At 52.4% G+C, this 69,600-nt stretch overlaps 2 protein-coding genes and 1 pseudogene across 4 annotated transcripts; 1 reads left to right on the top strand and 2 right to left on the bottom strand.

The window, feature by feature from the left end:
* Positions 1-17,824: 17,824 nt before the first annotated feature.
* LOC110124888 (stress-induced-phosphoprotein 1-like) lies at positions 17,825-23,897 on the bottom strand (annotated as a pseudogene).
* Positions 23,898-25,899: 2,002 nt separating this feature from the next.
* LOC110124907 (taste receptor cell protein 1) lies at positions 25,900-34,309 on the top strand. The gene is made up of 12 exons (XM_020873642.2): positions 25,900-27,708; positions 28,774-28,835; positions 30,294-30,451; positions 30,614-30,744; positions 31,157-31,221; positions 31,500-31,639; positions 32,164-32,288; positions 32,389-32,447; positions 32,585-32,730; positions 33,065-33,153; positions 33,314-33,357; positions 33,816-34,309. The coding sequence occupies exons 1-12, from the start codon at positions 26,920-26,922 to the stop codon at positions 33,841-33,843; spliced, it is 1,836 nt and encodes a 611-aa protein (XP_020729301.2). The 5' UTR covers positions 25,900-26,919; the 3' UTR covers positions 33,844-34,309.
* An 11,211-nt stretch (positions 34,310-45,520) lies between these two features.
* C16H15orf39 (chromosome 16 C15orf39 homolog) lies at positions 45,521-55,246 on the bottom strand. 3 transcript variants are annotated; one of them, XM_020873632.2, is made up of 3 exons: positions 55,093-55,246; positions 48,878-51,673; positions 45,521-46,932 (listed from the first exon to the last, which is right to left on the bottom strand). In XM_020873632.2, the coding sequence occupies exons 2-3, from the start codon at positions 51,621-51,623 to the stop codon at positions 46,565-46,567; spliced, it is 3,114 nt and encodes a 1,037-aa protein (XP_020729291.2). In that variant the 5' UTR covers positions 51,624-51,673; positions 55,093-55,246; the 3' UTR covers positions 45,521-46,564. The 3 variants fall into 3 exon arrangements, with proteins under 3 accessions (XP_020729291.2, XP_020729292.2, XP_020729293.2); XM_020873633.2 differs by lacking the exon at positions 55,093-55,246 and adding an exon at positions 53,188-54,722; XM_020873634.2 differs by having other exon boundaries at positions 46,844-46,932; positions 48,826-51,673.
* Positions 55,247-69,600: the final 14,354 nt, after the last annotated feature.

Here is a 69,600-nt window from a genome sequence, read left to right as displayed (position 1 = left end):
TTATTGTTCTGTTTTGCCTTGAGTTTAGCAGAAAACAGAAAAGTTGCAGTCTTATGGTACAGCAGGTTGCAACATAGTAGAAATACAATCCTGTTAACGCAAATGTCAGCCTTTTTTGCAAAAGTTCTCAGCTAAATTTATTTAAAAAGTTTACAAAGACTCTGTGGCTCTGGTGAGGCAGCCTTTGTTTTAGCACTCTTGATTAAAATGAACAATTATCTTATTGTTTCCACACTAGGGCTAAACTCTTCTTTTTCTAAATCCTTAACTATATTAACAATAGTTTTTACTGCACAACCTCAGCACAATAACAGCAATCAAACATTGATCCAATAACCACTTTTAGAATAATATTTTTTGTGTTCTCTAATAGGGCTTTCTCACCCCCCCCGAAGGGCTCTGTGCCTATCAGGGCCTTTTGTGATCAGGTTCTTTATGCTGTTTATGATTAAGGTGTTGTGAGCAGTCATGTGCATTAGTACGCATTTGCCAAACAAGCCAGAGTGCCAGCAAAAGGGTTTTTACTTGAAACATTTCCTTCACCCCTGGCACCTTCATAGGGAACCAGCATCCAGGAGATTTATTAATTAGGGTTCTATGTTGGTCTTTATTTAGTGAAAGAGGAGCAGGAGAGCTCTCGGCAGGCAATGCAAAGATCCACAACAGGACGAACAAGGACAACAGCAAGAAGGGGAGGATACAGGGTGGGGTAGAGGCCGGGGTCAGCCTGGAGGGTCCCTTGTAGCCTGAACAGCCTTGCGTTTCAGGTCTTCTCCTCATGACCTTGTCATGGGTGGGATCTCCCATAATGCACTCTAGCTCTTTTGTACTTGAATAAAACTTTATTACACAAAAGCTCTGCACGATCAAGCCTTGTCACTGGCCCTGTATTGAATCCCTCTCCTCGGAGGCCAAGAATCCCGGAGGCGTCTTTCATGGCTCAACAACAACCTTTCATTTTGGGGGCTCGCCCGGGGTTCTTCAGGACAAGTTAAGGATGCTTCGAGCTTTAGTCCTTTGTCTAGTCCTGGAAAACACGTTTTCTGCTGAATTTTACTAACTCTACGGTGTGCTTGTGTGTGTGATCAATTAAAAGAGACACAAATGTGAACCAAGGGCTGTGTCCTAATCTGCAATTCTAAGGTGACCTCATATGGCTTATGGCAGAAACCCTGTCAGGGGAGTATACCGACCTGCTAAAGTCAAGAGGCACCCAATGTCTCCTTCAGGGAACGGCCAGAGATGGACGACGAAGTGTGTGGGCCAAACTCTCCTTTCTTGGTCAACTTTCCGGTCTCTTTGACCATTTCATAACTTCTGGGAATTAGAACAAACTACTGAGCTACTCTGTTGGATTATAGACTTTCAAGGGACTTGTGATCTATGCTGTTACTGTGTACTCTTACTTAGGTCCCAGATTTAGACTGGTAATCAGGAAGCGCCTAGCCTCACTGGGAGTTGAAAGTTCAGAAGCTAGATGGAGCTCTAGCTCCAAGAGCATCTCTCAGGTTACCGGTTACGCAAGAGGTACAGCGGGCTTCTCCCTTTGCTAACGCTAGCTCTGAGTGGACCGGAGGAGATTTCCAGGGGCTTTCGTCTCAACTCCGCAGATATTCTTTCTGTGGAATCTGTAGGAATGCTGGTGTAGTGATGCTCAGAAGGAACATATGGTTTCACGTTTGTATCCATCTTAGTGTGGTCAGAAATATATTCAGGGTCGTGCAGAAGCACTCAGGAGATGAATGTTTCCCCCAGTGGTCTTAGCTTGGGAGGCATTCCAGAAGGTTACTCTGATTGCATCCCGGGTGGCATCAGAGGCACGAAAGGTTTTAATGGTGAGGAGCTGGACGTTAGTCTGGGATGCCGTCAGGTCCCCCTGGTGCATCTCCACCCCGCCTTGGTGGTGGAGCCGGGAGGGCCGAGTAAGACGCTTGCGCCGGTAAGGGACAGACTAAGTTCGAGCACGGAAGGAAAGCTTCCGTATAAAGTCTGTCTATACCCCTGTCTAGAGCAGGGGGGACGCCTCTGGTAGAAAGATGGGGCCAATCGCTTTTTTCCTCTCTTACAGACGGGAGCTAACAATTCCAGCCTCGCGCCTTTGAACTGTATTCTGGAAAACTGGGATAGATTTGATCCCCAGGGCTTAAAGAAGATATGCCTGATCTTCCTATGTGATACCATGGCCATGGTATCCATTGGAGGATGGCGAACGGTGATCGGTTGGAGGGTCTCTTAATTTTAATACCATTTTACAATTAGAGTGATTCTGTAGAAAACATGGGAAATGGGTAGAAGTAGCATATGTGTTGCCCTTTTTCTTTCTGCAAGACATGCCAGATTTATTTCCTCAGGTATAGATTTGGGCATGAAACCTTCAGCTCCCTTCTGTCCTCCTACTTTGCCCCATATCTGGGGCTCCAAACTGACCAAACTGAAAGTCAGGGAACCCCCCCACCCCAGGAAGGGTTGCCTTGATCTCAGTAAAAATCCAAACTGAGATTCAAAGCACCCAAGTAGAGGGCCAAACAACCCCTGTTTCAGTACGACCTCAGACTACTCTGGTTTCAATAGAAATCCAGGCAGTCGAAGTAAGAGAAGCTCAGACAGCAAAAACTAAGGGTGATTAAAAACAGGGTGAGATGGAGGATAGGAGACAAAGAGATAAAGAAAAACAGGTTTCTCCAATCTATCCCTGGGATCATATGCGCCAAACAGCCAGAGAGGCTGGGCAACAGCCACACAAGCTGTTGCCTCCTCATGAAGCATCCACTGGGAGAAAAAAAAATCTGACACTTGTAGTTTGTTTCCTCCTGTCCCTTAAGGGAGAGATAAAAAAAAATGTCTGACACTTGTAGCCTGTTTCCTCCTTTGGAGACCCCTGGCCTTCTTGCCTGTTACCCTCTCACCATCCCATGGACTGCAGCACGCCAGGCTTCCCTGTCCCTCACTATCTCCTGGAGCTTGCTCAAACTCATGTCCATTGAGTCAACGATGTCATCCAACCATTTTTCCTCTTGTCACCCCCTTCTCTTCTTGTCCTCAATCTTTCCCAGCATCAGGGTCTTTTCCAATGATTTGGCTCTTCTCATCAGGTGGCCAAAGTAGTGGAGCTTCAGCGTCAGTCCTTTCAATGAATATTCAGGGTTGATTCCCTTTAGGCTTGACTAGTTTGATCTTCTTGCTGGGACTCTCAAGTGTCTTCACCAGTACCACAGTTTGAAAGCATCAATTCTTCAGTGCTCAACCTTTTTTTTTATGGTTCACATGACTAGTGGAATGTAGTTGCTATGGGACTTGGTTAATTCCAGAGATTTTTGTTTAAATCCTGTCTTCTAATTGTCATATCTCAGCCATCTGTGAGTCTGCTTGTGTTGACTGGCTTTTCTCTTAATTTTAGGATACATTTTCTTGCTGCTTCATATATTTAGTAAGTATTTCTCTATATGCTGGACTTTGAACATACACTGTAGAGATTTGGCTTGTGTTATCTCACTGTAAATACGTTGAGTTTTGTTCTGGTCAGCAGTTAAATTACTAATGAATTAACTTGACCGTGTATGTCATGGCTTGGCTTCAGGTTTTGTTAGGGTGTGTCTTTTCCTATTTTGTCCTTGTTCCTAGGGAATCTTCCTTACTCCCAAAGCAAGCCTTCAAGTCTCTCATGTCAGTTTATGGGAATGTCCTTCCTTGATACTTTCAGAAAATAGTTATATGATCTCCACTTAATTTACTGTAGCAAATGTCATGTTCAGGCTTCAAGGAGTCATTCTAGCAGGATGTTGGAGCTCCAGATGTTGTTGACAGATATTAAATTCACGGGAGAGTGCTCCCAGGTAAATAAATTCTCATGTCTTCTCTTATACTTCCTCTCCCAGATTCTTCCAGTACATAATAGTTCCTGCAACTCTTTTGGTAAATAAATGGTTTCATCCAGAGCAGGACTGTACATTTGATCTTGGACCATAATGAGGACTAACTCTAGGTATTGGTCTGGTGGCAGTGAGGGGCAGCAGTGAAGAGGGGACACATTATCATTCTGTAAGGGAAGATTCTACCTCAGGAAAGTTCTTTGCCTAGTCTGCAGGCAGCAGGAGGCTGCTTTGCTTACTAAGGTTTGAGATGAGGGGTTTTTGTAGCCTAGCCTCCAGGGAAAACCGGAGGTTCAAGTTTCTTGGGTGAATCCATTCAAATTTTCCCATAGAAATAATCTGAATCCCATTACTTATCTATCAGGGACCCTGTCTTTTGGACAGGAGATCAATTGTGGTTGATCATACAGCCTCCTTTGCGGTTCTGCCACCCTTATGATTCAATTCCGTGTCTGATTTTCTAGCTATTCTACTCTCCCAGGGCGAGAGAACAGGGTTTTGAGGCGCCACCGTACCATTTTCCACAACAGCTGTACCACTTTACACTCCCACCCACAGTGCACAAGGACTCCGACTTCTTCACATCCTAAAAGGGAACTCTCCTAGGTTGTCAGTGGAAACTGTAAGTTAGTGCAGCCACTATGGAAAACAGTATGAAGTGTGCTAAAAAAACTAAAAGGAGAGTTGCCATACGATCCATCAGCCCCACTCCTGGGCATATATCCAGAAAAAAAAATTAATTTGAAAAGATGCATGCACCCCAGAGTTCACAGCAGCACTATTTGCAATAGCCAAGACATGGAAGCAACCTTAATGTTCATCAACAGATGAACAGGTAAAGAAGATGTGGTATATACATGTGATAGAATACTACTCACCCATAAAAAAGAAATAATGCCATTTGCAACAACATGGATGGACTAGAGGTTATCATAGTAAGTGAAGTAAGTCAGAAAGAGAAAGACAAATGCCATATGATATTACTTACAGTGGAATCTAAAATATGATACAAATGAACTTATTTGCAAAACAGAAACAGGTTCATAAACATAGAAAGCAAACTTAGGGCTACCAGAGCAGGGAAAGGTGGATAGGGATAAATTAGGAATTGGGATTAGCAGATACAAATGACCAAATATAAAATAGATAAACAATACTGTGCAGTACTGCTGTATTGTACTATTCCATACTGGATAGCACAGGAAACTATATTCAGTGTCCTGTAATAAGCCATAATGGAAAAGAATATATATGTATGTATAACTGAATTACTTTGCTGTACATCAGAAACTAACACAACTTTGTAAACCTACTTCAGTAAAAAAAAAAAAAAAAATCTCCACATCCTTGCCCATGCTTGCTGTATTTGGGGCTTTGTTTGTTTGTTTTTTAATAACAGCCACCCTAATGGGTGTGAGTTAGTTATCTTATTATAGTTTTGATTTGTGTTTCACTAATGATTAGTGAGGTTGAGTATCTTTCATATGTTTGTTGGCCAATTGTATATGTTCTTTGGAGAAATTTCTATTCCGTTCCTTTGCCTATTTCTGAATCTGGTTTTTGTTGCGTTTGGGGAGTTTTCTACATATTCTGGATATTAATCCCTTATCAGATAAATGATTTGCAAATATTTTCTCCCATTCTGTGGCTTTTGCATTTTTACTCCATGGATAGTGTCTTCTGATACTTAAAATTTTCATGAATTTCAACTTGCCTATTTTTTCTTTTTTAAAACTTGTATCATTGGTGTCATATCAAATCCAGTGCTGTGACACTTCTTGTTGTCTTTAAGAATTTATTGCACTGGGTCTTACATTTATGTCTTTGATCTATTTTTAACTTTATTTATATGGTGTTAGATAAGTATCTAACTTCATTTGTTTGTATATGGATATCTAATTTTCTCAGCACCATTTGTTGAAAAGACTATCCTTTCCCCATTGAGTAATCTTGGCACCCTTTTAAAAATCATTTTACCATGCAAGAGTTTATTTCTGGGTTTTCTATTCTATTTGAGTAGTCTAAATGTCTGTCTTTATGCCAATACTACCCTGTTCTGATTACTGTAGCTTTATAGTAGATTTTGGAATCAGAGTGTGAGTATTCCAACTTTGTTCTTCTTTTTAAAGATTGTTTTGGTTATTTGGGGTCCCTTGAGATTCCATATGAATTTTAGGATGGGATTTTCTATCTCTCAAAAAAAGTCATTGAAATTTTTTAATAGGGATTGCATTGAATCTATAGATCACTTTGAGTAGTATTGACATTTTGACAATATGAAGTCTTCCAATCCATAAATATGGAATGTGTTTTTATTTATATCTGTAATTTCTTTCAACAATGTTTTGTATGTTTTACTGTACAAATCTTTCACCTTCTTGGTTAAATCAATTTCTAAGTATTTTATTCTTTCCAATGCCACTGTAAATGGAATTGCTTTTATGATTTTCTTTTCAGATTACTCATTGCATATAGAAATGCAACTGATTTTGTTCATTGACTTAGTATCCCTCTATTTTGCTGAATTCATTTATTAGTTCTACCAGATTTTTTGTGGAATCTTTATGATTTTAAACATAAGCTTATCTAGAAATAGAGATAATGATGCTGCTTTCTTTCCAATTTGGATGCCTTTTCTTTTTTTTTTTTCTTTTGCATTAAAAAAAAAATGTCTTGGCTGTGCTGGCTGGGATGGCCGATCTTAGTTCTCTGGGCAGGGGTTGAAACTGTATCCCCTGTGGTAGAATCTCAGAGTCTTAACCACTGGACTGCCAGGGAAGTCCTTTTATTTCTTTTTCTTGCTAAACTGCTCTGCCTAGAACTTCTAGTACTATGTTGAATAGAAGTAGTGAAAGTGGTCATCCTTGCCTTTCTATTCCCATTTTGTTGAGTGTTTTTATTATGAAAGCATGTTTGAACTTTGTCAAATTTTTTTTTTTTTGCATCAATGAAAATGATTGTGTGGTTTTTCTCCTTTCATTCTGTTGATGTGGCTTAATGATTGATTTTTCATAAGTTGAATCATCCTTGACTTCCATGAATAAACCCTATGGGGTCTTGCTGTATAATTCTTTCAATATGCTGCTGAATTCTATTTTGTTGTGAATTTTTGCATCAATGTTCATAAGCAATTCCACTTCTGGGTCTGTGGTTTTCTTATAGTGTCTTTTTTTATCAGGGTAATGCTGGCCTCAGAATAAGTTAGGAAATATTCCTCCTGTTCAATTTTTTTTTTTTAATTTGAGGAAGATTGGTATTAGTTCTTTATACATTTGGGAACTTTCACCAGTGAGTCCATCAGGTCCAGGGCTTTTCTTTGTTAATAGACTTTTGATTCCTTATTCAATCCCCTTACTATTTGTAGGCCTGTTCAGATTTTTAAGTTTCTTAATGTTTAATCTTGGTAGATTTTGTGTTTTAGGAAATTTTCCATTTCATCTAGGGTATCCAATTTATTGGTGTACAACTGTCCGTAGTACCTTTATAACCCTTCCTGTTTCTGTAGAGTTAGTAATGTCACCACTTTCATTTCCAATTTTAGTAATCTGAGTCTTTTTTTTTCTTAATCTGCTAGCTAAATTTTTGTCAATTTTGTTGATTATTTTGAGGAATCAATTTTTTTGGTTTCACTGATTTTTCTGTATTGCTTTTCTAATCTGTATTAGCTATTTCCACTTCACCTTCATTTTTCTTTTCTTTTCCTTCTGTTCCTTTCTTCTGTTTAGTTTGTTTTTCTAGTTTCTTACATTGTAAAGTTAGGTTATTGATTTGAGATCATTATTGTTTTGTTTGGTTTATTTGGTCTCTTTTTTGGCCATGCTGCATGTGGGATTATAATTCCCTGACCAGAGATCAAACACTTGGCCCCTGTCCCGGAAGCTTGGAGTCTTAACTACTGGACCTCCAGAGATGTCTTGCTCTTTGTTTTCTAATATAAGCAATTATAGCTATAAATTCCCCCCTTTGTATCCATTTTTGCTGAGTCCCATAAGTGTTGGTTATTATTTTTTTTCTTAATATGTATATTTTATTGAAGTATAGTTGACTTATAAAGTTTCAGGTGCATAGCATAGTGATTCAGTTATATATATACACACATATATTATTTTTCAAATTGTTTTCCATTATAGGTTATTACAAAATCTTGGCTGTTTTCCCCTGTGCTATACAGTAAACCTTTGTTGTTTGTTGCATATCTATTTTTAAAATTAGAAATCTATCATGATAAGTGTGGGTTATTGTGTTTTCATATTCATTTGACTCTGAGTATTTTCTAAAAAATTAGAATGGAATGGAAAACCTTCTGATTTCTTCTTTGATCTGTTGCTTGCTTAAAAGTGTATTGTTTAATTTATACAATTTTGTGAATTTTCCAGTTTTCTTTATATTTTTGATTTCTAACTTCATCCCATTTTTGGTCAGAGAAGATACACTGTATGATATCTTTTAGAGCCTAATGAGACTTAATTTTTGGCCTAGCATGTGATCTATCCTGGAAAATATCTCATATGCACTTGAAAAGAATGTGTATGCTGTTGTTGGCTGGGGTGTTCAGTTATAACAGGCTGAACACTGGGTTGGTTTATTGTGTTGTTTAAACACTTGATTTCTTTACTTATCCTCTGTCTGGTTGTTCTATTACTGAGAGAGAGGTATTGAAGTCTCCAACTGTTATTGTAGAACTGTCTATTTTGCCCTTTAGTTCTGACAGTTTTGCTTCGCATATTTGACCTGTCATTAGGTGCATAAATTTTATAATTGTTATATATTTTTATGTATTGAACATGTTATTAATATATAATGTTGTTCTTTGTCTCTTGTAAACTGCTTGATTTAAAGTCTATTTTGTCTGATATTATTATAGCCAGTCTTGCTCTCTTTTGCTTACTATTCACAGGGAATATCTTTTTCCATCCTTTCACTTTCAACATGTTTGTGTCTTTGATTCTCAAGTGAGTCTCTTATAGACAGTATATAGTTGGGCCATGTATTTTTTCCCTTCTTCCATCCTGTCTTTTGACTGGAGAACTTAATCTACTTACATTTGAAGTAATTACTGATAAGGAGGGACTTACTTCTGTCATTGTATTATTTGTTTTCTATATGTTTTTTTGTCTCTCATTTCCTGCATTCCTGTCTTTTGTTTTTCAGCCAACTTTTTCTGTAGTGAAATGTTTAAATTCTTTTCTCATTTTCTTTTGTGTATATTCTTTAGCTATTTTCTTTTAACTACTGTGGGGATTATATTTAACATCTTAAAGTTATAACACTCTAACTTAAATTTATACAAGTTTAACCTCAATAATCTGGACTCAAGAAAAGATTGTTGGGAGAAATACCAATAACATCAGATATGCAGATGACACCACCCTTATGGCAGAAAGTGAAGACAAACTAAAGAGCCTCTTGAGGAGAGTGAAAAAGTTGGCTCAAAACTCAACATTCAGAAAACTAAGATCATGACATCCAGTCCCATGATGGCAAATAGATGGGGAGACAGTGGCAGACTTTATTTTTTGGGGCTCCAAAATCACTGCAGATGGTGATTGCAGCCATAAAATTAAAGGACGCTTACTCCTTGGAAGGAAAGTTATGACCAACCTAGATAGCATATTGAAAAGCAGAGACATTACTTTGCCAACAAAGGTCCATCTAGTCAAAGCTATGGTTTTTCCAGTAGTCATGTATGGATGTGAGAGTTGGACTATAAACAAAGCTGAGTGCTGAAAAGTTGATGCTTTTGAACTGTGGTGTTGGAGAAGACTCTTGAGAGTCCCTTGGACTGCAAGGAGATCCAACCAGTCCATCCTAAAGGAGCTCAGTCCTGGGTGTTCATTGGAAGGACTGATGTTGAAGCTGAAACTCCAATACTCTGGCCACCTGATTTGAAGAGCTGACTCATTTGTAAAGACCCTGATGCTGGGAAAGATTGAAGGCAGGAGGAGAAGGGGACGACAGAGGATGAGATGGTTGGATGGTATCACCAGCTCAGTGGACATGAGTAGGTAAACTCTGGGAGTTGGTGATGGACAGGGAGGCCTGGCATGCTGCAGTTCATGGGGTCACAAAGGGTCGGACACAACTGAATGACTGAATTGAACTGAACCTCAATAACATGCAGAATCTCTGTTATTTTACAATTCTGTCCTAACTCTTTTAGTTTTTGTCACAAAATGAATCTGTATACATAGTATTTTTGTTGTTGTTCTGTCATTCAGTTGTGCAGGAGACCTGGGTTCGATCTCTGGGTCAGGAAGATTCCCTGGAGAAGGCAATGACAACCCACTCCAGTATTCTTGCCTGGGAAATCCCATGGACAGAGGAGCCTGGCAGGGTACAGTCCATGGGGTTGCAAGAGTCAGACACAACTTAGTGACTAAACCACCACCACCGTATATTTACTTACATTGTGATCTTTATTTGTATGGCTTTGAGTTACTGTCTAGTTTCCTTTCATTTTACCTTGCAGGACTCTCTTGAGCATTTCTTGATCAGGTCAGGTCTAGTGGTCACAAACTCCCTCTGCTTTTGTTTATCTGGGAATGTCTTGATTTCTTGCCTCCCCCTCCCTTTTTTTCCTTTCTTATTTTTGCTGTACTGTGCAGCTTACAGGATTTCAATTCCCTAGCCAGGGATTGAACCCAGACCATCCTAGTGAAAGTCTTGGATCCTAACCACTAGGCTACCAGGGGACTTCCTCTTCCTCCCTTTTTAAGTACCATTTTTGCGGGCATAGGATTTTTCATTGACAGTTTGCCTTTTTCTTTGAGTATAACAGCCCACTGTCTTCTTTGGCTCCAAATCTTCTGAAGAGAAATCTGTGGATAAGCTTTTGGAGGATCCCATGTTGATAATTATTAAAGATGTGTAATGGGATTATTGTATTATTTTCTTCTATATAGGTAGAAAATTTTCATTAAAGCAGGGTAAAAATATTCACTTAGATGCACATGTGCGTTAATTTTTAAACAAATCTTTCTCTACATCTACCTATCTAATCTTTATTCCCTACTGCATATCTGACCTCTGCCTGAAAGTACTTCTTATGCCTGCTAGTGACAAATTCAGTTTTTAATATATCTACAAGTATCTTCTGTTGAGTCCTGCACCAAGGCTGCAGAAGCGGAGCTCAGAACTGAGGTCACCTCCAAAGCTGACTGAGCCCCTTTGTAGCCATTGCCAAAAGCCCCCCAGTCATCACCAGCAGGCTTCCTGACCGATATTAGGCAAAAATGCCCACCCCAGTGCTCACCCTATAGCACCCTAACCAATTACCTAACGCCAGTGTCCCACCAGGAATTTTTTTTGCCTTGGGGCTATAAAAATTGGCCACTAACCCACAAAAACGGTCGGCTTTCCCGGGTCTGTCAGGAGGTTGGCATGCTGTGCCAGTAGCTCCTTTCTTATCTTTGCTCCTTGCTCTTAATAAATTCACTCCCTTCAGAAATACTCTGTGTCTGCAAATTCTTTTCCAACCTGTGCTCAGACTGTTTCAATATCTTCTTTCCTTGTCTCCTTTTCTGACATACGTTTTTGCTATGTCTTGAACTTGACACTGCAGCCATTTTCTTTTACTCATTGAAGGCCATTGATGGTCTTCTGTTTCCAGCTGTTTCTGTTGAGAAGTCAGCTTTCAACCTAATTCTTGCTCCTTTCAAGGCAACTTGACTTTTCCCCTCAAATTCTGTTAAGATTAAAAAAATTGTCTTTGGTTTTCTGATATTTTACCATAATGTAGCTAGGAGTATAATTAATTTTATTTATCTTGCTTGGAATTTATAAAGCTTCATTATTTTAAAAAAAATCCTGTCATTTTTTAAAATGCTGCTTCAAGCTCATGATCTCTTTCCCCTCTTTTACTCTAATTGAAGGCATATTTGATTTACTTAGTGTAGCCTCCGTATCTCCTATTCTGTCTTCCACATGTTTTATTCTTTAGTCTCTGCATGTTTAATTCAGAATATTTTCTTCTGACCTATCTACAAACTCACTAATTCTCTCTTCAGTTTTGTGTAATTGACTGTGAAAACCATTAATTATTGTACTTTTCTACTTGGAGTTTTTTCTAACCTGTTGTGCCTTCTTTTTTATTTTTTATAGTTTGGTAGTTTAAAGTTTTTCTCAGTCTTGAACATAGTAAGCATGGTTATTTTTTAGTCTGTGTCTGATAATTCCAATATCTGGTCTCTCTGGGGGTGTTTATTTTTTCTCCTCTCTCTCTCTCTTAAATAACCAATCCTGACTGGCTTATTTTGTTGGAAGAGAACAGAGAATTAACAATATGAAGATAGTTGGTTCTTATTTCAGAGAGACAGCAATGAGCAGTCCTGAAGAGAGATTTTAGTTCCCTGCCCAGGAATTGGACCTGAGTAGCCTGGATGAAAATCAGGACTTCTAGTCACTAGACACCAGAGGCTAGAAGCTGGAAGCAAAGTTGCCCTGGCTCTTACCCCCACTGAAAGCAAAAATATTTCAAGGAGGCAAAAACTGTAATAGGTACAAAGTTTATTATTAGAGACAGAGCACAAGTGGAAGAGCACACAGAGAAAGTTTGTTTATTTGAGACAGAAGCTGGGCAGAAGTACACACCTAGAGAGGAAGGGTATGGGTGTCCTTCCTAATGCGAAAGAGTGCCCTAAAGGGGTGATTTAAATCCCTTATATAGGACAGTTCTTCAGGGTTTTTGTTTACGTTTGGCCATTCTTTTTCTTCTCCTACCCCTGACCTGTTCTAGGACTCTCCCCAACATGCATGCACAACATTTTGCTAATATGATTCCACCACAGAAGGCTGTGGGAATATTATTATTATGGGGGTACACTTATTCCGGGGTGGTGTCCTCTCCATTTTTGACACCCAAGGAGTCTCCCCACGCATATGCAGACAGGGAGGTTTTCCTTGACCTCAGGAGTGGTCATCTTATCTCTTTACTTCAACAAAGATCAGCTTCTGCCACTAGCTTTGTCCTTGGACTGTCTGGGTGAGAACAAAGCTTCGATTTTACTCCACTTGACAAATACCAGCTGTCCAGCCTAGGGGCCCATCTGTTTCCTACCTCAGTATCTGAGGTTGGGAAAAACATCCTCCCTTCCCTATACATGCCCACTGGCACAAGTGAAAAATAACCAACTGTGAAGGAGCAGTTGAGACAGTGACTGGGAGTCAGGGGAAAGAGACACGGAACTCCAGGGCAGCAGAAGAGACCATGCATGTGCTGGGAGGGCCCAGAGGCAGTAGCTCCATGAATAACATGAGTACACATCTCTCTGTCTTCCACATAGATCTGTATAAATATTTAAAGGTAAGTTGGCACTCCCCACCTGCCCTCTCTCCCTTCTGCTTCATGTAGGTTACTGCAATCCCAGCTCCTTTTTCCACATGAGTGTGAAAGGATGGGGGATCCTGAGTACATCATCCCTAAGCTTCAATCAGATCCATATACATCAGTTTCTGAATCTTCTGTGCCATGACAATATTCTTGAATGTTCCACTTAGTGCCTCCTGCATTGGCAGGCGGGTTCTTTACCACTAGCACTGCCTAAATGTACCTTTTTAATGTTATTGAAGCATTGTTGTTCAGTCACTCAGTCATGTCCAGCTCTTTGTGACCCCATGGGCTGTAGCACGCCAGACTTCCCTGTCCTTCACCATCTCCCAGAGCCTGCTCAAACTCACATCCATTGAGTCAGTGATGCCATCCAACCATTTCATCCTCTGTCGTCCCCTTCTCCTCCTGCCTTCAATCTTTCCCAGCATCAGGGTCTTTTCTAATGAGTCAGCTCTTCACATCAGCTGGCCAAACTATTGGAGCTTCAGCTTCAGCATCAGTATTTCCAATGAATAGTCAGGGTTGATTGAAGCATCAGTTCAGTTCAGTTCAGTCGCTCAGTCATGTCCGACTCTTTGTGACCCCATGAACCGCAGCATGCCAGGCCTCCCTGTCCATCACCAACTCCCGGAGTTGACCCAAATGATTGAAGCATAGTTGATTTAAAATATTGTGTTACACAGAAATCCCTTGCATTCCTATACACTAACAATGAAAAAACAGAGAAATTAATGAAACAATACCATTCACCATTGCAACAAAAAGAATAAAAATACTTAGGAGTATATCTACCTAAAGAAACAAAAGACCTATACATAGAAAACTATAAAACACTGATGAAATAAATCAAAGAGGACACAAACAGATGGAGAAACATACCATGTTCATGGATTGGAAGAATCAATATTGTCAAAATGGCTATTCTACCCAAAGCAATCTATAGATTCAATGCAATCCCTATCAAGCTACCAATGGTATTTTTCACAGAACTAGAACAAATAATTTCACAATTTGTATGGAAATACAAAAAACCTCGAATAGCTAAAGTAATCTTGAGAAAGAAGAATGGAACTGGAGGAATCAACCTGCCTGACTTCAGACTATACTACAAAGCCACAGTCATCAAGACAGTATGGTACTGGCACAAAGACAGAAATATAGATCAATGGAACAGAATAGAAAGCCCAGAGATAAATCCACGAACCTATGGACACCTTATCTTCGACAAAGGAGGCAAGGATATACAATGGAAAAAAGACAACCTCTTTAACAAGTGGTGCTGGGAAAACTGGTCAACCACTTGTAAAAGAATGAAACTAGAACACTTTCTAACACCATACACAAAATAAACTCAAAATGGATGAGAGATCTAAATGTAAGACCAGAAACTATAAAACTCCTAGAGGAGAACATAGGCAAAACACTCTCTGACATAAATCACAGCAGGATCCTCTATGACCCACCTCCCAGAATATTGGAAATAAAAGCAAAAATAAACAAATGGGACCTAATGAAACTTAAAAGCTTTTGAACAACAAAGGAAACTATAAGTAAGGTGAAAAGACAGCCCTCAGATTGGGAGAAAATAATAGCAAATGAAGCAACAGACAAAGGATTAATCTCAAAAATATACAAGCAACTCCTGCAGCTCAATTCCAGAAAAATAAATGACCCAATCAAAAAATGGGCCAAAGAACTAAACAGGCATTTCTCCAAAGAAGACATACAGATGGCTAACAAACACATGAAAAGATGCTCAACATCACTCATTATCAGAGAAATGCAAATCAAAACCACAATGAGGTACCATTACACGCCAGCCAGGATGGCTGCTATCCAAAAGTCTACAAGCAATAAATGCTGGAGAGGGTGTGGAGAAAAGGGAACCCTCTTACACTGTTGGCGGGAATGCAAACTAGTACAGCTGCTATGGAAAACAGTGTGGAGATTTCTTAAAAACTGAAAATAGAACTGCCATATGACCCAGCAATCCCACTTCTGGGCATACACACTGAGGAAACCAGATCTGAAAGAGACACGTGCACCACAGTGTTCATCACAGCACTGTTTATAATAGCCAGGACATGGAAGCAACCTAGATGCCTATCAGCAGATGAATGGATAAGGGAGCTGTGGTACATATACACCATGGAATATTACTCAGCCGTTAAAAAGAATTCATTTGAATCAGTTCTAATGAGATGGATGAAACTGGAGCCCATTATACAGAGTGAAGTGAGCCAGAAAGATAAAGAACATTACAGCATACTAACACATATATATGGAATTTAGAAAGATGGTAATGATAACCCTATATGCAAAACAGAAAAAGAGACACAGATGTACAGAACAGACTTTTGGACTCTGTGGGAGAAGGCGAGGGTGGGATGTTTTGAAAGAACAGCATGTATATTATCTGTAGTGAAACGGATCACCAGCCCAGGTGGGATGCATGAGACAAGTGCTCGGGCCTGGTGCACTGGGAAGACCCAGAGGAATCAGGTGGAAAGGGAGGTGGGAGGGGGGGATCGGGATGGGGAATACATGTAACTCCATGGCTGATTCATGTCAATGTATGACAAAACCCACTGAAATGATGTGAAGTAATTAGCCTCCAACTAATAAACATAAATGAAAATAAACTAAAATATTGTGTTACCTTCTTATGTGTAATAAAGTGACTCAGTTATACATATGTTCTCAACCAGAGTTCTTGGTCTCCTTAATCAACAGAAATTGATCAGAGGCCAGACAAAAAATTCAAGCAAGGCTTTACTGGGGCCCCTGCTGTAGCAGGGAGGACCAAGAACAGGTAACAGATTCCCTTGCTTTCTCACTCGCTGGGGAGTGGGCAAGCTGGTTCCTTATATGAGGTGAGGGTAGGGGTGTGTCCAAGGGTGGCTTAGGTGGTTTACCCACCCTTTAGGTGGTGGTGTGTGCAGGGGGCATGCACGGTACCCTGCTTTTGCTCCTGAGCCCCTACGTTTCCCCCCAGCTCTTCAGAATTGGCAGTTGGTCTTTTTGTGTCTTGTCCAGAATTTGCCCCAACAGGGCATGCAAACTTGCTAAAAATAAGTATTTTTAGTCCCTTATAGTTTCCTTGTATCTTGTTGCTCTAGGAGATGTTTGTTTGGGTACCTCTGCAGCAAAGGGTCCCAGGTCTTAGGTCTATCTTGTGTGTGTGTGTGTGTGTGTGTGTGTGTGTGTGTTCTTTTCATATGCTTTTCCATTATGGTTTGTCACAGGATATTGAATATAGATCCCTGTATGATACAGTAGGACTTTGTTGTTTATTCATCTTATATATTAGAATTTGCCTCTGCTAACCCAAACTGCCAATCCTTCCCTCACCTACCTTCCTCTTGGCAACCAAAAATCTGTTCTCTGTATCTGTGAGTCTGTTTTTGTTTCACAGATATGTTGATTTATATCATATATTAGGTTCCATATATTGTTTTTGTTCAATTGCTCAGTCATGTTCAACTCTTTGCAAACCCATGGACTGCAGCATGCCAGACTTCCCTGTCCTTCCCCATCTCCCAGAACTTGCTCAAACTCAAACCCATGTCCAGTGAATCAGTGATGCCATCCAACCATCTCATCCTCTCTCATCCCCTTCTCCTGCTGCCTTCAATCTTTCCCAGCACCAGCGTCTTTTCTAATGAGTCGAATCTTCACATCAGGTGGCCAATGTATTGGAGCCTCAGCTTCAGCATCAGTTCTTTTAATGAATATTCAGGATCCATTTCCTTTCGGATTGACTGGTTTGATCTCCTTATAGTCCAAGGGACTCTCAAGAGTCTTCTCTAGCACCACAGTTCAAAAGCATCAATTCTTCAGCACTCAGTCTATTTATGGTTCGACTCTTACATCCATACATGACTACTGGAAAAACCATCGCTTTGACTATATGGACCTTTGTTGGCAAAGTAATATCTCTGCTTTTTAATATGTAGGTTTATCATAACTTTTCTTTCAAGGAGCATATAAGTGATATCATATGGTATTTGTCTTTCTCTTTCTGACTTACTTTGCTTAGTGTGATCATCTATAGGTCCATCCATGTTGCTGTAAATGGCATTTTTGGATGACTGATTAAAATTTCATTATATGTATATAATATATACATACACACACACACACACACACACACACACACACACATATACCACATCTTTATCCATTCACCTGTTGATGGACATTTAGGTTGTCTCCATGTCTCGGCTATTGTGAACAGTTCTGCTGATGAACATAGGGGTGTGTCTATCCTTTTATTTTGGACATGCTGTGTGGCATGTGAGGTCGTAGTTCCCTGACCAGAGATCAAACCCGTGCCCCCTGCAGTGGAAGCATGGAGTCCTCACCACTGGACCACCAAGGAATTCCTATGCATGTATCTTTTCTAATTATAGTTTTGTCAGGGTATATGCCTAGGAGTGGGATTGCTGGGTCATATGGCAACTCTTCTGTTTTGTTTTGTTTTGCTTTGAGGCACCTCCATAGTGTTTCCCACTGTGAATTGTGGCTGCACCACCTTACATTCCTAGAGGCACTTCTGCGTCTGTTCCAGGATGATGCAGAGTCACCTGTTATCTGCTGCACTTTAAGGTGGCCGTGGCCCCTCTCTTCACACCTTCACGCTGTCGTGTCAGTTGTCCTGGACCATCATGTAGCGTTGGTAACCATCTATCACCTCCTTTACAACTGGAGTCCAGGTTTGGTGCCTTCTGGTTGGACATTTGTGACCTGTGGGTAGTCTTTCATCACTTTAAGGGCAACCACTTTCCATGGAAAACCCCTGATGAAGGTTGGTTCTGGCTGAAGACAGTCTTCACAGTTCTTGAGTGCCGCCTAAAACCACAGGAGTTTGCAATAGCAGGCTGGGTCACTGTACAATTTGTACACTGTACAATCACTGTACAATTTGGCATCGTTTGGGTTCTGTTTGATGGATTCTGTCTAAATGCTTCCTGGGCTGGGGCGAGTCCCTGGCCTGAAAATATTCATTGTCTTTGTTCTTCTCCTCTGAAGCCAACTCAGAGCTTATGGAGGCTCTTGCTCCTTCAGGATTTTCTCGTTCTGTTGGCTCTCTTGTTTTAATTGGAGTGTAATTGCTTTACAATGTGTGTTAGTTTCTGCTGTACAACACTGTGAATGAGCTGTGTGTTTGCATGTATCCCCTCCCTCCGGAGCCTCCTTCCCACCCCTCTCCCCATTCCACCTGTCTAGATTATCACAGAGCCCCAAGCTGAGTAGTATTGACATATATACCCTACGATATGTAAACTAGCGAGCGGGAAGCTGCTGGGTAGCAGAGGGAGCTCAGTTCAGTGCTCCGTTGGCATTTTTGGAGCACACCTAGGATTCAGTGCTCTGTTGGAGACTTGTTGTGAAAATGGATGGCGTCCTGGTACTTTTCTTCTTTGAAATAAGAGTTGCCAATTCGAGCATAAACTCTGGCCATCTGTTGATAGTCCTTCTGGCCCACTTTAGTGGTCTTCTCACAAAGCTCCCAGCATTCACCGGAGTCACCCCTTGCAAAGAACATGGCTGCTTGATTGGTCACGTAAATCATGGTGGTGGAGTCCAGGCCCGTGGCTCTGTCATGGAGCTTCAAGGTTGTGTCAAAACCTTTCTCCTTATCAGCTCCTGGTTCTTTGTCTTTCAGTGCCTGCTGCTTCTCTGGAAAAGTCTTCTTCCTTGGGCTCTGGCTTGGTCTGCTTTTGGGGAGGAGGTGGTGGTGCAGATGTCGCAACTTCCTCCTCCTCAGGCATACTGCCCACACGGACTCTGAGGAGGACGCTGAGAGTAGAGTAGTCATAATCAGGGATTTTGCAGTTTTGTGTCCAGGTTGAATGGCTTGTTTCATAGTTGTTCTGTTAGTTCCTGGTAGGTAGGGTCAGTGAGCTGTGTCCTTGTCCTGGGATCACTCTCCAGCTTCCAGGACAGATTGAGGGTATTGAAAGGGTTCATGCATTTCTTCTCTGCCAACCAAGCCTCCATGATCTGTAAACCTTCTTTGAGCTGAGGAATGTTTGCGTTATGTGAATGTTTGCCTTATGTTTTAAACCCTCCTCAGAGGTTTGCTTGGCTTCTTCAAATATGTTTGAGAACTCAAGAGCCTCTAGTTTTCATGAATAGTCCTTGCCCCAATCAGGCTTGAAGTTGAAAGTTTTGCAGCCATCCTCTGAGGGGGTTTCTATTGTCTGCTGCTTTCATTAATTCTTGGTTCATGTTTTCTTGTCTCCTTCTGGGCCTAGTTGCCTTAGCTGTGTGCCAAACATTTTGAAAACATTAGCTTGTAAAATGTTTTGAGGATTAAGATAATGTTATCTTCCACCACAGACAATTTCATTTTCCTATCCCAGTGCCTGAATTCATGAGCAATTCAAGATCATTTTAATCCAATTTTATGAATTGAGACTGAAAACTGGGCTGCAGTTTATGTGAGATTTGGCTTACTTCCAGATCACCCTTACTCCCAAGGTATAGCCGTCCAGTGTTCCAAACCAATGGTCTATGGGTTTATAAGAACATATGCAAACCTTACCCCAAACTTTGGCAGGTCCTGGACTTCAACTTTTGTCTCTATAGTAACCTAGAAGCTCTTCAAAGTACTGATCAGCTTCTCAGCTACCATTTTAGGATTGACAAACACCCCCATGGGAAATGCAGCTCTGAATGCTGAACCTTTTTTGTCTCCTCCTTGTATCTTGGTCTAGGAATTCTTCACTGTTGTGTTGACTCTCTGATGCCTTCATGCAGATTTCTATTTCTCTGCAGCCAGTGTTTTTATTAAAGGTAGACATTGTGCTGGTTTTCCAATTTTTTCCTTGGTTAATAGGATTCCCTTGTGGTTCAGCCAGTAAAGAATCCGCCTGCAATGCAGGAGACCTGGGTTCAATCCCTGGGTTTGGAAGATCACCTGGAGAAGAGAAAGGCTACCCACTCCAATATTCTGGCCTAGAGAGTGGGGTTGGGGAGCTAAGGCTCCCCACTCCAATATTCTGGACTGTATAGTGCATGGAATCGCAAAGAGTCAGACACAACTGAGCAACTTTCACTTCACTTCAATGGGCAGTTCATAGTACCTACCCCTTGAGTCAGTAGCAAAAGCGTGGAGTTGGAAATGTACCTGGAAAGAATGAGTGTTGCCACTTAGCCCAAGTGGAGGGTGCTTGTTGGGGAGACAGAGAGAAGTATGAAGAAAGCAAAATCATGAAGGGCTAAGGGTGCCTAAAAGTGTGGGTTGCCTGGAAGGGATGTGTGCCCCCAGAGACTGCCCACTGCTCCCACTGAGTGAGCTCTGTTCATGTCAGCTGAGTCGGGTGCTGCAAAGTCAGAGAAGGGAGACCAGGCATAGTTTCTACCCACTACAGGTGTAAAGTCAGTGCTAGGGCAATAAAAAATAGAAAACCCCAAATAACAGTGGCTTGAATAACATAGATATCTATTTCCCTCTCATACCAAACAAGTTTGGAGGTGGATAATCCACAACTGGTAAGGTGACTTCACAAGGATGTCTAGGACCTTCCTGTTTGCTTCACCATCTTGCATTTACAGTCTCTACTTCATGGTTCAAGAGCTTGAGTTTCACATTTCAGTCAGCAAGAAGGAGAATAACAAAGAGTAACACCTTTTCCTTTGGGGGACATCCCTCATGGTACTCTGCAGTCCATAGGGTTGCAAAGAGTTGGACTGAGCAACTGAACTGAACGGAAATCATGGTGCTCTTATCCTATTGACCAGAACCAGATCACATGGTCACACCTACTACAAGAGAGGCTGGGATATGTAGTCTTTATTCTGGACCACCGCATGCCCAGCTAAGAATGAGGGATAGTAGGGAACTTCCCTGGCAGTCCAGTGGTTAAGACTCTGGCTTCCAATGAGGGGATGCAGGTTCAATGCCTGGTTGGGGAGCTAAGATCACACATGCCATGCAGTATGACAAAAAAAGAAGAAGAGATAGTAATGAAAAATAGGAGGAGAAGTATTCGGGGACAACTAGTGGTCTCTGTTAGTGCCCTCCTCTTTCCTATCCTGTCCAGTCCCTCTCCTCCGGGAAGCCTTCCCTGACGTCGCCAATACTTACTAAGCCCCACTTCCTCTGCTGCACATCTCAGAGTCTGACCACAGTAAGGAAATTTTGAATAAGAAAAAGAATTACTAGATGTTTCCAATGGAAAACTGTGCACTGTTTTGACTAAAACCATTCTTCTGAAACTGTGTATGTGTGTGTGTGTATGTTTTAAACATTTTTTTACAATCTTACATTGAGGATGACTGATAGCAATACAAAATAATTGTTTATAATCAAGCAAATGAGAAAAAGTCAGTTTTACAAGTATTTATAAATCTACTTAAACATTTCTTTATTCCATATAAATTAAGGCTTCTTTGAATTCTCCTCTGAACTGGTCGTAATATCTGCCTGGTTCCCTCATTAATACTGAATTAAACACAATCTTTAACATTTTTCCATCTGTATGAGAGCCATGATTTTCCTTTCATTCAACTTTCAACACCACACACAGCCTGACTTGGTAAGCGGGGGAATCCAGGCAGAGGTTCCAGCAGGAGAGAGGCCAGTCTGGGTAGAAAAACCCAGGAAAAATGGCATTAGGTGTCAGACCCTTGACCTTCCTTAGAGGATGCACCTTTGGAGATAAAGAGCAGGTCTGGGGCCAGGTTTTCTACATGGGCACTGTCATTTCCTAGGGCAGAAGGACAGGTAGCAGGTGAGGCAAACACGGGAGAGGCAGGCCAGAGGCAGGAAGGCAGTCAGTTGGCCTGATTCAGCTGGGATTTCTACTTGTCACTTGCTCCTGACAGGGGCTCACAGAGTGATTCTGGCCCTGTCAACATTCTTGGAATAGGTGAGTTGACATCCTGGGTACCTGAGTGATGCAGTGATGAGCAGGGCTGTAAACCAAGACCCTGGGGGAGCCTGGGCTGGGTCCCAGAGGGAGCTGGGGAAGTGGAGGCTCTGGAAAGTGACTGGACAGTGGGGAGGGGTCTGCCCTCCCTCCTGTGCATGAACTGAGTTAGCTGTAGAGCTTTACTAAGGCTGTTCTCTTGGCCTGAACACTGTCCCTGGAAGCACAATGAAGTGGAAGTTGCCACTTCTCTCATACCGCCTCTCCTGTCCCTTCCCAGAGCTAGCACATGGCCACCGCAGCAGCCATGGGCAGGGGTGGGAGTGGAGAGGGCCATGGGCTGGAGCTGGGCTGGGGATTAGGCCAGGACGAAAATCAGCCAGGCAGGAGAGCCAGAGACTCATGGAGAATTGAGAATTCAGCAGAGGATGCAGGGGGCCCAGCCTTCTCCCACCCTTCTCCCTGTTCCTCCCATGAGCCTCCTGTTCTGTCCTGGTCAAGTGGCCGGAGCTCTCAGGCCATCATAGCCCTTCTCTGAGGAGCAAAGTAACGGGATTAAGGTCTGGATGGGCAGGCACCTGCCAAAGGGCACATGAGTCATGCAAGCTGGTCCCCACCCCACCCTTACTCCTCAACTAGGGGATTGGGAGCCCAGAAGAGACAGCCAGGAAGGGGAGGACCAGCTTCACACCCACCTTTGAAGCCGGAGAGGCCTTGCCTCCGGAAGGTACACAGGCAAAGCTGAGCATCCGCTGGCTGCACTGCCAGTGTGTCTAGGCAAATGTCTGCCTGGTCAGTCCTGGGATGACCCGTCCTGTTTCTCCTCTTGGGCTCCCCCTCTAGCTCACTGCTGTACAGATCTCCAGGACTCTCTAGGTCTCCACACACCCTCTCTTTTGGTGCTGCACTAGGGTCATGGGATGACCCCCAGGAAGCCACTGCCCCCAGTGATCACAGAGAGAGAGGGCTCCCCTCTGTACTCAGCTGTTAGGGAGCAGGACATGGAGAGGGTGCAGAGCTCTTAGACGGAACAGCAGACTATATAACCGGGCTAGACTGTGGTCCTCTCAGGGCTGTGGAGCTGGGAGGAGGAGGGGAGGTCCTGATGGAGGGGCCTGAGCTGGCCCATGAGAAGAGGAATATTACCCAGCCCTTGGCTCCAGATCCTGCCCCAGAGGTTGTGAATCTTCTCAAAGTTCTTTTTTTGAAATCCTTGATCTGGGGCTGATTCCCACTCAGTTTATTTCAAGGATGAAGACAAGTTATTTCAGGTGTTGGGATGGCCTTACTATTGGAATGCAGGAAAAGAGCAGAGACAGCCCAGGTTTAGCCCAGCTCTAGTGCAAGTTCCAGCACCGATGCTGATGCATATTGAGCCCCATCCCTGTGCATATCCTAAACCCTGATTCTAAACATAGCCCTGAGCCCCGATCTCTAGTTCTTGATTGAGCTTTCTCTGTGAGATTGTTCTCGATCAGCAGGGGCTTGACGGGGAGAGAATGTCCTCATCTCCCACCTCTGGAGCCTGAGCCCAAAGCCCTTGCCCAGTGGTGTGGAGTGCTCCTCAGGTGCATTTCTGTCCCTCACCACTCTCCTGTCCCTGGGAGCTCCTGCTTTGACCATCACTGCTAAACCAGCCTCTGTGCTGAGAGAGTCTAGTCCAGCCTGGCCTGGGGTGTGAGTGGCCTTCACTCTTGGACTGGAGCCATCAGAAACCAAACCTTCCTGGTCCGAAGGGTGCCTGGGAAGGGGGCGGCCCTACCCGTCTAGGCGGAGGTTGGGGTTGCTGCACTCACCATCTCCTTTGTGGAACACTAACATCTCCCAAGACAGAGGCTTCCTGGCATCATCAGGTAAGACCTGGGCATCTTGGGTGCACAGGCAAGGGAGATGGAATGGGGGTGCCAGAGTGGGTTGCCTGGCCTGGAGGATGGGGTCGTGGGCCAGAATTTAGACCTGTGGAAGGGCAGGTGGGAGAATGGGGGCCATGAAACTAGGCCTGGAGGCAGGAGTTGTCAAAGAACAAAGCCTGTGCTTAGGAGGACATCCACCCCAGGGCCTGGGGGGCCTGGACCCTTAACCTCCTCACGCAGAAGGGGTTGGGTGCAGATGGCTGTCTCTGGGTATGTGGACACAGTAGCTTGGGTTTACAAAGCAGTTGAGCTGTGGTTGAACGGCAGGAAAAGGGCTGGGCTGGGGCGTTTGCCTGATCCTGGGACGATATATGTGTTAGGGTGGTGTTGGGTCATGGGGGAATTTTTTCCCTTAGAAAGGGGAAGGGGTGCATTCAGTTAGGAGTTGCTGGTTGGTGGCTAGCGGCAGGCAAGGAGGGCAGGAGTTTCTGATCTAATTTCCTGCTGTGAAGGGTTCTAGGGGTTACCTCCCCTTGAGGGGTTTCTGCAGCCTACCTGTCCTGAGTGACCTGGGAAGGATCTTGGACCCCCCTGGAGGTCACAAACAAGCCAGGAGCCTGGTGGGAGAGGCTTTGAAAGAGCTGAGAACCTCCTATGGCTGCCAGGTGTAGGGAGAGGTGTGGAGCATTATCCAAGCCCCAAGCCTAACTGGCTCCCACGAAGGCACCATACCCCTGCCCTTCCTGCCCTCAGTAGCTCAAAGCTTCTTAGGGCCACCCTCTTCCTTCTCCTCCTGTGTCTTCAGGGGCAAGGGGAGGAAGGAGGTAGTGAGAGGAAAGCAGGACTGACCACAGCAAGGACCAGTAGGAGGCTCTGGGTCTGCAGGGGAACCTGGGGAGAACCCTTGACCTAAAGCCCACCCACGTCCACATCCAACATCCCTAGTCCAGGCCTCTGGCCAGGATTCCATGTGGGCCCAGTGTAGGGGGCATGATGGGGACTATTCTCTGATCTGCTCTCCTCCAGACTCCCCTCCTAGCCTGATGGGGTGGGAGCTGGGGCAGGGAACGGGCATCACTGCCCTCCGCTAAGTCCCATCCCACCTGGACACCTGCAGGGCTCCCACCACAGTTAGCACCTCCACCGTCATTGCAAGTCTGCCATGACTGCCACTGTCGCCACAGCCTCCCCCACCCCACCATCAGCACCACTAACACCCCTCCTACCCCTACCCAGATCACTGCCACCACTGAGACCCTCACCCCCTCCATGAAGACCACCCCACCCCTAGACCGGACAGACTTTTCACTCTTCAGTAGATTTTCAAGCCTATAACCCCTTAGGCTGTGGCGCTGGCACACACAGTCCCCATTCAACAGAGCCTGCCACCCAAGTGGAAAAGGGCTTTGCTGGAGGACACGGGGACTCGCACCTGAGCTGCAGGGCAGGGCTGTGGAAAGAGGCCAGGCAGACGCAGCTCAGGGCATAGCTGGAAGCTTCGGCTGATCAGAGCTCACGGCTGGGCAGCACTTCTTTCCTGAAGGGAGACCTGGAGGGAATCTTCCACCTGCCTCCTCCCATCTGGTTCTGGGCTTGGCAGCCTGAGCAGGAGCCCTCAGCATGGCGGGGCAGTGGCTTCCATCTTCTGGGATTCTCCTGGCTGGTAAGTGGGGGTGTGGCTCCTGGGGGGCCCATAACAGACACCGCCAGCTCGCTTTGGGACTCCCACGGCTCCCACGTCAGGGCTGACCTTCCTTATCTTCATGTCAGCCCAGCTTTGTCAGCTCGGAGGATCCTGAGACAGGGCCACGATCCCCTCCTCGGTCCCCCAGGCTTGGGTCTCCCCAGGGGCACTCAGTGTCACTCACTGGGGAAACCTGGCATTGGGCTGGCCCCAAGGGGCTCAGTGCACCCTTGCAGCCAGAGGTAGCATTATGGCTTTCAGAAATGGGGCCCTCCCCATCCCTCACCCCTTTCAGCCATCAAGCATCCTGGGTTCTGGAAATGTGATGAGGTGATTGCCTCGTTCCCTTGCTGGAGGCTGAACAGCACTTGCCAGCCCCCTCCAGCATCCTGGGTCTCACCAGAAAAGGACTTCCCTTGGGACGGGGTCCTGCTACGGGGTGGAAGAAAAGAGTGGGAGCCTTGAGGTATACCCTCTTACCCTCACAGTCCCCCTTTCTGATGGCAGGGCAGGGTTGCCCTATCTCTGGTGGGCTTGGATCAGAGAGGGGAGATTTCTCTGGAGGTAGACCAGTGGTTTGGGGCAGAACCGGGGCCAGGGTTTGGGTCTCCTTGGGTCCCCTAAAGGAGGGAGGTGGCAGGGAGGGCAGGTACCTGAGACTGTGGGCCAGTTCCCAGCCCACTGAGTGGCTGATAGAAAAGGCCTCTCCTGGTTTGCAGCTGCCCTGGTGTTCTTGGCTCCTGCCTTGCCCCTTCCTCCGGCTCATGAAGACCTGGGCCCATCTCCCTGGACCTCTGGCACATCTGCTTTGCGAGCTGGCGGCAAGGAGATACTCCTCCCATCATTAAACCGCTTGGTGCCAGTTCCTGCAGGGATCTCTCCCTCAGCTGAGAAGTCAGGAGAGGCTCCTGGCAGGAGGGCAAGAGGCCTTTTCCCAGAGGCCCCTGGGGACCAGCAAGGTCTCCTAGGTGTCCTCCTGGACTTGCAGCTCCTCCCAAACCAGCCTGCCCCTTTGGGACCCTCTGGCACCCCAGGAGGGGCCACACACAGGCCAGCTCCACCTGCAGTGGCTGAGCCTGCAGCCCACAGCACCCCCAAGTCCCGGCCAGTGTCGCATGTGGCTGCATCTGGAGATGGAGAGGAGATCTTGGTCCTTGGGTCTCCAGAGAGGGCTGCCACATCACCACTGCAGGCTTCTCCCCAATTGCAGTCCCAGCCCGTGAGCAGGCACCTCTTGAACCCCAAGGTCTGGACACCGTCTGCATCAGGGGCCAGCAACTTCAGGCCAGGGAATGCCCCACTTCTGATGTTGGCTCCAAGGGTCCCAGAGAAGGCCGTGTCCTCAGCATCCCAGGGCCCGCTTGCATTTACATCGATCAGTCACATGCTGGCTGCCACAGAGCCGCTTCCTCCTGTAGCAACAGTGCAGTCAGTACTGGACACGGCCTCTGCAGCCCTCACAGTGGTCTCAGGCTCCCCCAGAAATGGTCTGGCGTCCAGTCTGGGCCTGGGTCCTTCAGTGTCGCCATTGTTCTCAACAGTACCCTCTTCACAGTTGTCATCAGCATTACCGCCACGATCATACCCACTCACATCCCCATCACCCACATTGGCATCACTGTCACCCATCGTGGGTCCAGGTTCCCCCTTCACCGCCAGAGCCAGAACCTCCCAGGACGCTTCTGCATCTGTGCTCCCCCGCACAAGCACAGGCCGCCTCTTCAATGTTTCCAGATTTCCACCTGCCCAGTCACTTCTGGTGGTTCCAGGGATGGCTGCTCTTCAGCAGACAGTCCAGCCTAGGCCATTGGTCCCTGCTAGCCCAGCCTCCGTGGCCACCCTCTCCCTCAGAGGTGCCCTTGGCCTTCCTGCTGGCTGCCCCAGAGTCCCTGGAGGTGTGGCCTCCCCCCAGTCATCTTCCCTGTCTCGTCCCCGCCAGACTGTCTCATTGCAGGACTCGAGATCCCCCTCCCCACGAGCCAGCCGTGTGACTCACTTTGTGACCTTCAAGATCACCAGCAGAGCCTCGGTGGTGGCACTTGGGAGCCCTGACTCCCCGGAGCACCAGCTGTTGAAGGACAGCATCCGACATCAGGTGCGGGCTTCTTCCTTCATCTGCTCAGGAGGGCTGACCACAGCCCACCCCACCCGCCTCTGAGCACACACTGTCTCCACTCTGTGCTTTGGCTCCTGCTATTCCTCCACTCTGGGCCACCTCGCACCCTCCACTACCCTGGCCCTTGGAGGGACCTCCCCCTGTGACTCAGACCCTGGCCCCACGGAGCCAGAGTCTCCCTCTGTCGGCTCCCTTCCCCACACTGTCCCCTCCCAGCATGCCTCTCCCTGTGAACCACGGCTCCCTGGGGGCGGCCGGGCCCAGGGTGGGGTGCCCACGGGGGCTCTGCAAGTATGGAGTGAGTGAAACCCCCCCTGGGCTTCTCGTCGGTGTGGGGAGGAGCATGTGGGGTGCACGGTGGGAGCCCAAGAGGTAGAAAGCTGACCCTATCCTGTGAGTGGCTCCAGCAGGAAGGGGGAGCCAGACAGAGACTCTTGCAGAGACTGGGTTTGGGGAACTCTTACAGGATAAGCAGAAGACTGGTTTAGATAGCTGGGGTCAGGGGGTTACCCAGAAAACACCTTTCTGAGGAAGGAGAATTTTACCTGGGATGGACAGAAGGCTAAGCCAGATGGAATGAGCAAGCGTTTCCTAGACAGAGGAAACAACATGTGTGAGGACCCTGAGGTGGAAAGGTAGGTAGAGGCTGAGGTCCAGGGTCACGGGTGAGAGGGACTGTCTGGAGAAGGCTCGAGGCCTGGGCTGGGTGTGGGGGAGAATTAGGAGGAGGGGCCGCCGCCTACAGGGTGGTGGCTGCAGGCATACAGACTAATTGGATTGGAGAGCCATTTTCAATAAAACTGCAGAGAAGGAAAGGCCTGGGAAGGCCGTGTGTTTGCTGAATAGCTGAGGGCACCCTGTGGTTCTCAGTAGAGGGTGGTTGGCAGGGGGTCTCTGGCAGCCACGCAGGGAAGGCTTGGGTGGCCCCGGGCAGTCCAGGTGGACAGGCCATTGCAGGGCCCAGACCAGAGATAATGAGGGTGGGCTGACGCTGTGGAGAAGTGGGGGGCTGTGAAGACCTCACCTGGCTCTGTCTGTCCCCAGCTCCAGTCCCTCTATCATGAGGCCTTCTCCAGCTTTGAGGGCGTCGGTATCCTGCAATTCAGGTGAGCAAGCAAGTCTCTTAGGGTCCACCACCCATCTGCCAGCCGGTCTGCACCTTCTCAGGTCACAGGTGTACTCAGCCAAGCTGCCCTGCCCCACTCAGTTCCACCACAGCACCTTGGGGGCCAGAAAAACCCTCAGTGGGCAGGCAGGAGGCCCACATCCAGTTGTGCCTCTGGCTGTGTGAGCTTAGGGGACCTCCTGCCTGCTCTGAGCTCCAATTCCAGCTGCAGGATTGGGGCATGGGTGCTAGGTTTTGCCTGAACCTGGCAGAGGACTTCCCTGGGGCGAAGAGCCCTTAAATGACATGTGCCTGTGTACTAAATCACTAAATCGGTCATGTCCGGCTCTTTGTGACCCTGTGGACTGTAACTCACCAGGCTTCTCTGTCCATGGGATTCTCCAGGCAACAATACTGGAATGGGTTGCCATGCCCTCCTCCAGAGGATCTTCCCAACCCAGAGATTGAGCTCACATCTCTTACATTTACCTGCATTGGCAGGTGGGTTATCACTAGCGCCACATGGGAAATTAAATGACATGTAAGCAGGTACAAATTCTCTGGGGTGGGGGAGGATTGGGCTCTCTGGTTCTGAGCCTCTGAGGATGAAGTGGGAGTCCTAAAGCCAGATTTGGTCAGCAGATGCCAGTCCTGATATCTTATAGAAAAGGTTGAGAAAGTCCAAATCATCACAGCCCCATATGAGCTGTGAGCTCAGTGTGGACCTTGATGGAAGCTTGATTATACCTAGTGATGGGAAGTTCACCATCACTATCTTTCCTTGACCCAAGTTGGTTAGAAAGCTTCCCCTCTGAACTGAAATCAGTCTCAGGATTCCCTGCCCTGGGTCTGAACAGAGGCTTTGTCTTTCCAAACCCAGTAGGGCATAGCGCAAAATGGGTACTCTGGGGAAGGATGAAGGAAGTCTGTGTCCTGAGGCTGCTTGTTTTCAGATCTTTCCCCACAAACTCCTTCAACCCCGTGCTCAGGCCAGGCTGCCTCCTTGGGACTTGGCCACGTGGCCAACCTCCCACAGGCTTACAGGGATTCCTCAGGCCTGTCACCTCCCTCTCTCCCAACCCCCTGCTCCTTGTGATCCTCAGTCTGGCTCAGGCTGACTTCCTGCTTGCTCCCAGCAGCCATCTCCCTGGGTGGGATTCCCAGTGTTCCCATCAGAGCCAGTTTGTTGGGCTGTCCAAGGGGACTGGCTTTCCCAAGCACCTGCTGTGTGCTCCTCTGGCTGCACCAGTCCCCACACAGCCCTACAGAAAGGGATCATTATCCCGATTTTAGCTAGGAGCTCAGCTGAGGCCCAGAGGGGTGATGTCACACAGCGACCCACTCCACAGTTCCCTCCTTCCTCAGGACCCTGGTCCTATGCACCAGCCAGGTCCTGATCTGTCCCCCAGGGTTCTCCCCGTCCCTACTGGACCCCTTATAAGGAGGGGTCTGTCCACAGGCCCGACTCCGCAGCTGTGAGCGCCTCCCTTCTGTTTGGGGGCCACGTCCCGGGCCCCTCTGCCCGTGAAGTCCTCTGGACCCTGCACCGCTCAGTGAAGGCCGCAGGGCAGATGCTGGGGAACCTGTCCTTGGATGAGAGCAGCCTCGCCTCGGATGGTGAGTCTCTGCCTGCCCCTCTTCCCCCACCCCCTACCTTAGTGCCCATGGACAGCTGGGGGTGCTCCCTAGAGAGGTGCACCCCCTGTCCCAGCCATGAGGCATGGGGTGATGGATCAGGAGGCTCCCAGGGCCTCCTGAACTCCCAGCCGTGGCTCTCAGGGTCCAACCTGACTGACCTGGCCCTGGAGACCCTCAGCATCCATCTCACAGCCATGGAGCCCTTCCATCCCCTGCTCCTCCTGCCCGGCTCTGCCCCCTTTGTCCTGCTGGAAAAGAAGATCCTCCCACAGGTGAGGTGGCCTCTGGCCTGCCCTCCAAGGCCTGGGAATCACTTTGCCTTCCTTGACTGCAGGCCTCTGTGGCTTGGGGGTGAAGCATGGGGTGGCACCCAGCCTTGGTCCTGTGAGGGGAGGCAGGCATGAAGGGCACACAGCCCTACTCATTGGGCCCCCATTTGAGGGCTGACATTCTGCTTTAGGGTGGGGAGATTGTCTGGGGCAGGAAACAGTTCATCCCAGTGGGCTATGGTCAGGCTCTGAAATCAGACACCCCTACCCAGGGCCAGCACTAGGGTGAGTGAGGGAGGCACCCAGGATGCAAGGTTTAAGGAGCTGCTCAGTTGCCTCACCCCAGTCACCCCTCCCCACCCCATGCTGGGTCTTAGAGCTCTGGGCCCACCCTGAGTTCCAGGACCCCCCACAGGTCACGGCCGTGGTGGCAGAATTCTATTCAGCACATCCCCAGGAGGGGCCCCTGCTCCTCTTCAGGTGGGTGGGGCTCTCCCCCTGCAGCCCAGCCTGCCCTCCTCCTCTCCCGGGGGCTGCCCTGGGGCAGAGGGGGCTGTGAGCCAGGCCATGGGAGCCGCGGGCTCAGGGGCCACCAGGGGCGGGCTTTGTCCCAGGTAGCCCCAGCTGGCCCTGTAAAGCCCTGAGCCTGAGGATGTACTGGGGTAGGAGGCTGGATGCCTGCTTCTAGAAAGATGTGCTGACCGAGCCTGTAACCCTTGCACGCCCCCCCCCCCCCCGCCCCCTTGTACTTGTCCTAGTAATGTGGACCAGTGGGTGGGCCTTTACATCGAATACAAGTTCCAGACCCCCATAGCTACCCACCTCCCTGGCTTGGCCAATCACCTAGCCCGGAACATAATGGATCCTGCTGTCCAGAAATCCAGCATCATGGCCAACGGTGAGTCAGGGCTGGGATCCCTGGGTATCTTTGGCCGGAAGCCTCTTAATCTCTCTAGGTCTCAGTGTTCCTCCTTTGGCCAATGGACAGAATTTCATCTCAGTCACACCTACTCTTATCCTGGGGCCACAGACAATCAGATGTGGGACCTTAGATGGGGAGCTGGATAGATAGGCTCTGTGGGCCATCGTGTCTGTCATAACTACTTGACTGCTCCCTTATAGAGGGAAGGCAGCCACAGACGTCACATAGACAGATGGGTGTGGCTGTGTGCCAGTATGACTAGACGGGTATGGAAACTTGTATGTCACATAATTGTGCCACAGGATACCATCCTTTTGATGTTTTTCAACAATCTGAAAAATGTAGAAGCATTTTTAGCTCATGGGCTAAGGCAGCAGGGCTGGACTGAGCCTCAGACTGTATTGGGCGGATAGTTGGCTGAGAGTGTAGAGGTTGGGGTGTGCAGCCCAGGGCTCCCGGGAGAGGGGCACAGGCTGATGCCCACCTCCTCGCCCATCTAGGGGAGAAAGCAGAGCTGGTGCTTTGCGAAGTGTGGCTGCAGATCCTGGACCAACCCTTCACCGAGGCCCTGAAGGACAAAACCAGCCCTAAGTCCCAGAGACTTCGGGGGCAATTGACGAGATGGGTGAAGTGGGGAGGGGGAGGGAAGAGCTGGAGGCCTCAGGGAGGGGCCCCAGCAAGGCTGCAGTAAGGCCGTGACCCTCTTCATCCTCTCTGCTCCCCAGCTGACCACTGTCCTCAGGCCTCTGCGGACCTTCGGCCAAGTGGTGGTGGAGAAGTTCCAGTAGGTCCTCGGAGGCTCTGGGTGACCTGGGGCCCAGGGCTGGGCTCTGTGGGTGGGGTCAGGGGCTCAGAGAAACGGCCTTCCTGAGGCCCCCAGGCTCTCTGGCCTCCTGACACTGGTGGTGGTCCTCCGGCTAGGCCTGACCCACTGACCGCCAGGGTGACCGCCACCTTCTTCAGGCCTGCACCGGCCCGAGCCCTCGTGCAGGGCTGCGTGTTCCAGGGTCTGCGAGCCCTGCAGGAAACTGAGGGCCTCTCTGCGCAGATGGTCATCCCAGACCTCGGTCAGTGCCTCGCTCCCTCTCTATCTTCTATCCACCTGCCTCCTCCTTCAGGCCTGTTGCCTCGCTGCCCCTGGTTGCCCTGACTCTGCGGCCTGCCGCCCCCTCCTCCCCTCCCTTCTTCCTGCTGCCCCCCAGCTCTTTAGGGTCCAAGCCCGGCCTCCTCTTCCTGGGAGCCCTCCAAGGTGGCCCCAGCTTCAGAGCTCTGTCCTTGTAGCACTTCTGGGTGAAGACCCCTCACTCGGGACTTCTCTGCCGGCCTGGCTGTGCCTTCTCGGGGTCTGTGGTCTAGAAGAATGGGGACCCACCCCAGCCACCTCCCTGCTTTGTTCTGCAGCTTCAGGTCAGGCTGACACCTTCATCCCCTGCTATGCTGTGGCTCTCATTATCCTGGGTCTCCTGTTTCTTGTGCTCACCTTGGTCCTGGTGAGTGTCTGTTTGGGCCAGGGGTGCCTTCCTGAGAGACAGGCTGGACCCTTGACCCTCTGCATCAAGCTGAGGGCTCATTTCCCACCTGAGCCCACCCAAGAGAGCAGAGGGTCTTCCAGCTGGAAAGCTTGGCCTGACCCCACCTTTCCTGCTCCAGGTGTGGAAACGGAAGACCTGCTTTGGGGTGTCCAGACACATGCGGTAAGACACAGGGGTCAGTCCCTCTGGGTGTTTACTCTGGGTGAGGTCTGCCCCCCAGCCGCCAAGGCTTTATGCAGACATTTCCCAGTGGGTGTTGACAGAGTGGTACAATCACTGTGCCCTAAAAGTTTACCCCCTCTCTCATGGGGGCTGATCCCGGGGTGGTCAAGCAGAATCCTCTAAATGGGCTCCACTTACCCTCAGAAATGCTGCAGTGGGTGGGTGGACAGAGCCAGAACTTGGGGACCCATGTGGCCAGGAGAGCTGGGATAGGGAAAGAGATCCGGGGTTGGGGGGGTGGTGGTTGCCTCCGCCACTGGAGCACCAGGCAGTGACTCCTCCTCAGCCTGGGAGAAGTGGGGACCCCAGGGCCGTGGACACAAGGAGGGCAGGGAGCACCATGCTGGGGTACCTTGTGATTCCTGGCTCCTGGCTTTTGTCCTTTCCTCCACCCCCAGGTGCCCCTTCCTGCTGTTGCTCCTCTAGTGAAACCAAATTCCAGACCTCTCCTCCTGCCCCAACCTGCTCCCAGCCTTCCAGAGTCAGCACTCAGCCCTGAGAAGCAGAGCCAGAGCAGAAAGGCCCCAGCCTGAGGTCCCCACAGCATGGGGAGGGGGGGGCTTCCTCCCTTCCAGCTCAGCTGAGGACTAGACTCCGAGGGAACGACAGAGGTGGGCTGGGGGGAACAGCCCCTCACCACCCACACCAGGGAGACCAGCACACGTTAGCCACAGCAGCCGCCTCCACTAAAGGTCTGGGGAAACCCTTGAGGTCACCGACATACTCAGGTCAAGCCCTGTGGAGCGGAAGATGGCAATACGGAGGCTGCAGAAGATGCGGGAAGGGGAACAGACCTGGCTTCCTCATGCTTGGCTTGACACCGTAGTGGGGCTAGAGGTATTACTGGCCTCAAGACAAACTCTGGTTGTTTGGGGTATGGAAAATTAAATAACAGGAGCAATGAGAAGTTGGTGTAAGAGATTGCTTTTGTTTCTAGACAGTCATCTGACAGGAGGACATGGGAGAGGTTCAGAGTAGAGGAGGGGGAGGTGGGGCAGAAGACTGACAGGGTCCAGGGTGGGGATGGGAACTCCTGCGGGCAAAGTGTGGACCCAGCCTCGCCTCCGCCTTAGGGCCGGCCACCCTCAGACCAAAGGGCTTTGGGGGCTGGTGGCCAAGGTGAGGCCTGGTTGCTACTCAGCAAACCAGAGCACTGGGTGTGCAGCAGGGACGGTTGGAGCCGTGGGGCAGGCCCGGTGCAGAGACCAGACTGCCTGGCTGGGGGGACCTAGGAGGGAAGCCAAGCTAACAGCCCCTCTGAGGCCTGAGGACAGGGCTGTGAAGGCAGCTTTCCTGGAGGACACCAGGTAGGTGAAGACTATGGCTCACAAATCTCAAGCGGCTCCTGGGCCCCCTGGGCCATGAGAAGTTTGGTAGCACAGAGGGATGGCCTTTTAAAGGCTTTACAATATTGCTTCTGTTTTATGTTTGGGTTTTGGCCGGGAGGCAAGTGAGATCTTAGCTTTGAGACCAGGGATTGAACCCACACCCTCTTCACTGGAAGGTGGATTCTTCACCATGGGACCACCAGGGAGGTCCCTGTGGTCTTTGAAACCATTACCTAGAATGGAAGGGGACTACAGCTTAGTCTGACCTGAAAGGCTCCCTCTACCTACAGAAGAGCCAGCAGGCCCAGTGAGAGGACCCAGGAGCCTAGGGCCCAGACCATGGGATCACCCGGCTGAAGACAGCGACTGACACCAAGATGCCAGCGAAGGTCAACCGGACGGTCACCACACAGTCAACTGTAGTTGGCAGCTACAGCTACTCGGGGCCCCACGTGGCCAGGAGATTCCTCTGCACTTCTGGAATATGCAATCATTCATTCATACTCCTGAAGGGCCCCTACCCCCCAAGGCCCTACCCCTTGGTACCCAGAAAACCAGCACCCATCTTGGGTCAGCCCCGTTTCTCTACAAATTTTGGCTCAAGGGCCAGAGCAGGCCAGGGACTAGGAATAGGCCCTGGTAGATGCTCCCCTGACAGTCAGGATACCTAAAACATCCCTGCTAATGGTTTTCTCTTTAAAAATATTTATTTGGCAGTGCTGGGTCTTAGTTATGGCATCCAGGGATTGAAGTTGGGCCCCCTGCATTGGGAGTGAGGATTCTTAGCCACTGGAACAGGGAAGTCTCTTATTCCTGCTAGTGTTTTTCTTAAGGAGGGAGGGTAATGCCAGCCTTGTTCTCCTGAGCTGCCGCCCTTACCATGAAAGTCATTTTAGGGATAAAGGAGAGAAGGGGGGCGAGATAAGCGGGAATGAGCCTGAGGGCCAAGGTTGGCGATAAAGTCTAGTCTCCCTGATCTTCAGGTTTTGGTTGCCTGGCCCTCCACAAACCAGGCTGCTGAGTGTCATGTGAGGCCTTATATGAAGGTAGAGTTCAGACACACCCAGTGACTTCTGAGGGTTTGAGGGAGAGGGTACAGGGAAGGGAAACCACACGTGGGGACCTAGCCTGGTCTCTCTGGAGGTAGGTGACACCACCTGCAGCACCTAAGGAGAAAGGGGCTACCTGGCAAGGTGAGTCAGCCAGGTGGACGCCAGGCTAGGCAGACATCACCAGGGTCTGCCGGAGGGTGGAAGGGCCTGGCAAGCCAGCTCCCTGACACAGACAAGCGAGTCTTTCCTAAGCCAGTCTTCCCTGTGGGCCTGATGGTGTCTGCAAGACACTTCCCACCATCACACAGACTTGTTTCTCAGCAACTCTGGAGCTGCGCCACCCCATCCTCCAGCTAAATAGAGGCTCAGAGGTGACTGTGCAAGTCTACCTTGATCACTCCACCTGCCGCCTGCAGAACTCAGTTCCTTCTAACAACCTAGCATTCACCAAGTACCTGTGACACAGGTGCTACCATCCCCACATCACAGCTGAGGAAAGGGAGACAGAGAAATGTCACAGTCACAGGGCTGGGCTCAGAACCCAGGCTCCCGACTCCAGAGCCTGCGTTCTTGACCACGTGCCTGTGGCAGAGGTGGGGCTAGCATCTGCACCAGAAAGGTGAAAATTCTGCTGCCCACCCAGGGGCAGGGCCTGCAGCCCCAGGTTTGCGGAGGTGGCAGGGCAGGAAACAAGGCAGCCCACTGGGCTAGGACTTCTCCAGGGCCTGCAGGCTAGGGAAAGTGCTGTCAGCTGAAACCCCCCCCACCTCGCAACATGTACTGGGAACCTTGAATCGGCACCTGCTGGAGGCCAGAGAAGGGGCTCATCTCCCACTGCACCTGCAGGAGTGGGAGGCAGGCAGGAATGGGCACTCTGTCGCCAAGGAAAGCATGACCCCCTGGCTACTCCAAGGCCAGGCCCAGACCTACCAAGGTGGCTGTGTCTCTGGTGAGGGGCTGGTAGACAAGAGGTGCAATGTCCGTGAGGGTTAAGGACAGATGAGGCAATAGGCAAGGCAGTTATGTTCAGTGAGAGCCTAGAGGGGCCAGAAGTAGACAAAGGTCAGCTAGGTCCAGGCCTGGCCCCTTGGGGAACAGCAGACTGGGGGAGGGGTGTCACTCACCAGCCACAGTGAGGGAGCTCAGGTCCACAAGCAGTTGGCCAAGGTCATCAGCACCTGGGGACTATGCACCAGGCCTGGCTCTGGGCTCGGGCTTCTGCTGGCCTGAAGTAGGGAGGGTGGCATGCATGCATGCCAAGTCATTTCAGTCATATCCAACTCTTTGCAACCCCATGGACTGTAGCCCGCTAGGCTCCTCTGTCCATGGGATTCTCCAGGCAAGAATACTGGAGGACTGCCATGTCCTCCTCCGGGGGATCTTCCCGACCCAGGGATTGAACCCATGTCTCTTGTGTCTCTTGTATTGCCAGGCAGGCTCTTTACCACTAGCGCCACCTGAGAAGCCCAGGGCTGGTGGTGGGGGCGGGGTGGGGCTTGCCCAAAAGAGACTACAGGGGCCACGAGCTTAAACAAGTTTCTTCCTGGGACATCTTGTCCACATAAGTCAGACCTTATCCTATAGCCACCCTCAGCCTATAGCCAAGTGAGGCTTGACAAACAAATGTCAGTGCTGCAGGGAGGGGGCCTAACTTCACCTGAGACATCCAGCAAATCTGTGTCTTGCATTTGCCAAGAAGATTCATCAACAACAGAAAGACCTTCAGGTCTAAGTCCAGGGCCCAAGAACTATGGGCTAGATGTCCACCCAAGGGCTGGAAGGTGGCAAGGCGACGGCCCCAAGGCTCCAGCAGGGAGCTGCAGTGACCAGAGCCAGTCTTGGTGGGGCAGCCCTGGGGATGGCTATGCCCTGGGTCCCTCAGGGTTAGGAGATGGGACAACCAGGGGAGGGGTTCAAGGACCTCTAGGGAGACAGACTTAGGGTCCTGGGTACCTGGATTAGGAAGCAAGTGAGGGTATCTTGCCCAAGGCCAGGTAAGAACCAGGGGGCTTCCCTGGTGGCTCAGATGGTAAAGAATCTGCCTATAATGCAGGAGACTGGGGTTAGATCCCTGGGTCAGGAAGATCCCCTGGATAAGGAAATGGCTACCCACTCCAGTATTCTTGTCTGGAGAATTCCATAGTCAGAGGAGCCTGGCGGTCTACAGTCCATGGGGTCGCAAAGAGTTGGACATGACTGAGAGACTAACACTTTCATTTTTCACTTTTCTCAACTAAGAACAAGATGCTGCAGCCCAGATGCCATCTCTCCTGGAACAGGAGATGAGCTGGCAGGGAAGCCAACCCATCTCCTCCCTCCCCCTCCTAACCAGATATGAAGGGAGACGAGAGGCTTTCGCAGGGCCCGTCCTGCCTGGCTGCTCTAGCACCTGGCGGGGGTGGGGACAGAAAGTGCAACTGAGTGAGAAGGAAGTCCAAGGTCCCACTCTGCCCCTGGACAAGCTGCTTGCTATCTCTGGGGCCAGGGGTCTCATAGAGGAAGGGCCAGGTTTGGCAGTCCTGATCCCAGAACCCAGAACTACCCCTCGAGAAGACAGCCTATGGAGCCTTGTCCTCTTGATTCTGCCCCCAGGCCCTGGGATCAGCGTCCTCCCAGCTCAGAGACTGGAGATGGAGGGGCTGCACCTGCTTTTGGCTTGCTCTGTGGGCTTGAGTTGGCTTTCATTCTGAGCAGGGTTAACAAGGTGACAAGCAGCTTGGAGGGCTCCAGGTGCTCTGAGGTATACTCTGAAAGGCACCACACATCAGAGTATTAAGACAGTGAATAGGGGCCCTAGGCCTTTCTGGATCAATATTCTAGCTTTGTTTTGCCACGGAGACTCTAACCAGGGAAAACCCCTGCTGTCATAAGAGGATGTCGATATTGACTTGGAAGGCAAACAAGGGCAACCTCAGCTCCCAGCAGGCCCGAGACCAAAGGAGGCAGGGTTCTGGGCTGTTCTAGAAGGTGAGGCTGGGGCAGATGAGGGACTTACCCTGAGGGGATCACAGCCATCTGGGTCCTAGTTTCGACTCTCACATGCCATCCCTGAAAACCCAGCCCTAACATGAACACCTACAGAAAGCTGTACAGTGAGGAGGCAGGAAGTGGAGGATGACCCTTGGGGAAAAGGTTCGTAGAGCTAGGGGAAGGTTTGAGCTGGGCCATGGGGCAGTCAGAAGGGTAGGTGACAGGCATCCTCACCAGGTCAGCCAGGGAACCCAGGAGGGACAAAAGTGTGATAGTGGGCATGTTCCAGGAGAGAGGGGTCAGCACTTTCCCCATGCACACCACTGGGGCTGAGCGAGGCCAGGTCCATGCTCCAGGGGCAGTAGGTACCCATGCGTTGGCCCACCTTGGCTGCCACAGTGCTAGGAAGTTCTGAGGTGGCAGGCAGAGTCTGCCCCCAGCCTCCACCAACACTCACTCTGGCTGCAGGGAGCCGGTGTGGCGAGGACTCTGCCGGTGGGCTAGCCAGCAGGGGAGGCCAGGCCCCTTTGCAGCCTGGAAGGGGCTTTAGAGATGGGCAGGGCCCCAAGCCTAGGCTTAGCAGCCTATCCAACACATGGAGCCGAGAAGACATACTAGAAACAGACTGGATTTTAGGAGGCCGGCAAAGAGGACAGGACAGAGGAGAGGGAGGCCTCGAAGCGTGGACTCCACTGGGCATGACCACCAGGGAAGGACTGGGCTCGGTTCTGTCATTAAGAGCTGGGGCCATGGGGGATCTATCCACCTTGCTGCCTCGGTTGGCCTTTGAAGAGGAAAGGAGGGATAATTGCCTCTCACATGGAACCCAGGACAAAACAAAGCATCAGTCCCACATGGGTAGGGAGAGAAAGGCCAGGGGCAGCAATGTGTGTTTGGGGCCGGGCGGGAGAAAACTGCCTTCTTTGAGGGCCAAGGAGAAAGGAAAATGAATTCCCAGACATTCAGCCTCAGGCCCTTTTCCAGCCGCCCCCTAGGCAGGCTTCTCCTCGCTCAGCCCATGACTTGGGTGGCACTATTCTTCCTGTCAGGATGACTTCCAGGCTGAGCCGGGGGTGGGGTTGGGGGATGAGCAGTGCGTAGATGATGTGCATGGAAGTGGGGAAGGGCATGGGAGCGTTGGGGGCCAGGCCCTGGGCACAGGCAGGCCACGCTGTGGCAACCTGCCATGTGTGACCTCCACCTCTGAGGTACTCACATTCCAGGCCAGGACTGGAGCCAGACCCCCTCTCAGGGGCCGGGGACAGGCCACCCAACCATTACCGGGGCTTTGGGCCTGCTGGTCGGCTGGAAAGACAGAGGGACTCTAATCGAGGGAAGGACTGAGCCTGGACTGCTCAGACCTGCCTGTAGGACAGGGGCGGTCCCACAAGTCTGACCAGAGGGGACTTGTAGTGCCCCCAAAGCGCCCAGCCCTTCACACCCATGTGGGCGACATAAAAAGAGGGACAGAAATACCAGGCACTCCCTGCAGCTGGCTATGGCCTCCTGCGGTGGTCTCCAGGACCCCTGAATGAGTCGAGTTGGGGGCCCCAGCAGCCAAGGTAGGAGGACAGTTGGGTCCTCAGGACTGAGCCCCTCTGCCCAGGGCACACCCACTGCCTGGCTCAACCCTGAGAGCCAGGGCCTGGTGCCGGTAGGCTCTGCTTGAGGGTGATGTCCTGGGGGTCATCACACCTCTATGCCCGGGGGCTCCAGTGTCCAGGTTGTGGATGGGCCAGCAAAAAGGAGGAGGCTGTGGGTCTGGACTGGTCTGAGGCCCTGGTGTGGGTCCCCCAGCCATGGAGCCAATGGCGAAGGGGGGAGGGGAAAGTGGGACTGGGCTCTGCCTCACTGAAGTCAGTGGCATCAAGCTCCAGAAGGGTCCCTGGGAGGAAGACCAGCATAAGAGGAAGTATTGCAGAAGCCTCAGGGTCGGCCTAGCTGGAGGTTAGGACCCACATCAGGGAGGTCAGCCTGGGGGCCAGAAGGAAACAGGGAGACCTGCTGGGGCTGCATGGATAGCACTCCGGGTGCACAGAATCTGGCATCAGCCGAACAGGGAGAGGTCTCCTTGAGGCAGGCCAGGGACCATTTGCTGCAGTGCTGCAAGGCATACACCCAGACACATATCTCTTTGTGCAGTTGGGGGCAAATTCTGGATGAGGTAGAAAGAGACCAAAAAGACCAACTGCCTCTTCTGAAGAATCGGGAACAAAAGTAGGATACTGTGCATGCTGTCTGCACACAGCACCACCTAAGGAGTGGGCAAACCACCTAAGCCACCCCACCCCTCCAATCCAACCCCTGAACACACCTCTATCCTCACCCCATATAAGTAACCTGCTCGTCCCCCCCCCCCCCCCACCATCCTGAGAGCAAGCAAGCAAGGAAAACTGTTACTTGTTCTGGCTCCTCCCTGCTGCAGCAGGGGCCCTAATTACGTCTTGCCTAAATTTCCTCTCTGGCCTCTGATCAATTTCTATTGATTAAGGAGGCCAAGAATCCCCATCGGCACCATCCCCACCAGTCCTGAGGAGTGCTGGAGGAATCTAGGCTGCCAGGGGCTGGGGCCAGGGGTATCCAGCCCAGGAGAGGGGCCTGAGTTACCTCCAGTTGGGGCAGCATCAGGTCCAGAGAGGCTCCAAGCTGGACAACTGGCAAGGGCTGGGGAACCAGATGCTGGGGGCCTGGGACACCCATCGGGCTAGAAGGTGGTGTTGGGGAAGCAGCAGGCAGAGCTGGTGGGGACCAAGTGTAGTAGTGTTTGGGACTCGTGCCACCTGCGGGGCTTAGCAATGCCAGGGTGCTGGTAGACAGGGCGGGGAAGACAGGCCCCCTGGCAGCTGGTGTCTGTGTGCCCTCAGAGCCAGCAGGTGGCAAGCTGAGAGGTGGCAGGGAAGTCTGGTCAGGGTGGCCCTGGCTCTCCCACATCGAGGAGGCGCCAAGTTTTGCAGAAAGGCGGGCAGGTCCCAGGGCTGTTGGGGGACCCAGGCCTCCGCAAGCAGGGGCTTTCATCACCACTCATGGTGGATGGGAGCCCAGGCCTCACTGAGGACCCTTCAGAAGGAGGGCCAAGCCCTCAGCAGGCAAGAGGCTGGTGGAAGCTTCTAGATTTTCTTCTGTGGGGCCCCAAGTCAAACCCCAGTCCCTCTGACAGTGGGGCTTGGGGAAGGGAGGTTTAATAGGGTTTGAGGAGAAGAAGCTGCCACTCTTGGAATCCCAAGCTGTGAACATCAGGAGGAGAGAGGACTGTCCCAGCCTCACTACGTTTACGTGCGAAGGACAGGGGCTTGTTGATGATTTATCTGGGGGCTGGTGGAAAGAGGAGCAGGGGCCCCCTGCCAGGCCTGGCAGTCATTGGAGGGGTCTCGTGAGGTCCTTCCAAGCAGCTCAGGGGCTCAGTACCCCCTTTCCAGGAGCCTAGGTCCCTACTGCCCTGAGAAGGCACAGGGGCCTGTGAATGGGGCTCCTGGAAGACAGAGGCAGGGGTGCAGGAAGCGGAGTGACCAGTGCAGGCTGAGGCCGGGGCAGGGTGAGGGGGGCCAGGTGGGGGGCTAGCTTCATCAATGCACAAGCCTCTGAGTGGGCAGCAGCTAGAACGCCCATGGTTGGGGTCCCCAAGGAGCCCCCCACCTGCCTGCCAACCTCAGTCCAGCCAGGGGAGAGAGAGGAGGGCCCTGCGGCCCCTCCCCTGCCCTGGGGGCTGGAGGCCGGCACTGGATTGGGCTGGACACCCCCTTGGGGAGTACGAGGGGTGGGCGCTGGGGAAGCTGCCAGGCAGAGGTCCGGAGGGCACAGAAGACAGCAGTCAGCAGCAGGGCCCAGTGCCCACTGGCCGGAGCGCCCCCGCCACCTTCCCCATACCCAGCCACACTCATCCCCGGCTTCCTCAGCTGGGGCCGGGCCTACGGGGAAGCAAGCAGGGTTGGGGGGTGGCCCCAGGGGTTGAGGCGACCAGTCCCACCTCTAGAGGGGCCTGCGGGGTCAGCAGAGGCATGTTGCGTCAGGTGGGAGTGAACCCTGCTCCATTTCCCCTGCGGGGACCAAGGGAGCACAGCCCCTTCCCTCCAACCCCTCAGTGACAACAAGCCGGGGAGGAAGCTGTGGAGGTTTCGTACCCCTCAACCCCCCACAGCCGCACTCTCCTCACCCATGACACCCTACAGAGCTGCCCCCTCACTCACCTCCTTGCAGGCTTAACTCCTGGCCGCAAAACTAGTGGGTCGGGACCCTCAGGCCATTTGTACTGAGCTGTGGAGCAGGTGGGGCAGCCAGGGGGCAGGGCCTCAAGCAAACCGAAGGCTCACCTGAGCACCTGCCTCCTTTTATTAAAGTAAAAGGAAGCGGCCACACGTGTCGCCTAGTGAGGCCACCTGGGCGGAGAGAAGCCAGGCCAGGGCAGGTCTGGGCCCGGCCAACAGAGGGCGGAGCAGAACCGGGTACAGAGCGTTCTCTGCCTCCCCACTGGCCCCGAACCTTCAGGACTGGACATGGCCCCTGGTCTGCTCTAGGTCTGGACACAGCGCCTGACTTGATGCGACCATCAGCAAGTTCCTGGACCACTTTCCCCACCTGTAACCCAGAAGGAGTAGTAGTCTGTTACTGGAAATGATTCCTGACTCGGTGTCCCCTTGGGAGTTCAATTAAAACCTAGATTCCAGGGCTCTGCCTAAGACCCTTTTCCATGGGGCCCAGGAGAGTATTTTCCAGGTGATTGCTTGAAAAGTCCTGCCTGGTTGCAGCCCAGCCCAGGAGACTTAGCTGGTTGCAGGGGAACTATGGGGTCAGAAGAGCCACTTGGATGGAACCACAGTGGAGTGGGCCCCGTTTGTCTCCTCAAGGGGTCCGGCAGCCACCACACTCGCTTCCACACCCCACCCTGGCTTCCTTGCCCTCAGCTCTTAGCCGTCAAGATTCCTATCAAAGAACGGAATGGGCTTTGTAAACAATTGTGACGAGTGGTAGCACTCCCAGACAGGAGGCCTGGGGTAGAGCTTTGACCCATCCCCACCACTTAGGCTGGGGCTCCTTGGAACACTGTCCTCCCTTGATAGGCCCCTCAGGCCAGGGCTAGGTCTCTCCCCTCAAGCCGGGCTCCCAGGACAGAGTCGTCCCAAGAGACGCAGCCACCCCCACCCCCGCTCCAGCTCTGCTCCGCCCTCACCCCGCCTCTGGGGCCCCAGGTGGACGGATGGACTCGGGTGCGGAGTCCTGTCCCCGGGGCCTCAGTTCCTGCCCTGTAATGGCTGGCAGGATGTGCACTCTGGCAGGTAAGAGGGGACGCTGTAGGTGTACAAGGAAGGCAGGAAAGCAGGGACAGACGGAGTGGGGAAAGGAAGGAGGGAAAAGAAAATACGAAAGTAAAGAAGCAAGAATCAGAGCCAAATCCACCAAGGCACTGGCAATTGTGGACGAAGCCCAAGGCGTTCAGTGCAGTCCTGTCTCTCCCTCTAGTAGCCCCGAGTGATTCAGACTCTCTGCTCTTCACCTTCCTATAAACAACACGAACCACACCCCAGCTCTTCAGGTTGCAGGACTGAATGAGCTGCCAGCAGGTTGGATTGAGCCGTAACCAGGCCCCACCTTCTCCACCTTGCTCCCACACTCCAGCCACACTTCTAATCCTTCCCAGATACTTTACCCCTGAGCCTCCGCACGTGGTCTTCCTCAGGCCACACCTGGCACTCCTTTCACCCGCATCTTCCTACCTGGCTTCCAGGCAGGAAGCGTCTCGTCTGGAACCCAAGGACCCTTTCTCACTGAGCCCCCACCATGCCACCCCATTAGGCCCCTCCTGAGCTTCCACGGCACCCTTCCCCCAGGTTCTGCCCTACAGTCACGTGTCGGAGTTGCCTGTTTCCGGGTTAGCTCAGTTGATTAGAGCGTGGGGCAATTAATGCCGAGGTTGTGGGTTCAATTCCTGCACAGTCCACAGAAGCAACTCACATTTTGGGTTTCCCTGATGGCCCATACAGTGAAGAATCCACCTGCAATGCAGAAGACCTGGGTTTGATTCCTGCATCAGGAAGATCCCCTGAAGAAGGGAATGGCGACCCACTCCAGTATTCTTGCCTGGAGAATTTCATGGGCAGAGGAGCCTGGCAAGCTACACCATCCATGGGGTCAAAAAGAGTTGTACACGGCTGAACACATACTTCCCTTCCCCCATCAAAGGCCAGGGCACTCCTCAGGCCTGTATGGTTAGAGTACAGGAGGCAACGGGTCTACACAATAGTGTAGCTGAGCTCTGAGAAAACCCACAGATATTAGGGTTGATGCTGGTAGGTGTGACCAGCCTTCATGGACTGGCTACGCCCAGATGGATGGTTAGGAAGCAACCTCGGCAGCCCTGAGAACAAACCTGTAGGAATACAGGCCAGCAGAGGCAAGGTGTCTGAAGGGAACCTAAGCCCAGCTAAGATGTGAGAGGGGCTGTCCCAGGGGTGGGGTGGGGGGAAGGGGACAGCTCTGTCCCACTTAGAACTTGGCAGGCATGTCCTTGGTCCTGGGAGAGGGGTATGCAATGGTGTCTGGTGACCAGCATTTCTCAATGGGCAGTGGGCCATAGACTAGCAACCCCCAGGACAAACATGGCCAGAGCTAGCGGGCAGAGGGTGCTGGAGAGCCTCGGCACGTGTGGGCTGGGAGCAGAGAGCTGCAGACTGAATGAAGGGCGAGGGACCTGGTGACGACACATGGAACCAACGTATGACACACACCCCTTACCTCATTAAGACAAAGTCAAGCCTCAGGTCCAAAAACAACCCAAATATTTTTAATGTTTAATGGCCTGTCTCCAGGGCCCACAGCCTTATTACAAACCTTAACTAGGCCAGGGGCCCAACTTGCCAGCCTCCGGCTCAGTTCAGCACTCTGCAAGGAGCTAACCCACAGCAGGCCTGGCTGATGGAGCCCTGGTGTGGGGAGGGCCAAAGTCCTTAGTTGACGTCTTCGGAGACTTCCAGGGCTGAGCTGTCACTCAGCCTGTCCCTTTTAGTCCCTGAGTCCCTGTAGCTGCTTGGCTTCCTGCAAACACACAACTTCCTTGGGAAAATGCACCAGGTCACGGCAGCAGCGCAGGGAAGTCACTGGGTCAGTTCATCACAGGCCAGGGCTTCCCAGGGGTGAAAGCAGCAGGCTCAGGACAAGGATGCCAGCCCCGGGCTGTATCCCTGTACCCCTGTGGAAGGGGAGGGGCTCCCTCAGGGAGCTCCAGACTGGGGGGGGTTAAGGTCAAACCCCAAACGCTGGGGCTGCAGCTCTAAGCTCTCCTCGGAAACGACTCTAGAAAGTGTGTGAGCCACATACACTGGACAAGGGGCCACTCTAAGACGACACACACAGACTCTCTAGAGGAAGGCCCCAGCCGAGACCCTGTCTCCTGTCCTGGGGCAGGAAGCAGAGAGCAAACCGTGACGGGTGTGTGTCAGGCATCACTCCACAATAACCCTGTGAGGTAGGCCGTGTTGTGCTATTTTACAAATGGAGAACCGTGGGCACAAGAGGGGCAGTGGCCTGCCCGGTTACACAGTGAGGAACAGGAGCCAGGATTCAAGCCCAAGTCTGTTGTGCTCCAAGGCCCACACGTTTTCTCTAATAGGAAATATCCTTTCTGATAAACGCCTTCAAATTAAAAGTTCAGGGGCTCTCAGCCCAGCCTGGGGTGAGGGGCGGGGAGCAGGGTAAGAGCTGGAAAAACCGCAAGGCCGTGTCCACTCCTGGCTCTCAGTAGCTGGAACGGCAGAAGCAGGGCTTAGAGCGATCCACAGATCTCCAAACAGCAGTGGTGACCCAAGGTTACAGCTGGTGGCTCTGGCTGCCCAACAGCTGTGGGCGTGGTGCGGTCCGGTCTGGTCCCGAGGCCTTGTGGCCCCAAGTGGGCAGTGCCAGGCCATTGAGCCAGGCGGATTCGAGCAGGCTGCGGAAGCGTGCCTTCACCGTGGGGCCGGGCAAGCTGACACCAGCAGCAGGGGTGGGGGAGGCCCCTGGGGACTCCCCCACAGCAGTCGCCTCTGCTTTCTCTGGGCCAGGGGTCGATGGCTTCCTCCCTGGCTTTTTGGCTTTGGGGGCAGCCGACTTCCAAGTCAGGTCTAGGCTCCCTGGCTCCTCTCTGGCCACGGTGGATTCCGAAGAGGGCACTGATCCAGGGTCAGTGTTAAAGTCACCTGGAAAATGAACACACTGTCAGGCCGTAGACCCAGAACACACTCAGGTCCCATCTTTGGGCCCCCAAAACCAGCTAAAACAGTGGTTCTGCTGTCCCAGGTGAGGGCAGCCCTGGTAAGGTCACAGACATCGCGACCCTTCCCAGCATGTGCCCACTGGCCAGACTGTCCAGCCCATCAAGCCAAAAGGGCGGGCCTCTCCTCAGGTGATGCCAGCACTCTATCTGATGAGGGCCCCCCGCCAGGGCCCGTCTGAGCGCAAAGACAAGAGGAAAGGGGCTCAACAGGCCAGAAACCACTGGTCTGATCTAAAGGCTCACTAAACAGCTACGGAAACTGAGGAACAGAGGGAGCCCTGCCACATCACCCCCAGAGCCAGAGCCCAGGCAAGGCTGGGCTGAGAGCATTGCCTGAGGGGAGCAGGGGGAGGAAGGGGTGGAGGGGGTGGGAGGGGGTTCCTGCTTGGAAGGCAGGCTGTCAGGGGAGCCCTGTCTAAGGACACCTCTGAGGAGCAGTGTCTGAGGAGCAGCTCCACAAAGATACGGGAGGGTGGAGACCGGGGCCCCAAAACGCAGCCAGAGGCAGGAAGCTGGGCCCCATTCTCGTAGGCTCGGTCAGAATAGGAGGGAACTGTGATGGGCCTGGACCCCACTGCCCAGCAGGCAGTGCAGGAAAAACAGACCTGCCCCTCTGTGGGCCCGAGAGCCCAAATGTAGAAATATGACTGGCTGGGGGACTTGTGAGTGAGGCATTGACACCCACCTTCATTCCTTTCCATCCAAGAATAGAATACTTGTATTTGCATGTTTTTTTGCACCCCATTAGGGCAAATGACTCAATTTCTTAAGTGTTCAGTGGTCAGCAATGCTCCTCACTCAGACCCTGAAGCTTCACATCTACACCTTGTTGCCTCAGGTCTCCTCTCTATGGAGCCAGGACCAGATGAAAGTCCAGAGGAAGGCTGCCAGGATGGGAAGGAGACAGCAAAGAGTTTCTGCAGAGACAGAGCCAGAGGCCTGGAGGATGGAAGGTCAGGTGGATGGCGGACTACAGAGGAGGCCTTGGCCTTCAATGCCAGATGTCCTGAAGCAGGACAGGTAGTGACGGACACCACTCGGCGCCATCACCAAAGCCCTGGCTAAGTGTGATGGTAACCATCCACCCATGCGGCACTGCAGCCCCTCCTGAGAGCAAGGTCCAGCTACCTGATCTGATGCAGAAGATGCTCTCAGACACCAGAAGGTCACAGGGGAGCACATCACGCACAGACTTTATGCGGCAGGATAAAGCAAACCACAAAACAACACTCTGACTTACAGGCAACTCCAGTGTCTACCTGGGAGGACCGGGAAACTACACACCAAATGCTGGGTGAGTACAGAGCTGCTCGCTGAGCTGGGACAGACTGGGGCGGGAAGCAAACTCAGACAGATGCTCAGGAGTGGGGTTGGAAGGAGTTTAAGGGTCGGGAGAGACCCCAGGTGCATTAAGCCCAGCAGTCAGGAACTTGGGGCTTGAGCTCAGAAGTGGGGAGGTGGGGCAGGACACACACAAGGGAAATGACCTCAGACAGAACACAGGGCCTGGTCAGAGCCCCAGGAACACCAGAGGAGAAACTTGCACCAAAGATGGAAAAGGCACAACAGGGAGTGAGGGCGCAGGGATCCGGGAGGGAAGGCCACGTTTCCCTGGGGACAGAGCAGCTGGCAAGCTGACATGCTCAGGGGCTTGCAGAGGAGGCCGTGAAGGTGCTCACTGACACTAGGGGTGAAGAGGGATCGGCCCCCCCCCAGAAAGCCAGCCCCTGCCTTTCCCCCCTACCAGGCACAAGTCCTTCCCAGAGGCCCAGAATCCTTCAGCCCTCAGCGAGGACCACTCACACAGCCCACACACCTGTCACTCGCTCACACAGCTCCGGCGGCTACAGGGGTGGCCCCATGCTCACCCAGCTGGCGGCGGACGCAGTCCCGCCACTGCAGGCCCAGCAGGTCCGGGTAGATGTCGGGCAGCTGGCGCAGCGCCAGCAGCTTCAGCATGCGTGAGGTGCAGCCATGCAGAGCGCGCTCCCGCAGGGCCCGCTCCTCCGACAGCGTGGTGGGCCGCAGCTCCACGCGGTGCTCCTGCAACACGTGGTCTACGGAGGCGGGCGGCAGCCGCGGGAACAGCCGCTCCTTCACCAGGTGGATGGGCACGAAGATGGCCCCGGCCCGCACCACGTGGGGGAAGGGGCACTGCTGCGTGCACACGAAGCTCTGCAGCTGCGACAGCAGCTTGCCCAGCAGCCCCTGCACGCCCTGGCAGTCCTGCCACGCTGCCCGGCCCCAGGGCCCAGATGTCTCAAGCCACTCGCGCAGCTTTTCAGGTGGGGAGTGGGCCACGGAGCCCGAGATGGCGTCACACAAGGATGCATGCAGTCCTGCGAAGTGCTGCTCTGAGGAGTCGGCCGTGGCAGGGGTTGAAGCTGGGGAGGGGCCAGCAACCGGAGCGGGAGCCGGAGCGGGAGCCGGAGCGGGCGACGGAGCTGGGGCAGGCGTGGAGGCGGGGGAGGCCATGGCTACAGCTGGAGGGCTGGGCAGTGTCAGGCCGAAGCAGGCCATGGGCAAGGGCTGGGTGAGCATCTGTAGTCCAGGGGGCACAGGGGTGGGGGTGGGGGTGGGCGCGGGCTGGGCCGGGGCCGGGGCCAAGGTAGGTGTGGTGGGGACCGTAGTTGCAGGCAAGGGTGCTGGCCGGATGATCTTGAACTTTCGGAACATGAAGGCCACCGAGCTGTGGAAGTTGGTCCTCGGGGTGGCCTCTGTGGTCACTGGCACCCCAGGTGGTTCTGGCGCCTCTGTGACTGCCTTTTGCAGGCCCCGCGGATCACAGACTGTGTCCCCCACACCTGGCACATCCACAGATGCAGTGGGCTTGGCACGTCCCACGGGATGAGGGACCTTGGTGGGGGGGACCTTGGCGGGGGAGGCCTCGGCGGCGGTCTTCTTCACACTCAAGTCCAGAGCTACCTCCTCCTTAAGTGAGGGGTGCCCACTGGAGGGGGCTTCCTGGGCAGGCAGGGACCTCCCACAGTCTTTGTCGTGGCTCTCATTGGGGGCTGGGGCCGGTTCAGGCTCAGCTGGGGCCTCGGGTGCCGGCACGTCCAGGTAGTCACGGTAGGGGGCCAGGCTGAAGACGTTGTCGATGACTGGCATAGGTGGAGAGCTGGGGGGCAGTGAGCCCTCGTTCTGTGGCAGAGACTGGCGCTCCTGGGCACAGGGTGGGAGTGGTGGTGGGGTGCGCGGAACTGGACTATCTCCGATGACAATGGGTGCCCCGGGGTGCTCATCAAGCCGGGGCTGGGGCTGGGGCTGGGGCTGCTCCTTCCTGCAGCTGGGCAGCCACATCTTCTCCTCGGCTTCCTGCACGGGCTTCTCTGCAGGCCTCGTGGGCTCAGAGCACGGTCGGCTGGCAGGCAGAGGCTGGCATGCCCGCTGGAAGGCCCCGGGCTTTGGCAAGGCCTGCACACTCTTCTGGGAAGGTGGCGTCCCTCCGAGCCCTGGGGATGCTCCATAGAGAGAGAGGTCCTCCCGGGCATAGGGAAAGCCCAACGTTTGGGGGGCAAAGTCCAGTGGGCAGCGTGGGGTGAGAGGTGGCTCCAGCTTGAGGCCTGGCGAGGGTGCCGGGAGTGGGGCGGAGGGGTAGGCGTAAGTGTCCAGCCCCACCGGGGGCATATACGGTGTCTGAACGGCCTGCTGCCTCAGGTAGGGGCTGTTTAGCCCACCAGCCGGGTACCCGGTCCCCTTGTGGGTTCCCAGTGGCTGCAGTGGGAGCACCGAGCCGTAGCCGCCTGGCTTCTCTGGGTGGCGACAGGCTGGTGGGCAAGGCACGGGCTGTGTGGGGTGGGGCAGCGGATAATGCGGGGGCACTGCGTCCTGGCAGGCTGGTCCTAGGGGCTGGGCCAGCTGGGTCCAAGGACTCGGGGGGCCCTCAGACAATGCCTGCTTGGGGTCCCCAGAATAAGGACTCGCATACTTGGAGGCCAGGAAACCTGTGCTGTGGAGGGCCCGGTACTTCTCCAAGAAGGCCTGGCAGGGGGAGAAGCTCACCGAGGAGTCTTTGTCAGATGCCCCAGCTGGCACCCCACGCAAGAAAGTGCCATCCAGGAACTGGCCCTTTCCAGAGGCTGGGGGCAGAGAACAAGATGGGTCCACTGGTGGTAACAAGGATCCTGTCACCAGCGTCCAGTCAACATCCAGAGGCTTCTTCGGTGCCCCCTCTCCCAGGCAAGTCGAGAGCCCATAACACAGGGGGCTGCGGTAGACAGGTTTGGGTGCTGCCAGTGGGGGACCTGGGTAGGAGTGAGGCTGGGGACCAAAGGGCAGGAGCTCAACAGGGCCAGAGTCCTGCACCTTCTCAGAGCTTTCTGTAGGTGGGCGGTAGAGCAGGCAGCTGGTCAGAAGGTTGTTTGCTCGGAGTGGGGGTCCTGCCATGCTGGTAGGGTACAAGGGTGGGTATGGGGTCCACGATGCCAATCGCTCAGACCCCGTCTTAGGAGCCCCCATGGGGCAGGAGAAGTAGGCACCCTTGTAGCTGCAGGGGTCCTGGTTACCAGCAGAGGGGGGCAGGCTGTGTCCGGGCCCGGAGTCTGCCTCTAGGCGGGGCAGCTTCCCATACATCACAGGCCCCAGGGTCCCCAGTGGCCGCTTCTCCGCCATCACTGTGAAAGCTTCAAGCCCTCCAGGGCCCCAGCTACTCAAATGCTGACCTGGGAGAGAGAAGAAGAGAGGCAGGGGCTGTCAAAAAAACAGGCCACAGGCAAGCAACAGAGAACTGCTGTTCTTGCTGGCTCACTGCCATGCCTAAGAACTTGGCACTTAGTAGATGCTAAGTACAATCATGTATGGATACTAAGTACACCCATTCATGTATGGATTTATATATGCTAAGTACATCTATTTATGTATGGATGAATGAATGCATATATAAGCCAACTTTGTTTCTAAAGCTGTAAAACCCTTTGCTTAAAGAATTCTTACACAGCAGCTCTACTATACCTCCACCCCCACTCCAAGAGTCCCTTCACTTCAGCTTTACTCCACATGACTCCCAAGACCCCTTCTGAACTTTCACACTCTGGGGAGCACAGTCTGAGGATCGCTTTGCTTGGCTACTTACTCCTCCTGCTCCTACTTCCATCCATATATAGATGAGGAGTCCTGTTCATCCCAAAGTCATTGATGGAAGAGATGGGATGAGAAGCAGGCTTCCTACTTCCCACTACAAGCTCTTAAGTCTCAGATGCCACAGTGACTTCCAGATTCCTACAGCAGCCAAGGTGCGGAATCAAGCATTGTCTACAAATTCAGATTTCCTGTGACACTCTAGATCTCACTTTCTGACCCATCAGTCTTATTGAAAAATGGCAGAGCCAGACCTGGAACCAAGTCCCTAGGCCCAGAAGGACACATACTGGCTTGGTTTTAGAGAGTAGTAGTCCCCAGCAGAGGTGGCCCAGGGGAACCTTTGGTGTAACCCCCACCCTCACCCTAGAACGAACCCCAGCAGGAGAGCAACGACTGTCCAGCAGATGGCGCTGTGGCACCAACAGGAAGCTCCCACAAAAGTGCAGGCGAGCAGAGCCTGTGTCCATCCCAGCCCCCAAGCTGCAGTTGTCCCAAGGCTCATGGGGGCAGCACAGGACCGTGGAGCAGGTGGGGAGGCAAGAGGCTCCAGGGAGGGAGCTTCCATGGGTCACAAAGTGCTAGTTGGCAATGACCCCCTTGTACTGAAGGAAAAACTGAGTGCCTGAAAAAGACTCTAAAGTCTCCAAGCATGGCCAAGCAAGGACTGGGACCAAGGCCCAGAGGTCAGCGTGGATTTCCTCAAGGCAGCAGGTACCCCGTGGCCCAGGAGAGGTCATCTGAGGCCAGTCTGCTAGAACCACACTGACCTGCTTCTACCTCCCCCAGTGCCCTGTTCCCCGAAACCCTCAGGTGGCTTAGGAAGGATGAATCAGCTCAATCTTGCTATGATTAGGCCATGGGCCAGGTGTCACAGGTTTCTGTCACCAAGCCAAGACCAACCTCCACCCCACCCACCCACCCCCCGCAGCTCTCTCCCTTCAGCTGGGTGACCAATGATACCCATAGGCTCAGAGTTAGACTGGCACATTTTGAAAATGTGCCAAGAAAAATCAAGGGTATTATGGGGGCCAGTGACCACCCTTCTTCCAACCTAAGTGCCACCAAGGAAGCCAGGCAACACTCAGAGTTGTCTCACCTCCTGGCCAGAATCCAACCTCAGACCAGCCTGAAGAAGAGGATGCTCCCAAGAAGACAGGAAGGGGTATCGGGGCAACAATATCGATGGCAGTGCCCTACAACAGGCGGCTGCATCCCAAGGGGAAAGCCTCCCACTCCAGTGCACAGCGGCTTTGCAAGAAGTGGTTGTATGGTTTGGGTGGGGGCCGCGGGGGGGGGTTGAGACCCCTGCCCTTGGGGAGCTCTGGGTTAATTAAGTGTGGGCTCTAGTCTCACTTCCCGCATACACTCCTTGGGACCGTCTCCATACCCACTCCCGGCCCCAAGAGCCATTCTCTCCTGGGCTCTGCCCATTGTGTGCCCTTCGCCCTGGGGACTTCCTGCGACACCCCTGGGACTCATCCAATAAAGGTGAGGCCACTTGGGACCCCCAAGTCTTTGGAGGAGATATGAGGGCTCCAGGGAAGCAGCAGAGGGCTATGAAGGGTATGGGGGTAACACGACCTCCTGCTATTAGGAGGTACAGAGCCCAGCACACACTCCCTCAAACAAGGCCCTTCTCCACACTAAGCCCAAATGTAGGTGCCTCCTTCCCTCACACACTCGAAGAGGCAAGCAATTGTTTGGAGAAGGGTAGGTCTCCAGGGAGCAGGGCCACATCACCCTTGGGGCCACCCAGCGTCTTCCTGACTGAGGTTGGAGCTGGGCTGGGAGGACCACTCTCAAGCAGCACCCGGGAGAGGAGCCCACCGCCGCCGTGCCATCCCTGCCCTAAACAGCAGGGGGCGCAAACAGCTCCCTGGCCCAGTTCCAACGCCTAAGGGGTCTCCGGGTAGACATTGGGCAAGACCAGGAAGAAGAGAGCGATCCTGCCCAGCTGTGGCCAGCGCCTCTGAAAGGCTGAATCGGCTCTCCTTCCCGTGTTCTCACACCTCCCCCGGCTGAGGTTTTGGGCCCTGCCTACGCTACAACCGCATCTAGGGGCAGCCCAGGCTCTAGCGGTGGGGGAAGGGTGGCGGGATCCGCTCCACCCCGCTGTCCTCTACCTGCCTCGCCCTGAACTTCAGTGCCTGCGGCCCTCAACCGACCTGGCTTTGGGGCTGCCGCCGCACACGGCCCCGGCGGCTTCCGGGTGTCCCCATGCCCTGCCCGGCAGCGCTGGGGCGCACGTGCACCCCAGAAGGCCGATACACAGGCCGCCACCCGTGCAAACCCGTGCCTGCAAGTACGTGCCTGGCCCGTATCTGCACACACGCCCCTCCAGAACTGCGTTCTCCCCTCGCTCGGGGCCCCGCACACGTGTGCACGCAGGCAGGCCGGAGCACCGGGCCCCACGGACCGACATCTAAAAACTGGCGGGAGGGCCGGGGCAGGGGGCGGCCCGGCAGCAGAGTTCGGGCAGTCACCGCCTCGGGGCGATCCCGCCAGCCTGGGCTGCGGCCAGAGGGTGAGTCAAGACTTAGCGAGGAAACCGCAGGGCCGTCCCGTCCTAACAGGGCGCGTCCAGGGCCCCAAGGCGTCTCAGTGCCAGCCGGCCCCCAGGCCAGGCCCCCGCCGCCCCCTCATCCGCCCGAGCCGTCCACGTGAGCCGGGCCCCGCGGGAGGCCCGAGGACTCGGCCTTAGCTCCTCTTCTCCAGCCCCGCGCCGGATCCGTCACCCAGCCTCCAGAGCGCTACCAGGCCCCCGGCGCCTCGAAATCCAGGGAAAGTCGGGGCAGCGGCGCGACCCCTGCCCGCAGCCCGCCCGCCGGCGGCCCCCCTCCGCGGCAAGTAGGAGCCACGCCACCTCGGCCCAGGCCCAGCTCGCTCCATCCCGGGACCAGCCGGTAGGGGCGCCCTGGGGCAGCGCCACCCGCCCCTTCCCCACGCGCCGCCCGCAAACTCGGCCCAAGTTTCCGCGCCCGCCGAGTGGGCGAGCTCCTACCTGCAGGACACCCGGCTTCCCGCTGCTGCTGCCCGGCACCGCGGCCGCATCCTCCAGCGCCGCTGAGGACGCGCGTCCAGGTCCGGCCGGGCCCTGCGCGGGAAGTCGCGGTGAGCACCGAGCCCGGAGCCACCCTCCTCGCTGCTGTTCGCGCCGCCGCCGGGCGCCGTCTGCGGTCCCGGGCGGGGCGGGCTGGGGGCGGAGCGGGGGCGGGGCGGCCCGCGCAGCAGGGGCAGAGCTGGGCCGCGCCTCTGGGAGCTTGTGCTCCCCTGAGCCCCGGGGGTACAGAGGGCCTGGCTCTGCCAGCCCTCCGGGGACCGGGCTGCCGACGCTCTGCACACTCTGTACCCGCCGCCCTCCGCGAAGCCATCGCCCGGCGCGCCCATCACACGCCTCCGTTAGACCCTTCATTCATTGTCACTTTTTAGCTCTGTGAACTTGTGCCCGCCACTTGACCTGCTGAGCTTTAGTTTCCTCATTTCGGTAAAACTGGGATTAAATTATATCATAATGGTGGTGTCGTAAGGCTTAGAAGTGATGGTATTAAACATGTGACTCTCTTGGCTAGTACAGTTGCGTTAGGAGGCTGGAGAAGGGCTCCTTAGTCTGTCCCCTCATTCTCGGTTGCAGCTGGTGAGGGCAAATTCCTACAAACCTATCTCAGTTACAGTTAGGCCCCATACCTTCTGAGGAAGGGGTGATTTCCCCATCCCTAAAGAGAACCAGGGCTTCCCTGGTGGCTCAGATGATAAAGAATTTGCCTGTAATGTGAAGACCTGGGTTTGATCCCTGGGTCAGGAAGATTCCCTGGAGAAGGAGCTGGCAACCCACTCCAGTATTCTGGCTTGGAGAATCCATGGACAGAGGAGCCTGGCGGGCTGTAGCCCATAGGGTTGTAAAGACTCGGACACGACTTGGGAAATGAACACATGCAAAGTGAACCAGGTATAAGGATGCTGGGAGGTTCACTAAGTAGTTTCAGTGAGTCCACTTGTCCTTTAGAACAAATTTCCTCCAGTAAAACAGGTCTCTGCATGTGTGGCCTGGAAGGTCAGATGGGGTGGACCTTTCCCAGCCAGGATTGGGCTGTTACCTAGAGAGGAGCTGGAGGGGTGGAAGGGCTGCCTCTCTGGGCCATCTCATGTTAGATGAGAAGCCCCTTGGTGCAGTGCTAATGCCTTCTCTGATTTTAGTATGTGTGCTGCCGAAGCGAGCACCTGCTGCCTTCTTTGAAATACCTGGTCCCTTACATTTCCTGGGCTGCCCTAGGACTGGGGACAGGTGTGTGCCGTGGAGGAGGGAGGGACCAGGTGGACATGCCAAAGGTCAAAGCACGATCATGGGGCAAAACCACCAAGGTCACCTGTTTAGATCCCAAAGTTCAGGCCTGCCTGAGTCAGAGGGCAGAGCAGGCCTAGGACTGCAGGTTCCAAGAGTAAGGATGACGCTTGAGCCACTGGAGCTGGGCAGCACGGACTGGGCACAACAGGGAGAAAGAGGAAATAAAGGTCACCCGGGGGCAGCAGAAAGGGTGCCACCCAGTTAAGAGCTGGAGGATCCTTAGGAATTGAGTTTGCAGAGAGCTGGGAAGCAGGGACTCAGAGAAGGTTGGGGCTTTCCCAAAGTCACACAGCAGGTTGGGATCAGGAAAGTGCATTTGTGTGTTGACAACCAGGGGTCATGGTCAAGCCTCAGCTCACAGGCTGTACTTCCCCACTCTTGCTCCTCACCAACTCTCTGCCCTGTAATTAGGGGTTGGGTGGAGGGCAGTGTTCTCAGCATTCAGGGTCTAGTCTCAGGACTGTCAAGTTGTCTGCTCAGCTGGCAAGGTGTTCTCTCCAATCTCTGAGCATGAGCAGGGCCCACCCAGGCCAGGATAAGGCTGATGAGACCCAACAGGGTCAGTTAAGATTCTACAGTCCCAGCCCCACTGAGGCTTGTCTTAATCCAGAGACACTTCACAAAGTGTCTTCACTTAATCAACATCTTGTCCATTCCTTTTCAGCATCACTTAGATGTTACCTTTGTAACTTTCTGAACCTCAGTTTCCTTATCTGAAAAATGGGAACCATGAAACCTGCCTCACAGACCAAAGTAAGTGTTGTACAAAATCAGTGTGGGAAGTTGCTGGTAAACCCTAAAATGTTTGTAGGGTGTCAGCTGACCATGAGCTCCTGAAGGCATGACCTTGCCCTCTTCTTCTCTACCCTAAGGGTCATGTGCAGAGCCTGTGGAGAGAGATGCCTATCAAGCCTTTGTTGGATGAAAGAAAGTAACCAGTACAAGGTGGCTGCCTTGGGAACCCCCCTCCCTCCCACTGCCCTGTGTGATTCTTAGCCTGTGGTCTTGGAGAGGAGAAATGGTATTGCCGTTGGAACAGTGTGAGCCAAAGCAGAGAAGAGAATACTGCCCTTATGTGGAGTTCCTGGCTGGAGGCACAGTAGAATATAAAAGCCTGGAAGGGAGGACATTCCTCCCCACCCTACCCACAACACACACACACCCTGGGGCTGCATAGACTCCTAAGGCAGATTCTCCTCCTCCACCTCACCCTCAGTTCAGTCAGTCGGTTCAATTCAGTTGCTCAGTCATGTCTGACTCTTTGCGACCCCATGAATCGCAGCACACCAGGCCTCCCTGTCCATCACCAATTCCCGGAGTTTACTCAAACTCATGTCCACCGAGTCAGTGATGCCATTCAACCATCTTATCTTCTGTTGTCCCCTTCTCCTCTTGTCCCCAATCCCTCCCAGCATCAGGGTCTTTTCCAATGAGTCAGCTCTTTGCATGAGGTGGCCAAAGTACTGGAGTTTCAGCTTCAAGCATCAGTCCTTCCAATGAACACCCAGGGCTGATCTCCTTTAGGATGGACAGATTGGATCTCCTTGCAGTCCAAGGGACTCTCAAGAGTCTTCTCCAACACCACAGTTCAAAAGCACCACCCCACCCTAGACACTGATTACTCCTCTTGGCTCCCTGGGAAGGCAAGATCAGCTTGTTACCTACACATGATTATTAATAATAATGTCACTCACTATAATGAGGCCACACCTGCTATTTACAAATCTCCTTCCTTCCTCACAGGAGCTCCATCTATAAGCAGAGAGACAGAGCAATGTTGTGTCTTTCTCCAAGACACACAGCAACATGCTCCCCAATCCTTTCAGACCTAGCTATAGACATTGCCTCCTTCAGGGAGACCCCCAGATTGCTATTAAGGTGCTCTGTCCTCTACACTTCCTCATGCTGCCCCTCCTTCCACCGAGCAGAGGAACAGCTAGCTCCGTGTTGGTGGTGCTACTGAGTCCAAGCTTGCTCTGCTCCCTGAAAGACAGGCGAATGAATTGGAGATGAGGTGCTGAGGCAAGGAATATGACTTTATTTGGAAAGCTAGCTGATGGAAATGATGGCGGACTAATGTCTCAAAATAACCATCTTATTGGTTATTGGGGTCTGGATGCCAGGTTCTTTTATAGATCAGAGATGAGGGAGGTGAGGAAACAAAGGCTGTTAATCGTGCAAATATCTCTTAGAATGGCAAGCTTCAGAAAAGGAATGTGTTCATTTCTTCCTTCACGCCATCCACAGGTGTACAGGGTCCTGAATAGAGGCACTTTGGTTTATTGGTCAGGCCAAGGGGCAGGGTTCTCTGAGGCAGGCCATTATGTATGATTATAATAACAAAAGCAATGAAAGGCAAGTCAATGAAACAGTTCCAACATGGAGTCAGAATCAGCTTTCCCCTGCAACAGTGGGTGAGCAAGGCAAGAAGGCAAGGAGTTCACACTCCTTGAATGTGGCCCTGTGCCATACATCACATGATAGATGTGATCTCATTTAAATCTTACAACATGCATATGAGGCAGGAGTGTGAAAAACAAGCAAACTGAGGTGTGAACTGCTGGTTTGTGTCACCTTAGGCAAACCCCTTAACCTCTGAGTTTGCTCATCAGTCAAATGGTCATGATTAGAACATGTCACAGAGTGCCTGCAGATCCAAGGAGTTCACAGCTGGCTTTTTATAATAAATTCTCAACCAGTGGTAGCTCTGGAGGGGGAGGGGGAATCAGCTTGCCCACAGAGAGAAAAAAATGGAGGAGCTGGGACTTTCCCCACCAACCCCAGACTGTGTGACCCTGAACCCTTCTGAGAGAAGACTTGGGCACAGCTGGTGGTCAGGAAGCCTCTGCCACCCAAGTGCACAGAGTCTGAGGAGAGCCCTGTCCCAGTGGCTGCTGGCCTGGGTGCCAGGCATCTCAGGGGGTCTGGACTGGATAGGACCTGGGGTGGGGCAGATTCATAGGATCTGATCAGCGTGTGGTGAGCCACTTCCCATAACTGTGCTGGTAAACCAGTTTCCTTCTGCACGGAGGGCCGGGTTGGGGGAGGAGGGCAGAACTTGTTATTCTGCCTGGGTAAGCAGGGAATGGGGAGTCCCCACAAACTCTGGAGGAGCCTGAACGCCTCTCCAGAGGAAATCAGAGTCTCTCAGAGGGGGATCCCAAAGATCAATAAAAAGGGAAGGCCTTTCACTAGGCCACTGTGAAGACCATGTACTGGGGTGGGGGAGCCCTCTGATTAATTGACAGCCAGGATGGATGGACTGTCCTTCCTCTCCTTCCTTCCACTGTTGAGGACCCCCAGGCTTTGTGCTGAGTAGGACCCTGGTGCTGTTTTCCTGTCAGTGAGAGAGATGGCTGTAAAACAGACCATGGCATTCCAGCATGATGTGTGCTTGTGTGGGGTAGGGGCTGCTGTGGCCCAAGAAGCCCGAGAAATAGGGTACTGGGCCTTGAATCAGGAAGGGCCCCCTATCTGACTGTGCCAAAGCCAAGCCACTTGTGGGTGGGGTGGGTGTGGGTAGGGGTCTGGCTAGGTGCTGGAAGCAGTGGGAAACATTCCCTCCCTAACTCCAGGAAAGTGATTCTAATGCCTACATCTGACCCTGTGACTACACCACTGGGGAGCCATGGCTCCCCAGTGCCCTCAGGGTCCAATTTTCCACTCTGGCTTCTTCCTGTCTCCTGACTGACCCTCTCCAGCTGGCCTGCCACTGCAGCTCCCAGAGTCCAAGTTCCTTGCCAGGTACACCTGCATGCTTTGGAAGATTCTCTCCCTGGACCTTGGCTGCCTGTCTAGCTCTTTTTTTTGCTAACTCCTGTTGTCCTTCAAGGCTCAGCTCAGGTCCCTTCCTCCAAGAAGCCTTCCAGAGCTTCAGGCTCAGTCTGGTCACCTTTTCTGAGGCCTCTTACCATTCTGAATTCAAGTCCATGCTGAGCCACTAAACTGGCTGCTTGCAAGCCGGGCTCCCCTGCTAACCTGGGGACAGACCTTGTCCCCGGCAGGGCCTGGGTCTACCTGAGAGCTGGGACTCCAGTGCCCAGCACAAGTCTAATGGTCGTGGAGTGAAGGGTTCATGGCAAAGTGGGACTCTGCACATCTGAAAGGGAAGAAAGGCAGCAAAAGCTCCCCAGGCCCAGAGATGAGAGCCTAAGAGGAGCCTTTGCCGCAAAGGCTCCCCTGCATGCCCTCCTCCACCTCTCAGGACCAGCGTCAGCCCATTGGTCAACATGGGGAAACTAAGGAGCTGGGTTCAGGTCTCCTGAAGGCCTGTCCAGTCTGAACACTAGCTTTCTTCTTGTTCCGCCTCCCACCCCCAGACCAAGGAGGGAGAAACACCTGGCTAAGCTCCACCTAGATGCCTGCAACCCCTTCCTTGGAGGACCCCAACCTGGAGCTGGGGTTGTGAGGAGCAGAGAAGAGCCCCTGAGAGACAGGGAGAGGCTGATGCACTTCCCCCTTGGTGTTGCAGGAGACTGTTCCCCTCCTCACCGGAGCCTGGACTCCCGCCAGCCTCTCTAATCACCTCCTTTCCTTTCCCCATCCAGGGCCTCTCTCTGGGGATCCCCTCCCCTGGCCTCCATGCCCTGGGCAGAACAGCACAGCTGTTTCCAGGCTGGTGGTTTGGGCCTGAACGAGCTGTACCCACAACCCTGACTCCTGCCCAGCGCTCGCCTCACCTCGGTCAGGCTTTGGCCTCCATAGGAAATTACCTTCCCCAGCTCTCCAGTTCAAAGGTCTTGGGAGACTGCCAACCCAGTTCCTCCTGGCCCTGCCTGGGCCCACTGCTGGAGCACTCTTTTTTCCTACTGTGGGCAGGCCAGGTGGACTGTCCATTGAAGCCTTCATAAGGCCAGTTGGGGCAGTGGGGTTTGGGCTGGGCAGTTGGCACTGTGCCCTCGTTAATGGCCCACTGGGGTTTCCATCACTTAGGGCTGGTTACCAGGCAACTGCATCCAAGGGCTCGGCTCTGGCTTCGGGCTGGCACAGCTATTGCTGCCGAGTGGGGAGCCATGCAGTCAGGCCAGTTGAGGCCAGGGTCCCTTCAGGAGGCTTCGTGTGCCTGGGAGGAGAGGGGGTGATGCCTCAGATCTGCAGCCTCAGAAACTCCTGATTGTTTTCTCAGCTTAGACCCACAGCCCTGCCCCACTACAGGGGTCTCCAGGGTCTCCCACACAAACACCCATACTCAGGTTTCCGGGAGGCTGAGTGGGAGCAGAGAGGGGCACTTTTCCCTCTTTTAGGGACTGAGGGTACTACCCTGTGGCCTGAGGTGGGGACACGAGGAGTCTGCTTTCCCAGGTTACAGGGTTTGGGCTTTGCCTTTAAATCCCGCCCTGCCTCTCAGTGGGAGTGTGACCCTGGACATGTTGATTGCCTGAGACTCAGTTGCCTCAATGTAGAAGACACAGGTGCAATGCCTGGGTTGGGAACATCCCCTGGAGAAGGAAATGGCAACCCACCCCAGTATTCTTGCCTGGGCGATTCCAGGGACAGAGGAGCAGGGCAGGTTACAGTCCGTAGGGTCACAAAAGAGTCAGACGTGTAGAATGGGATTGTACCCCTTGTCTCATTAGGCAGTGCCCAGTTTATAACGTGCTCAGGGTAGCACCCAGCACACAGCCTCCTCTCCCTACATACCTGCTCATCCCCTTCCTCCAAGCCCCACCATGCACTCAGTTGCAAGCGTCCTGCATTCCTAGGAGGCAAGTACCACAGATGCTGACAGCCCACACATGGGTCACCCAGTATTGCTAGGTGACCCCAGAATGTGCCATTTTCATGTCCAAGAATAGCTTTGTGCCCTGCCCTTGCCCCTTTCTTGCCCTACTCCTGCGGACTTGATTTTTTTTTTAATCTACAACTCATTGAGCCTTAATTATGTCCTAGGCTGATTTAAATTTATCAGCTCTATAAATATTAAGGACTTCCCTGGTGACTCAGTGGTAAAGAACCCACCTGCCAATGTAGAAGACACAGGTTCGATGCTTGGGTTAGGAAGATCCCCTGGAGAAGGAAATGGCAACCCACCCCAGTATTCTTGCCTGGGAAATTCCACGGACAGAGGAACGGGGCAGGTTACAGTCCAAGGGGTCACAAGAGAGTCAGACATGACTTAGCAACTAAACAACAATAATAAATATTAATGTGATCAACTGATGTAATCCATTTAATGGGTTAAGTCACTTAATTCATTTATTATATTAATCCACTTAATGGATTACAGAAGGTAAGTGGAGGTGGATTTACAGGAGCTGCGCAGGGGTGGGAACCCAGGCATGCTTCCCTCCCGTACGAGGGTCGCTCCAGCTGTGCTGCTGGGTTGGGTGCCAGTCCTGCTTCCTGCCACAGAGCCAGCCTGGCTGCTGTCACCATGGGCAGGTCAGAGTTTCAGGAAGAGCAGTGATGGCTAATTAAAACTTTGGCTCAGGGAGGCCCCCTTGGGATAGGGATTGCCTCAGTCAACTCCCTTGAGGAGGTCCCCTAATTGAACCCCTGAGCCCTAGTAATGATGCAAACTCACCAGGCTGAGGGTAACCGGCAGAGAGGGAGGGGAGAGGGGGAAGGAAACAGGTTGGCAAAAAAAAAATAATAACAACCCCCCACCCCATTGTGAGGGGAGGGACTCAGGAGTCTGCAGACTGTCTCTTAGTTGCTGTGTAACTTTGGATGGGTTGCTTGACCTCTCTGAGCCTCCAGTTCCTCCTTGAAAAGTGCAGACGGTAGAAACTCCAGCCCTGGAGGGTTGCTGTGAGAAGATAAGCTTGGAAAGTACCTAATGTGGTGCCTGGCTCAGAAATGGGGACTTGGAAAATTGGAATAATTGTCATCATGTTATTAAACCTGTGTTACTACCAATGGTCTTTCATACCCACTATCTCACTGACTTCTGAGAGCATCCTAGGAGGAAGCAGAAGTGAGGACAAGCATTCACCTGGGGGATGTTTAGCCTCCCAGCTTTCTCTCCTGATTACCTGGTCTGGGTGCTGGGCCCCCTGAGGGAATGGTGTGGAGGAGCCAGGGCTGCAGGTCAAGCAGAAGGTCACAGAGCTGTCTGGGATGCAGATGGAACCAGAGCCTGCAGAGTAGAGAGGACTTAACTAGGCAGAAAGGAGCAGAGAGTATGCTTTGCGGGGTGGTGGTGGTGGGAGGGTTGGGGACAGCTTTACAAAGGCCTGGAGCCCAGACAGAATGCAGAGTGTGGTCAGGAGCCACGGGGCGTCAATGTGGCTAGAGCTGCCGTGGGCTGAGACACCTCGGCTGATGTGAATGACAGTCACATACTGTTCTACTGAGGCCTGGGTTCTGGCCCTAGGTGAACAAAGACCCCCTCACTCCAGGGTGCTGAGAATTACTGTGTCAGTAAGGTGGGCTGTGAAGAGAATCCTTAAAAGTCGCATCAAGATGGCCATACTAACTCCCCCCGCCCTCTGTCTGGGCGTCAATCTCATCCCTTATCTGTGAGCCTCCTTCATTACAGAGCACAAATCCACCTCCCCGGGCTCTCCAGGCCACACGGGTCTGTTCTTGAGGGACAGGGCCCAGGCCAAGGTCCAGAAAGAGTCAGGGCTGGCATGAGCCCCAGACCCCTTCGCGATGACCCAGCTCAGTGGCTTCACCTCAAGGGGCCCCAGCCCCACACCTGCCGCCCCAAACCACTTACCACAGACTGGGACTTGAGCCTATGTGCATGGGACTCAAACCCAGCCAAAACCCACGGTACCTGGTTTCAGGACCTAATAAAGTTCAGATTCTTGATGTCTCATGGCAGAAAGAATTCAGTGAGAGAGAAAGTGATAAGTAAGAAGGGGTTTATTCAGATTCAGAGAGAAGCGTATTCCACAGACAGAGTGTGGGCCATTGCAGATGGCGAGTGCGGCCACCAAATATGGCGGGGTCAGTTTTTATAGGTTGGGTACTTTCATATGCTATGACAAATGTGTTCTCTTGGCAAAACTCTTAGTCTTTGCCCTGCTTCATTCTGTACTCCAAGGCCAAATTTGCCTGTTACTCCAGGTGTTTCTTGACTTCCTACTTTTGCATTCCAGTCCCCTATAATGAAGAGGACGTCTTTTTTTGGGTGTTAGTGAGAACCATTCAACTTCAGCTTCTTCAGCGTTACTGGCCGGGGCATAGACTTGGATTACCGTGATATTGAATTGTTTGTCTTGGAAGCAAATAGAGATCATTCTGTCGCTTTTGAGATTGTACCCAAGTACTGCATTTTGGACTCCTTTGTTGACTATGATGGCTACTCCATTTCTTCTAAGGGATTCCTGCCCAAAGTAGTAGATATAATGGTCATCTGAGACAAAGAGCCTCTTGATGAAAGTGAAAGAGGAGAGTGAAAAACTTGGCTTAAAGCTCAACATTCAGAAAACTAAGATCATGGCATCCAGTCCCATCACTTCATGGCAAATAGGTGGGGAAACAGTGGAAACAGTGGCTGACTTTATTTTGGGGGGCTCCAAAATCACTGCAGATGGTGATTGCAGCCATGAAATTAAAAGACACTTACTCCTTGGAAGAAAGTTATGACCAACCTAGATGAGACATTACTTTGCCAACAAAGGCCCGTCTAGTCAAAGCTATGGTTTTTCCAGTGGTCGTGTATGGTTGTGAGAGTTGGACTATAAAGAAAGCTGAGCACAGAATTGATGCTTTTGAACTGTGGTGTTGGAGAAGACTCTTGAGAGTCCCTTGGACTGCAAGAAGATCCAATCAGTCCATCCTAAAGGAGATCAGTCCTGAGTGCTCATTGGAAGGACTGATGTTGAAGCTGAAACTCCAATACTTTGGCCACCTGTTGCAAAGAGCTGACTCATTTGAAGAGACCCTGATGCTGGGAAAGACTGAGGTCAGGAGGAGAAGGGGACGACAGAGGATGAGATGGTTGGATGGCATCACCGACTCAATGGACATGAGTTTGGGTGGACTCCGGGAGTTGGTGATAGACAGGGAGGCCTGGCATGCTGTGGTTCATGGGGTCACAGAGTCGGACACAACTGAGTGACTGAACTGAACTGAATTTCATATGCTAATGAGTGGCAGGATTATTCCATCTATTTTGAGGAAGGAGTGGAGATTTCCAAGATTTGGGTCATGTCCACTCCTTGCTCTCTTGACAGTGCCTTGGAACTGTCATGGCACCTCTGGGTGTGTCATTTCACTTGCTGATTGAGGATCAAGGTCTAGTCTTGTCTGCCATCTTGGTCCCATTTGATTCCAATTGGTTTGTGTCCTTGGGCTAAAACATTCTTTTAGAAGTTTGTGCCCTGTCCCCTTCTCTCTTGTTACACCAGGACAGGGGTGACCTTCCCCCTCCTCCAGTCTCCCTGGAGCAGAGCACTCTGCCCCCCAGTGCTCGGGAAAGATCCCTTCCAACATGTGTGGCCTCAGAGCACAAGTCTTCTTGTGAAGAGAAAGCCAGGGCCAGGGCTGAGGTGTGGAGGAGACCAGGACACGTTGCAAGACAGCTGGCCAGGGCTGGTAAATCAACAATTCCTGAGCAAACACAGCCGACTCTGGCCCTGGGCCTCCTCCTCCCCCTCTGTGGGCAGCCCCCTCCCCTGGGCAGTTCCTCCCTCCTGTCAGCCAGGCCATCTGTAGCTCACTCAGCTCCAATTAGCTCAGTAATTAGCACCTCATCAGGCCTGTCTGCCTTTGAACAGCACCCCTGGGAAGGGGTTTGAGGAGGTCCCCATGACCTCAGGGCCCAGGGCTGGGGCAGGTTCAGGCAGGCCCAGGGGCCAGGCTGCAAGGCCCATCAGTCTCCCTGCACCCAGAGGTGCCCCCACCCGATGTGGGCTTCCCAGCATAGGGTGGTGGAACCATCTGAAGGACCCCTCTGGGACTGGAATAGGGGACTGGGAGCCTTGTCCTCCCAAGACAAGGCTTCTCCTAGTGATCCCTGGGACCCTTCTCAGCACCCACACACACCTTCTCACCAGCTCTGCTTATTTAGGGATCCCTGGCTGGCTGGGATATCAGGGTGATAGGAGGGAAAGTTAAGAGGACAGCTGAGTCCCCAAGGGAAGGGGGCAAAAGGGTGGGGTCAGATCAGGGAGCTAGGTGGGGTGGGGACAGCTTGTGACTGGTGGGGTCAGAAAGGCCCCGTTGTAAGAGACAAAAGGAAGTGACGCGATGTGAGAGGTTGTCAGGGTGTGTGAGGCCGCAGCACAGTGGAGAGTCTCTGGGGTCAGGGGCAGGCCGAGATGTCCCCTGACTGAGCTCAGTTTCCACGTCTTTAACAATGGGACAGTCACAGGAACAGCCCTCAGGTTCCAGAGAGAATCACAGGATGTGAGGTGTGGGGTGAGCCACAGGGCTATGGAGGTGGCAGGCAGGCAAGTGGCGTGGGGGGACCCAGGCCATGGGGCAGGAGATGAGTGTCACAGCTTTTGTCTCCATCTCCCAGACTCAGAGCAGCACTGACCCAGGGAAAGAGGTCTTGACAGGGATGGGGGTCCCACCAGGTACTGCTCAGGCTTAGGGGAGGATGTGAGGGAGGGCAAACAGGCCCAGGTAACCAACCAGTTTGGACGGCGCAGGGGACACAGACAGGCAGGAAGTCAGCCTCACCCCAAGCCAAAACCCACAGCCCGGGGTGGCTTGGGGCTGATACTGGGCTGTGGTCAGCCCTGAGACTGGAGCCCTAGCAGCCGGAAAGGCAAATACAGAACAACTGGGGGAGGATACTTGGCAGGCACATGGTCTGCCCCTGCAATGAGTCTCCAGCTCAGTCCAGAAAAGTCCCACTGCTTTGCAACTGCTGCCTCACTGTTCTGGTGCCAAAACTCCCCATCAGTGCCTCCTTCCTGGGGATAAGCATGGCTTTCTTAAGGATGCTCGGGTGGAAAAAAAAAAAGCCACCAGCCACTTAACCCCGTCCCAAATCCCAACTTGCCACTCGTGGCTGTGGGACCTCAGGCAAGGAGGCCGTTCACCTTGCTGAGCTACAGGGTCTTTGACTGTTGAACTGATGCTCCTGCCCCAGATGAGGCTCAAGTGCCCAGTGTTCCCGGGTGCTTGATTGGGCCCGGCAGGCAGTAAGCACTTAGGGAGCCTGTGTTCCCCTTCCTTCCTCAGGCCAGTTCCTGAGAAGGCCTTGGGACCCTGAGAAAGTGCAGGGTCCAGGTCTGCTTTCCCTTCTCTAGAAAGGAGAAGTCCTGTGAGTCATGGTGGGAAGGCCAGAAAGCCAAAACCACCACCCCCATCCCTCCTCCCTCCAGAGGCTCCCTGCTGGAGGGGAGGGCCAGGCAGACCCTTCCAATAAAGTCCCTTGCTCTCAAGCCTCCAGTTCCCAGCCCATCTTCATCCCCTCTCCAGTTCCAGCTCCATCCTCATTCCTGTCCTGAGTCTGAGGAAACAACCAGGAAACATACCAGGGTGATCCTAGTAGGGCAAAAGGCCTTGCAGGGGGTTTGTTCAGTTAAGGCCAAAGGACTCAGAACCCCCCATGGCTCCTTGCCTCCAGGGGGCAATCCGGGGCTCCCACTGCCCCTGGCCGGGTCCTCCTTACCCACGATGATCTTCTGAATGCACCCTCAAGTCCACAAGGGCATCCTCTGACCTGCACCACGGGCGCTGACGGTGGAGGGCAGAAGTGTGAGGCTTTGGTCAGCCTGTGCCCTGCCTGTGACCATGGCCCCAGTTTTCCCTAGAAGGGGCAGCATAAAGCCTTGAGCACCAAGGGCAAATGTGAAGGCATTTGGGGGGCAGCTGCTCCCACTACTCAGCACTACTGAGGGGGCGGTGGGAGGCAGCAGGGGAAGCTGGTGAACCCAGGAAGAGGATCTGGCTTGGCTGTGAAAGACCTGGTCCGCTCCCTGGGCCCATCTAACCACAGCCTGTGTCTGCCTTCCAGGAACAGTCTGCTTCAGTCCTCAGTCAGGGCCAGCCCAGAACCGGGGCCACTTCTCATCCACTCCTGCAACCCCTTCAGTCCCACGCACTCCTGTGGACTTTGAGGGGCCCTCTGACTGGCTGACTCCAAGATGCCAGTCAGGGCGGGTGGAGTGCTAACCACCACCCCACCCCACCCCCAGGGCTATGGCTGGGAGCCAGTCCCTGGGGAGCCAGGACCATCACTGTGATCTGATACATTTCTACCAGGGTGCGGGGCTATTCACCCCTGACAAGTCGAGACAGGCCTCAGAGTAGACCTAGGGCCCTCCCTGAGCTTAAGAATGTGCTCCCGGGGCCAGGGCACTGAAGGTCAGAGGCCACACTCTGGGCTGGAGGTACCCCGTCCTCAGCTCACATCCTGCCTGTGCTGCTTCTTAGCTGTGTTGCCTTAGGTGAGTCACTTTACCTCCCTGAAGCACAGCTTCTGTGGATATAAAATTAGGATAACTACCCACCCATCTTGTGGGGCAATCAGGCAGACTAGGCAAGAGTGTGGACATGAGGAACCAGAGTGAGCTGGAGGTGGACCCTAGGGGTGGGGGGGGCACCGAGCTGGGCTGTGCAGCTGGGGGTCCACATGCAATTGGGGGTCTGGCCTGGGACAGCAAGAGTGCCCCCTCTCCACTGTACAGGCCTGCCCCCTCCCTAACCCTCACTCGACCAGACCTATTCCCGCCTCTACCCCTCCCCATTTCCTGTCCAATCTCCTGCCCACCCTGCTGCCTGTGGACTCTGTCCAGGGCTGTTGACTCTTCTCATAACAAGGACAACTCGGTCTAGAGCCTTACAGTTCATGGAGCTCAGTGGACTGGAGTGGACAGCAGTCGCTAGAGCTGTGGGCTAGTAGGCCAGTCGTGCAGGTGGGGAAGCCCGGGTTAAGGGACTTGCTCAAGCTCTCACTGCCAGGGAGCAACAGAAGCAGACCCCAAGCTGGGTTTCCTCACTCCCAGCCCTGTGCTCCTGCCAGCATGCCTGGAACGGAGCCTTCCCAGCCAGGCCAGACTCACGGGAGCTTGGAGGACCAGGAGCAGACATTGCAACCACTCAGAAGCACAGCCACACACGAACGGACACACCTTGGAACATGGAACATCGTTGGAACACACCTTGGAACATTCATTTTTTTCCCCATTCATTTATACATTCATTGGCACACTCGCCTGTTCTTTTTTTTTAAAAGGCCGAGCACACGCAGCATGTAGGAATCTTAGTTCCCTGACCAGGGATCGAACCCATACCCCCTGCAGTGGAAGCACGGAA

Source organism: Odocoileus virginianus, chromosome 16, assembly GCF_023699985.2.
Source record: "Odocoileus virginianus isolate 20LAN1187 ecotype Illinois chromosome 16, Ovbor_1.2, whole genome shotgun sequence".
In the NCBI taxonomy this organism is placed as follows: domain Eukaryota; kingdom Metazoa; phylum Chordata; class Mammalia; order Artiodactyla; family Cervidae; genus Odocoileus; species Odocoileus virginianus.
This window is presented reverse-complemented; position numbering and strand designations above follow the sequence as displayed.

Bases quoted from the DNA above. Each gene is read 5' to 3' on its own strand.
- LOC110124907 (XM_020873642.2), top strand. From the start codon at position 26,920: ATGTTGGCTCCAAGGGTCCCAGAGAAGGCCGTGTCCTCAGCATCCCAG. The intron at 27,709-28,773 runs GTGCGGGCTTCT...GTCTGTCCCCAG, and splicing joins AGGACAGCATCCGACATCAG to CTCCAGTCCCTCTATCATGA. The intron at 32,731-33,064 runs GTCAGTGCCTCG...TTTGTTCTGCAG, and splicing joins GATGGTCATCCCAGACCTCG to CTTCAGGTCAGGCTGACACC.
- C16H15orf39 (XM_020873632.2), bottom strand. From the start codon at position 51,623: ATGGCGGAGAAGCGGCCACTGGGGACCCTGGGGCCTGTGATGTATGGG. The intron at 46,933-48,877 runs GTGAGCATGGGG...TTCATTTTCCAG, and splicing joins CTGCGTCCGCCGCCAGCTGG to GTGACTTTAACACTGACCCT.